At 39.7% G+C, this 72,089-nt stretch overlaps 1 protein-coding gene and 2 long non-coding RNA genes across 3 annotated transcripts in view; all 3 read left to right on the top strand.

Moving 5' to 3' along the window:
* Positions 1-13,668, top strand: part of SKAP2 (src kinase associated phosphoprotein 2) — a 120,627-nt gene extending 106,959 nt beyond the window's left edge. Inside the window, exons 11-13 of the mRNA XM_066554858.1 lie at positions 1,219-1,331; positions 10,745-10,846; positions 11,258-13,668. Coding sequence (XP_066410955.1) covers positions 1,219-1,331; positions 10,745-10,837 — 206 coding nt within the window. The 3' untranslated portion in view covers positions 10,838-10,846; positions 11,258-13,668. The remainder of the gene's footprint in view (positions 1-1,218; positions 1,332-10,744; positions 10,847-11,257) is intronic.
* A 9,948-nt stretch (positions 13,669-23,616) lies between these two features.
* Positions 23,617-63,133, top strand: LOC136567634 (uncharacterized). Its single transcript, XR_010785141.1, has 2 exons — positions 23,617-23,736; positions 62,453-63,133. It is a non-coding gene; the product is annotated as an uncharacterized lncRNA (long non-coding RNA).
* On the top strand, positions 28,443-36,614 carry LOC136567583 (uncharacterized). The gene is made up of 5 exons (XR_010785140.1): positions 28,443-28,595; positions 32,086-32,175; positions 34,721-34,777; positions 35,810-35,929; positions 36,139-36,614. It is a non-coding gene; the product is annotated as an uncharacterized lncRNA (long non-coding RNA).
* Positions 63,134-72,089: the final 8,956 nt, after the last annotated feature.

Below are 72,089 nucleotides of genomic sequence, written 5' to 3'. Positions count from 1 at the left end.
GAACACAAGTTGAATACCACTATTCTTTTATAGTGTGATGCTTTCTATCTCCTGATACTTGATATTTTAGCAGGATTTTTTTTTGTAATAAAATGAACCAATCATGGTTAAATTGTAAACTATAAATAATGGCGTAGAGTGCTAATGACATGCAAATGTAACTGGTGTATGTTGGAATAACCAGCAAGCCTGCAGTTCAAGGATCATATAACAAAACTAAGATGACAGCCTTGATCCAGCCAGTTCAGTGATATTTATGTTATCAGAATTAGAAGATAGCTTTCCAGTGATGTAAATTATTAGTACGTATACATTCTGTCTGGTTAGTGTATACATAATGTAACCGGTCATCTTAGTGGTATTGCTTACATTCTTTTTGCATTAACTCATCACACTCCATTCTCATGGAATTAAAAACAGGAAATAGTTTGCAGTGCAACAGAAGCGCCCAGTGTATTTAACTGTGTGTGAGCGCTGTGTTTCAATAGATGTACTCTGTATTGTAAATGTATGACAAAGCATTTATTACTGTGTTATTGCCGTATTACAGAGCAAAGAGTGCTAAATAATCAATCAGTTAATGGTCTGTATGGCAGCTTGAACACAGCACATCCATTGTGCTTATGCTGTTAGAAGGATGAGTTTATGACTGTAGTGTAGTTGCACGTTTAGCCAGGGCTTAATGTCCTAAACTGGAGCTGACACAAATATTTTTGAAATGCAGCTTCAGCAACAGTTTCCAAGTTCTCCAATATTTCAGAAGGAAGAATCAAGGATTATCTCAGAGGTTCTCAGAGAAGCTATTTAATTTTGTTGGAACGGGAGAGAGAGGGGGAGTGTATCACAAAATACTTTAGCTTCCTTTCACTGATCATTATTAATTATATTCTAGCAGTTTTATCAGTTTCAAGTTGGGGTACATGTATGGCTTGCTAGAAATATACTGGCAGAGGAAAAATAGCTGCTTTAAGTTGCAGCTTTGAAAAATGCTTTGAAAACCTGTAGCTACATGTCTCTCAGTGATGCAACTTGCCAGTGAAGGGCTTGCGCATTAAACTTATTTTTCACTTGCTTTCATGGCAGGAAGGAGCTGTTTCTGAAAAGAGGAATAAGAAATGTGTGCTAATAAATTGCTTTGTACTATTTGAAGGTTTAAAGAGTAACTTTAGTTATCCTCAGCCTTAGTTGGTTTATAATTAGGTGCTGTTTTCTTTGCAGATAGCGAAAATACCGATTATGCCAATTTCTATCAAGGTTTGTGGGACTGCACTGGAGATGAAGCTGATGAGTTGACATTTAAACGTGGTGACGTTATCTACATTATCAGTAAGGTATGAGACACTACTGGGGCTACATGGTTTGTAAAAAGAGGGCCATGGCACAAGGGCACATTCCCACAGTTCTGTGGGGGGAAATTGGCACTCCCTTTCAAATCCTTTGTCTGCAATCAGATAGTCACTGCAATTAATTATTTTGTCAAATGAACTATAATCACAATTAAAACATAGCCACATAACAGGAATTAACTTTAAAGCATGTTTATTTACGTGTTAGATCTTGGCTACCATTTGTTAACTGACTTAACAGGAGACAATGTACTTTCTGCTTGTAGAAGTTAACCTTGCAGAATTTTAAGTTACCTTGTATGTTATGTTTTTTGTTTCCTGTTTTATATTCCTGACTCTGCTGATTCTGACTTTTTTGGGATCTTCCTACAAAAGATGGTTTGTTTTTTTGAACTATGCTTTCATCTTTGTATGTAGATTGTTATTGTTCTGAGAGCTCAGATTCCAAATTCATTTGCTCTGACAGATTTGGGCATTTTTTATTATATTTCTGTTTGCAAAGCAAATGAGAAATATAATTTCTCTCATCTGAATTAGCACTAAACAGTAAAGGCATGAAGTTTTGTTTTATATTGATGTTGGTTAATTTTCACATTTTCTCTTGACCTCCCCAACACAAACAAAACCTCTGTTAAAATATATATATCATGGTCCATTGAAGTCTACTTCTGAACAATTAATCAGAGGAAATTTCTATTTTCTCCCCCTATTAGAAAAAAAAACCAAACCGCTTTTATAAGTTCTCAATGAAAAAAACTACTTTATAAAATATGTGTCTATCTAATTGCTGTTCAGTGTAATTAGTACAAAAAATATTGTAGGTCACTGAAATACACAAGTAGGTGCATGAAAGATAAAGGCATCTGTTTGTCCTAGTTTCAAATTAAGTTTTGTCACAATTGCTTTAAATCTTCTGTGATACCTTTAACTACATTTCTGGATAATAAATGTAACAGCTTCTCTTTTAAATAAATTTAAGATTTATGGATATAAGGATAGTCCTATATAAAAATATAGAAGATGTATTACTAATATTAATTTGACCATGTATGTCTTTTGGGGTATTTCATTGTCACTTAAACTAATAACTGAATTGCATTACTAAAGGCTGAATAAAGCTTGTGGATTGGGCAAACTTTCAAGCAGTTATTCAGCACTGAAGAATTGGACTAATTTAAAATAACCATTTCTTCCCCCTCTCGCTCCCCCCAAAAAGCCCATGAGTGAATGGATTCCACTGTATGAGTTTAGCCTCTTTGTGGGTTGTGCTCTTCGGGTACATTATGGCAACTATAAAATCTTAATCTTCAGCTTGTAGGTGAAAAAAATTGTTTGCTACTCCTTCCCCAAAAAAGTGAGAAATTTAATTTAAAAAATGGAGCAAAATAGAAAAACAGTAGCTTAAGCTGTCCTCTGTATATCAACAGTCCTGTTGCCATGCCGTGATTAATCCGTAATCGGTCCTTGAAGCAGGCTTGCTGCTGCTCCAGATATATAGAGCCTCTCTCTATGGGAATGATTTCTGCTCCAAAATACAGCCCAGAAAATTCAGCCCTGTTCCACTTAAAGATTGTTACAGCTTTTTCAGAAAAATGAGTGTTGGCCACTACTGTCAGCTTGGAATTTAGGGTCCTTGGAGGGGAAAGTGCCAGAGAATTATCTATCTTAACCCTCCACTTGATTCAGTTTCAAGGTCTAATCATTTATGAGCTCTTTGTCCAGTAAGTGAAAATATAACCAAAAGAAAAGTGAGCCTGACCGTCCCAAAGTGGGTCAAGACTTTTCTTCTAAAATATTTCCTAATCCACTACATTAATGCTTGGATTTTGTGGCAGTCGGCAGGAATCCTAGGCAATTTTTTTATTTTTTCACACCATCTAGTGGTTGAAAATGAGAGATGCAGGTACTGACAGGGGGGCGATGTGTATGCATCCAAAATGGTGTCATAAATTCAGCTTCAGCTGAACCTAGCTGTGGCTTTATTGCCTTTCTATCATATGTCAGCCAGGAACATTACTCTTGAAAATCACATTTTGCTGATAAGGAAGTAAGTATGGGTATAGCCATGTTATAGTAGGAAGGGTGAAGCATTAACAAAATATCGAGAATATTTGTGCAACATGTAAGAGTTCTTTGTTTTACAGTGAAATATAAATGGTATGGCCTGCTCTGATGAACGTGATAAGATAGATATTCATCTCTCCCAGCATTAGTTATGCCAAAGCAATATATTTTTACCAGCTTTTCTCATACCTGTATAGAAATTAGGGGGAAAGCACTATTTGCTTCCATGAAATGAGATCATTAGTATAACAGAGTAATTATGAACCAGTTTAGCAAATTTGGGCATTTATACAATTTAAATAAAGAAGGAGGAGGAATATGTTACATGTAAGTTTCTAGGTAAATGTCTTTTAGAAAAATGAGCATAGTTTCACTTTGGCAGTGTTTACGTTCTAAAATAGCTAAGTATTATGCAAAGACAGGTCCCCAGAATTTGCTTTTAATGAGCATCAAAACTCAGTGTTATTGCAATGAGCATGAGCTCATACTCTGACAACAGAGATACCTATGCCCTAGTGCAGTTACTGTGGAAAAGCATGTTTTTCTTGTTTTAAAGGCGTATTCAAAAACTATTTAAGCTATTTTCTAAATATTTATGTCAGTTGTGGCTTTTGTATGGCAGCAGTCCTGTGGGCTTTTACAAAAAACCCCAAAAGCCTCACAACTTCTTTCTAGGTTTTTCTATCAAGTTTCCCTCAAAAGTTGAGTTTTTAATCTGAGCAGAATTAACAGACCTATAAAAATAGTACTTGTTTATTTTAAAATGTAGTTAACATTTCAGATTAATTGATTAATGTATCTGTACAGATATACTATTACTAGTATTTTATAATATTCTGGAATATTCAAGTGGCTTTTATCACTTATGCTATGAATGATGTGAACTTTCAGAAAGCTATATACCCTTATTCCATTTTGTAATGAAAAAATACAGCTGTACTGATAAAGAGACATGTTAATAACATTTCTTAGTTACTATTGACTGTTAGAAATGCAATACTTTGTAGACCTGTTTTCTAAAAGGGTGATTGCTCTTAACTCCTGCTCATATATGGGCTTGCCTTTGCTTTCAAACTCATGTGATAAATGGGAAAACAGACCATAGTATAGCAATCATTTTTATAAATCTTCCATAGCTCTACTCAAGAAATCAATTTCCAGAAACAATGATAACTACGGATAGAGGTAGTTCAATTTTTTCCCCTAAGTTTTGTATGCACAATTTATGCAAATGCAACACTTGCATTACTTGTTCATTTGCTTTAGGTGTATGTTTTGTGTTATGAAGTTCCAGTTTCATCAGCCAAATGCCAGTAATAGTGAAAATTTACTTCAATCTGTTAGTGGGAAGCTGCTTAGTAGAATTACTGACATTTCTTAACATGAAACTAATTTAATATATTTCTTATTTATATTTGTATTAAAATAGCAAATACTTCAAAATCACAAATTATATCTAAAACTGGAATTCTCCTTCTTATTATTTCATTGCACACCAATGCTGCTCTAGTATTTATGGTTCATGGAAACCTCATCTATGGCAACCTTTTGCTCCAAATTTTTTCAGAAAGTAGAGTGTTAACTTGGTGCTTAGATAACCCTACATTCAGTGGTTGTAGGTTTCATGTGTGGCAAATTTTTGTTCTTTCAATACAACAAATGTTAAAATGCTCACATCTCAACCTGTATTTTTTGCCTAGTAAAAGGACAAAGAAAGTCCACAGCTCAGGTTACTGCTTATGAAATAAAGGTGCAACTTAACCATGCACCTGTTTCAGAATCACTGTGAACATTTTGTTCACTATCTGTATAATCTTAATAAAATGTATTTATTCAGTATTTTTTCTAAAATATATGCCAGACATCCTGAAGTCCTGAGTGTTTTATTTTTTAGGTTGCTTTCTGGCTGATCATATTGAGACCCATAATTTCTGTTCCATGACCATACTGCCTATGTCTCCTCTAGCAAATAGGGAGTACCACTAGGAGCAGATTTGCAGGATGAAACACTCAGTGTTTGAGCCCTGCTGTCCACACCACGCTTTTCCAAAGCTGTTGGATGTCCAAAGTGGTCTAGCCTGGTTTTGTGGAATGAAATAATGTAGTGTCTTTAAATAAATGTAGTGTGTGTGCTCTGAGGCTGTGCAAAGGGAGCCAAGTGGGGGGAAGGTGGGAGCTTTGGGAGATTCACTTCAGTGGGATGCTTCTGATCAAAACTAAAATGCAATACTCAGTTGTACATTACCTGTTTCCTGGCTTGTTTAGTTTTGATCTTTCCGGGTGGGGTAGGAGAACAATAAGTATATGTCTAAAAACAATAGTGAAAGGCTTTAAACAGAAGTTTGGTTGGAACTAATGCCAAGTGACTCCAGCTCTGTTGCTTTGCATACTGATAATATGTAAGCCTTTACCTATCAGATTAGAAGAAAAGTTGGCAACGTGTCATCTAAGAGAAAATAAAATGGCCTTCCTATTGTTCCAGGGTGTTTTCTGGGGGCAGTTTTGGTTCAGAACTCAGTCTGCTTACTGTGATTTATATTGGAAATCTTTAATTGCTGTATATTTTTTCTCATGTCATTGTGGGAAATAAAACCTAATAATGCAACCATACAATAAATTTAGTGCTTATATTTTTAAAGATGACCATTTTATTGCTGTCTTAAAACAACTCTACTACCTGTGAAGAAGTCTCATTCAGTTATTTAAGACATTTGTCATTCTCTGCTTTTAGAGAAAATGCTGTTCTGTGCCAAAACTGCTCCCTGGTTGATAGTGTATCATTCAACAATTACACCTAAGGAAGTTCTAAAACTTTTTAGCTAGATGAATCTACTGGATGAATTGGAGATGTTTTAAAATATTATCTTGCTAAAATTACACCCTAGAATGTTCTTTGCAAAAAATTTATCCCTGCTTCTGACACATATTTAGCTTGATAGTAGATGCTACTTACTTTAACCCCAAACAAGACTATAGATACGTTTTGCTTTTCAGTTTTAAAATTTGCAGGTATTCAGCCCATGATTTAGTATTATTCACACTGCCACTAGAAGAAGGAAGGAGAAAAATCTTGAATTCATATACTTTGGTTGTGTTTTTTTTTAAAACACAACTCCATTTTTTTCTTCAAGGCATTGAAACGCAATGATAATTTTTCAGCAACTCTTTTCTAAAACCAAACAAATAAAAAACCCACCCCACAAACATGAAAAAACATACCATATGTATTCAACAATGGAGACTAATTGCACAAGAACTAGACGTTCTCAACTTTTGCTGAAGTCAGTAGAAGTTTATATGGTGCAAAGCATCTGGAGAATCTCATAAAGGCAGAAGAACTGTTCTAAAGGCAGCAACTGCTTTGGAAATCCTCAAGTATAAAAATTTTCTCTTTTTATATGTCAAAATATCAAAATTCTCTTCTGCAGAGGACTAAAATCTTGGATTTAAATGATATCTGTAGAAAATAGGGAGTGTATTGCTAACTATTGCTTTTCCCCAAGTACAAAAGGTTTTATGATCAGTGTCTCGTGAAGTCTTGGGTACCTAGACATCAGTGCAGTGAAATGGGTGGGATGGGGACAGGGAGAAGCATTTGCTCACAGTGTGTTCAGCTGAGAGCATTTAAGGAGCCTGTAAACCCTGATGGGACTTTCACCCCCTGCTATCTAACATGCTGTACAGAGTGTTTTGCCAGCATGTTAAATGTTAAATCATAACCTGTTCCTTCCTGCACTGTGAAATTACTTCACTTTGGTTAATAAATTTCTGCTGGGGAAAAAAACAATCCATTCTATGACAGTGGAAATGCAGAAGTAGCTTAGAAAGCATTTGATCATTTGTTAAGGTTGTTGTTTCATATTATTTGCCATAATATATTCCAGTGCCCTGGTGCTTGTCTTCCAGGGAGGGTGGGGGTTGTGGTGGCCCCCTCCTCCCCCTGGCTCTGCTAACATTGCCTGGTATGGCAAATGTGCTCCCTGTCACATGGCAGAGCGTGGCCGCACACTTGTGCATTCTCCTCATTGCAGGGCAGCTGGATCTGGCCCTGCCCCCCTCTCCCTATCCCTCTATTTGCCTTGGAGCAATTCATTTTGCAGTTATTGAATTTCTTTGGAGAGTTATTTTCATACAGCGAGCATCACAGCACCTCTGGATCTTGATAGCGTTTCTACATAAGGAGAAAGAAGCTTTGTGTTAGTAATTACCTAACATTGTCAGGAGCTGACTGCAGGCCTCTTTCTAGTGATAACAGAATAACCACATAATGTAGCTTTATAGCACATGATTAATAGAAAATAATTACACATCCTACAAAGGGATGCAATATTTCTTATAAATTGACTACAATGGTTTCCTGTAGATTAAAGGACTCTTCATTATTTTATCAGTCCTTCTGAAGTATAGTTGCTTGCCTATGTTAGCAGTGATATTAAGAGCTGAATGCAGTGAGGGATACCAGATGGTAAACCCAGTGGTACCTGAGATCTGAAACTGATGCTTGCAAAAGCACAGTGTTTCCCAACTTTTTTATTCATATAAAACCCCTAACTGTATTCATATCCTTCTGTATATTAATCCTTATTTTCCACAAATGTGGGTTTCAGAGTTTTATTCTACACATCTTAAGCAGCAGTGATAGACATATGGACCTCACAAAAGCAGTGTATTAATGAAATTATATTGCTGCAAAGGAGTTTATAATTTGTAACATTGATAGAAACAATACATCAATTTGGATTTTATGTGTGACTTCAAGAAAGGACTAGGGGGGCTGTTTATCTGCCTCACTAGTTGATCACTTTTTCATATTATTGAGGATAGGAAGGAGAGGTTAAGAGTTTTAAAGAGAAATGTCTATTCTTCAATCAGTTTAAAAGGGAATGCTATCTAATTATTCTAAAACCAGATATTAAGGTTTTATGTTCTTGATAGCCAGGTATTTGCATTGTATTTTTGTTCAGACTCCTATAGACTGCAGATAGTTTAATTGGGCTTCATGTTGCTCTCGAGACCCATGCAAAGAATAGTAATGTAAAGTAAAGGCTTCTGTGTTGCAATATTGTCTGTATGGTATAATGGTTGCAGTGAATCCTTAAATTAGTTTACTAGTCTGTTACATCAACATTCATTTCATCTTCTCACTTAGCTTCATGCCAGAGCAGTAAGTGGTGTATTAGTAAGTAGCAAAACCCAGAAAGTTTTCAAAAGAGCAGCATGCTTTTAATTTTAATTTGAGCTATCTGAATTGTTTCTTTAAAAACAATTGTTTCTAAGTCCATGTAGTGTTGCTAAGTGGAACATTTTCAATGGATAATGTAATCCACAAGCTTTTTCTGTGCCATTTGTCATATGCAGTTTAATGACTGCTTAACTGAGCCACTTCCCTCATTTCATGTATTGTTTGTTTTTTTGGCTGATGTCTAGCAAAACTTGCTTAATCACTCTTGTCAGTCACTGTGCGAATTCCGTGTAGCAGCTTAAAATCTTTTGTTGCTTTCTCTTGGAGAGATTTATTGCTGAGATTCCAGTAGTATATGTGAGTCCTGCTCCTTTCAGCAATTTCCCACTTCAGTCTTGAAATCTAGTTTGTATATTTAAACAGTGTATTGTGAGATAAAGTATAGATTTTTAAACAGGCTGATATGGAAGATTATAAACCTCAGTGTCAGGGTATTGTTTCGCCTTTAAGGATTTGGGGTGTAATGTGAAGCCTCATGGGAAAGGTTATTAACTTCTGTGGAGAGCAGTGTGTACTGAAGATCAGGTTCAGATACCTCTGGACTTTCAAGACCAAACCCATCCCCAGCAGTCTGCTTTGCAGTGGAAGGGGGAAGAAGGTGGAATTATTTTTGCAGCTTTTTTGTTTGCATGTTCACATAATAAATGAAGGTTTTCCTGCTGTTTTTTAAGTGGATTTCCTTTAAATCACACTTGCTGCAGTATTTCATGCATAGTAGGATAGAATCTTTTACATTACCAATTCATTGTTAAGTGAAGGGAGAAAATGTTTAATTGAAGACTAATGTTCACCTTTCCACAATTAGAAAATACGAAACTGTGTGTGCTTGCATGCAAGCATTAAAAAAAAAGGCAAAGAAAAAACAAAAAAGCCCACATGAAAGCAGGCCATCATAGTTAAGCACAGAGAGAGCTGAGTACACTAAGCACCTCATAGGACCCCAGAGAACTCTTGACCAGGCTAAATATGCCAGCAGAAAATCATTATAGCTCGGGCTAATGAAACACCATTAACCCTTAAGCTCCACTTGGCTATTTATAACCAAAAAACTTTACCTACAGTTCAAAATAGTAGCTTCATCTCAGTAGGACCAGTAGTTCAAAATTCTTCAAAGAGCCTTTTCCTCTTCTCATCAAAAGAGCAGTGTAGCAGGAAGCAGATGCTGCTTATCAGAGATATCTGTGTATTTTGTATTTTGCATATTTGTTCCAAAGTAATTTCTATCTTGCTAATCATTCAGTTTTGAGTATGGTCTCTGTTTTAATAATGCTTCATTTGTAATTCAACATATGTGTATGTGCAATTCCAGCTGTTACAATTTATTGAACCATTGTTAGGATTGATCTTAAAATATCTCATATCTCTTATATGACACAATATACAATAATTACATATCAGTATTACATTATTTTATTTTTACGATAATTATATACCACAATACCGCAATACTCTTACTTAGTACTGCTTTTGGAAGATATTATTTCTTTAAATGATTATAATTCATTTTGTTTCGTATTTATCTCACTAAGCCTAAGCATATTTGAAACAGAAGTACATTAGTCATCTGTCAGGAATATGAGATCTGCTGTAGAATTTCCTGCAAGCCTAAAGCAATAGTAGACTTTGTCCATAGAAAGATATTATGTATTAGATATATAGTGTTCCCTTCACATTTGAGTGAAGTAGTTTTTAAAATAAGTTGATGGTTTCTTAGAGTTTAGCTTGTGATACTAAAATAATCCCTGTTGATTGTTATATGTCAATGTTGTGCTATTAGATTTTAGTTACAAAGACAAGGTTTTTGTATTTTTGATGAACAGAGGATAAGGAGGTCAGCTATTTTTAGTAGGTGTTAGAGAAGCATGGCCATAATTAAGAAATTTTCTTGAGTATGCCTGGTCTTTTTAAAATTTATCTTCTGCCTTTGCCTAACTGCATGTGAATGCCTATAACAAAAAGATAAAATGTTTTAATTTTCAGTTGAAATGATTATAACTGTATATAAGGGAAAGCATCCATAAGGAGTTGCATACAAAACTCTATTGCATTTATATCAGACTAAAGGTTAATACTGCGTATTGTTTTCAATTAGGAGTACAATAGATTTGGCTGGTGGGTAGGAGAAATGAAGGGAACCATTGGCTTGGTGCCTAAAGCCTACATAATGGAGATGTATGATATTTGAGAGGCCTGGGTAAGTACATTTTAATCCAATCTTCTGTAATGGCTTATATGTTCCCTTGTTCTCTGTTTCATAAGTATGTCTTTCCTGGAACCTTTGTAGGAGTCCTGTTAACATAAAGATTATAGCAAAATATATTGAAGGTTCAATTAAAGTACTTTTTTTTTTCCCCTGGGGTTCTACATGAAATATTAAACCACAGGGTACAAAAGATTATATATTTAATAACTGTGTTCCCTTTTCCAAATTTTTTAAAAAATAAAATTGATGTTGTTTATATTTAGTTTTGTTACTTTAGTAATACGTATATATCTGTCTGTGCAGAAAACTGTGGAAGGGGATGGATATTTGGACAGGGCTTGACATGCATGTTTGAGGTTTTTTGGCTAATGATGAACTTTCAACTTCCCTCTCCCTAATCAGGAGAAATCTGCACTTGAAATGAAGAGTGGTGTGCAGCTGCAGTTTACAGAGCCAGCCTCTGGAAGACAATTCTGCTGTACATGTTTTGCGGTTTCAGCGAATGTAGTCAGATCATTGCCTCGTGTACATTAAACATTATAAACTGTAATTGATCATAACTTTATGGAAATGGTCTGCTTAGGCACTTTTTATAGAATTTTAATGCTAGGAAATTAATAGATGGTAATTAACATATGGGGCACAAGCAGCCATATAGTTCCTGTTGCTCTTTTTTGAACATGTCAGCAGCACTCTGTATAGCTGTAGGTTGGTGTTCTCTCAGGGAATTTTGCTATCTTTTCCTGTTCTGCAGATTCACAAAAATTATGCAGAACTTTGAGGGTAAACTCTTACTCAATTCATGCATTCATTAATCTTTTAATACTCACTGTTCATTGTGTGCAGTTCTATCAGAAAGTTGAGGGAAATTTATGTATATTTCAAGTCTTCAGGGTAGTCTGTCTCCAGATGTTTTTAAGTTATGCTTTTAGCCAATGATTAATTTTTCTATATTTAGTATTGTATTGTTAATTACTATTTTGTTGACACACAATGAAGATTTGATTATTTTGCTGATATAATAAATGGGCTTGTATGGTAGTACTGCTGTGGTACCATTCTGACTTGTCATGGTAATTCTGTTGAAATTTGTGAAAATATATTAAACCCTAAAATTTTTGCTAAGTCAATGCAAGATAAATTGCAGGTAAAAATATTTTTGTCCGTGGTAGTGTGAAATATTTTACCTGTACCTTACAGATAATTTTGCAGAGTCAAATCTGGATACCTTGCTGCTATGTGGAATTCTGATACAGGTTGTGCGACAGAGATCTTCATCTTCACCCTGTGTGGATTAGTAACAGTTACCTGCATTCTTGTGTCAAAGCCAGAACTTTGTGGCTAATCAAAAACATTGATTAAAACATAAAAAGGTACACTAAAATACTACTACTTGTGGACAAGTGGTTGGGCAAGTCAGAGTTAATCTTCTTTGGGAGATGTACTTTACCATTAGCATGGAAGATCAACTTTTTTGGGTCCTCCCAGACAGTTGATTTGTGAGACCCTTAATCTGCCAGCGAGGCAGGTCAGGCCAGCCTGTGAGCTGCTGAGCCTGTGCAGGTCCCCGTGTAGTTGCTTGTGCTGTTTATGCTTCAGGCAGACCCCGCGGACTCTGGGGGTTAAAAGGAAACGTCAGCCTGAACTCGGAATTTGGATCCTTTCAGTAAACTAAGATGTTGTGCTCTCTGTCAGCTAATGTATGGTACTTGCTGGTACACTGAATTCTAATAGGCGTCAAACGGGACCGAGTTTTGTTGTAATTTTTTAAAGAGATAGTCATTGGAATTGATTCTGTGTGTTATCAGCGAAGCATTAAAATGATAGATTATAGTCTTCAGATCTTTTACTACTTTAATTTGTCAAGCGTACTGGTGGATTGTGTACAGAATGTGAAGCGTTAATAGCGGGGCTGGAAACGCTCCTTCTCCCTTGTTAACATGGCAGCGCCATAAATCTGCCCACCGAAATGGCTTTTTATTAATTACAGAATTCCGAATCCCACCGCCACCACCACCACCATGTACTTTTTAGGGAATGAGCCCTCCCCCTGCTCCCGAGACGCGGTGCGTTCGCTCGGTGCGGGGCGCGGGGCGCGGCGCGGGGGCGGCCCCGGCGCGGTCCCTGCGCTGCGCGGCCGCGGCGCTGGGTGGCAGCAGATTTTCGTGGGACGGGCGGAGGCGGGTCCCGGTGCCGGTGCCGTCCCTGTCCCCTTCCCCCTTCCCCCTCCGCACTGTCCCGCGCCGCTTCTGCCGTTTTTCCAGGAGAGGGAGTCCTTACCCAAGCGATGAGGGGCAGAGGTGCCCGGCGCGGCTTCTCCTGGGTGGTGACAACCAGAGACATCAAGTGGCTTTTGTCTGTAATTCTCTTTTAGGGCTTCCCCCTTCTTCGTGCTTATTGCTAGGGGGGAGTAAATAAATTGCCTTAAATTCAAAACGTGAAAGGTGTCCCGAAACTCAGTGGTAATGTCTCAGAATAAACCAGCGATGCACCGCGGATGAAAGGTTTACTTTAAATCCGTGCGAATTCCATAACCTTTTTTGGATAAGAAAATCTCAGTTAATACAACTCAAACAAAACTCAGGTAGAAGATGCTAATTGCTTAATTTTCTTTGTTCACTTAGCTTGTGCTTGCTTTTCTGTAAATGGTGAGAGAGCAGATTTTTAAAAAGTGATTGTAACTCTCACATTGTACAGCGTTTTACTTGATTATTTGCTGTGTTCTGGATTTGTATGGTACTGCCATTAGATCTTATAATAATGTTCTACTCTGCAAATTTTTAAGGTTCAAATAAAGTTTAATTGTTTGCAAACTGTTATGATGCTAATAATTCAACAGCCTGCTGTGTTACTAATGAAATTACTTTGTTATGATTAATTTGGAAAATAGTGTGTTGATTGTAGTAATTAAGCACAACAAGGTGAAGTAAATGATTCTAATGCCATCTGGCCTCCAGACTGAATGAAGAAATGAAATGGGGCTGTCATTTGAATTTATTCAGAGAAGTAAGGGTAATACAAATGCTTTTTATAGCAGAGGCACCCGGATATAATCATGCCACTCTCTAGTATCTTTTCATGTGCTTCTGTGTATGGATAACTGGTTCACATATTTTTGCAGCATCTCGTTAGGATCTACCTCTTTGTGCATACTGCCACTAATTACATGTTCTGATGGAGGTGCATGCACTGGTTCTTCTATCAGAAAGATGTATGGATAAGATTTAGAGAAGTGATATGGCTCAGCTTACCTTTTGCTCCCCTATTAAGGATAAAAACTTTCTGTGACTGGAATTAAGCTGAAAGTGAATGCTAATTAAGATCCCATTCTAAATTCAAAGCTAAATGCATAAACTTATTTCCTTTTTTTGGCTCTGCAGTCTGAGTATGACACAGTATTAGAAGGAACGTAAAGAATAACCCTTTAGAACCTGATCCAAAGACTGTTGAAACTGAGAAGCTATTGAATTCACTTGCTTTTGCATCAGGATCTCGAACAATAACTCAAAAACAGGCAATACAGTTTCAAAGTGCTTTTTTTTGCTGAATGTTCTTTGTCCTCTTTCTGAAGGAGATGCAATTATTTCCATAAGCTGAACCAAACAAAAGAACAGCTCTTATTTCTCTAAGCCAAATGATAGAAATCCATTTTTCTATCTCAGATAAAGCAAAATGAGGTTGTGGGTGTAAATTTGAATCCTGGCTTGATAAAGTTCAGTGGGATCTATAGGGAAGCTGTAAAATATTAATATGTGGTGAAAGTACCCAGGTAGATGACAGTTGGTTGCATGAGCCATTTGAAGCTTCTCTCATCTCTCATGCAAGTTGATGAAAAACTTGTTAGTACGTAACTGTGGGAATAAGCATATGCATGGAAACCTCATACACAACTTTACAGAGCATGAAGTACTGATAAACTCTATAAGACCTTCACCTACCAGGGTTTCTCTGAAGCTGATATTTCTCAGACAGAAGTCTGCTTAATTCTGTCTTTATTTAGGAAATCTGACACTAAGCTCAGCAAGGAGTGCTCTGCCAAATCTGCATCTCTGTCTTAGAGTTAATTTCCTTCCCAACATCCATTGTCTTACTGTGAGGGACCAGCACCAATCAGCTTCACATTATGAACTTAAAATTGTGGATTCAAGCTGAGTGTAAGCATAGGATTTGGTACTTCTGGGATGCAATTGTGACTTGACTCATCTTTCCATCCTACAGGAAGAAGTAAAGGGGGCTTAGATGGTGGCAGGATGTGCAAGTGAAAGGAATTCAGCTTTTCTTATCCAACAGTGTTGTGCTAAGGAATATATATGTTTATTTTCTCTTTAATTGTAAAGCAGATCAGGCAGTGATAACCCATGAATTGTTATATCATAGCCTTTTACAGATTTGTTTAGGAGTAATTTTGTAATGGGATCTAGACAATTCTCTTTGTGCTCTCTGGAATTGTCATTAGTCCAAACTATCATACAGAGAAATTAATAGAAATGCAGTTGCTGGGTTCAAAGCAAAGTAGAGGAAAAACCTCTGCACCTGAAAGCTATGTCAACATAAGTCAAATTTAAAACTGAAACTGTCAGCTTCTACCCAGCTTTTTGGGAGGACAAGTCTTTTAATTAACAGGAAAAGCTTAAAAATCCAAGGTGTCATCTTGTAGCAATGTGTCAGAGAATAAAGTACAATAGTGCAGGCAGTCTGAGAAGAAGAGCTGCTGGTAGATGAAGAGGCAGATAGTTTCAAATGCCACTAAAAACCAATCTATCTCTATTAATTTTCTGCTCTAGCAAACTGATATGTTGGAGCTTTTATCCTAAAGTATCCTCACTGTCTCACAACCCATAGAGCAAACTTCCTTTCACCCTTTATTGTAAAGCAAGTGCTACTCCATAAAGAGATTTGTTGGCTAATGAGCATTTTACAGCAACACTTTAAAGTTTATGCTGTGAGATGAAAAAAAAATCCACATTCAGTTACAGTGGGAGGATTTATGTTGGCAGAAGAGAATTACCAGTTTGGCCACTTCCAATCTGCTGTAATTGCTTCCATACTTGTAAATAGTGCTGTGGGATTTTTAATGGCCATGGCAATAAGGACTTTAGTTTTACACCTCATGCTACAAGATGAGTATGTAGTACCCCAGAACTGACCCCTGTGCAGAACTGCCTGGGGTAAAGGACAAAAGTATTGCACAGGATCATTATCAATCTTTGAAAAGCCAGCAGCATGGATGTGTGCCTTGGCAGCCTCCCACCCAAGAGCTGACATGGCCCAGTACTGCTTTTTAATAGTCAAATCTAATAGGGTCAGCATGAGAAGAGCAGAGCACAGACAGTCTGACAGGCTGGGGCTACTCACTTTGTTCATTGGGGGTCTTCAGCCTCTCAGACTCATTTCAGTGTGGAAGAGAAAAGATGAAATCTGTTAACAGTCACATGGCATCAGGAAACCATCTTCCTTTTCTGTTGCTCTCTTCCAAGAGGACTGCCATTCTTTACTTATATTTAAATTAAAAGCAGTCAGGCATGAATGCACGTGTGTGTGTAGGAAGGAGTGGGTTTTATTATATCGTCACTTACAATCTTGTTTTGATGCTGCTTTCTCTCTTCTGGTGTTTACATTGACATGCTCATAATGGCCACCCTACCTTTACCACAGAAAAAAAGGTATTTCTAGCTTTAAAAAAAAAACCCAACTATTTGCAGTTCTTGAAAGGCTCCATTCTATTAGCTCCTCTTTTGTTATTTTCCACCATTTTAGTGCATTGTGTCAGCAGTATCTTATCAAAATCTATGTCTTTTGTGACAGTAATTTTTGTTTGCATGTAAAATACTCCGGACTAATGTTTTGCAACTTCTTTCCTTATTTTCAAGCTGATTTTGGACTTAGTTTTAGGGTATTAGACCTCAATGAAGGGGGAAGGAGTGAACAATCTGTACATCTAGAGTTCTGTTACTTGACTGAAAAATAGGCAATCCACATTAGCAATTGTGAGAACTGCCTTGGAAGGTCTCTAAATTAACCAGCTTCCTTTCCATTCATTTGTTTCTGATTCTGAGGCTCACACAGAATGCTTGACCACTTCCACACTGAGACTACCTATTCAGCTACTTGCTGTCCTCTGATAGCCACCCAAGGTCATTATTGACTTGTGACCAGAGTTGCCTCCCTCTAATGTGTTTGGTACTGCTTTAAAGGCAGAGCTCAGGAAATAAACATCTTGTCTTCTGAGCTTTGTAAATTTTCAGGTGAGTGAAAGTTCAAAATGCAGAGGCATCATCCAGAATAATATCTCTCACTAAGCATGTTTATGATTTGTATTTCTCTGAATACTCTGTCTTCAGTTTACTCCTGCATTCATTTACTTAAAAAAAATTGTGAAGAGGAGAACATGTATCATGAGATGCCTTCCTGAAACATCAGATATTGACAGAATTGGGTCAAATTAATTTTTCACGTGCAGATTATGTGAATGCTACTTGAGAGTGGGAACCTGAATCCATACAGTGGTGGTTTCTGTCAGGTTTTGGCGAGCAGAGGAGAACAAAGAGCTACATGTCTGGCCCTTAGCTGAAAGCTGAGCCTTACTCATCTATGTCTGATATTATCTTAGGTCCTTCAGCTGCCCTGTTGCTTCTGAGCATCTCTAATAAATTCAATGAGCTAGAAATTTATGCAGGTGTTTGTCCATCAGGTTTGGATCAGGGTTTTGAATTATAGCCTGATCTGACAGAATGGCATACAAAACCATGATGTGCTATGTTCCCATTTGTGGGTCCTCAGACTAGCTGATGATTCTAAGAAGCACACATGGACCACAGAGGGATTTCATCATGCCTGTTTCATTAAATGCTAATGATGTGTTTCAGTGGAATTCTATTTTGCACATTCTGGCTTATGTAAAAGAGGCCTTCATGCAAAATACCCTTGCTTAGATGTCATAACATCTGAAACATGGGGATTATGTGTTAGAGTAATTCAGTCTAAAACTGACCAGGGTGACTCACACGGATCACAGAACAGTGTACAGAGCAGCTACTGAGGCCACATATATTTCATTTGGTAAACAGTGTTTGATTATGAATTAATTGTAATAATGCAGACAATTATTTCAATAACTTTGTCTAGTTAACAGTAACAGTAGACATACTGTTTGTTAACTGAAATTGCAGTAGCTATTCAGACTACATTCATCATAATATTTGGTAGTGTATGTCCTTCCCGTGTCTGTGGCTTTTGAGCATCCTGCTCATCCTGAGTGTTGTCATTTTTGCTGGTATTACAGAAAAAAAATTGAAATGCAGGCAGTTGTCAATGACACAAACATCTTCTGTCTTTTCCACTGTCTGCTTCTTGAAAACAGTCAGTTCTGCATGTATAGTCTGAAACAAGGGAATTTAGCCATTTGACGCCCCCCTTAACTCAGCAAAAGTTATGTAGGTAATTCTTAATTTGAGGGCACAGTATTAACTCCTCATTGGCAAGAGTAAGCACTAGTCACATAGTTCCCTTAGCATTATTGCACATGGTCCTGCAATTTCTCTACTTGTGAGATACAGGATTTAGAATCAAGTTATTAATACTGTGGAAAATTAAGTTTTGTAGTTCAAAGTATAGTGCTAACCATCAGTTAACCACTTGGATACAGGGTACCAATTTATCTATGAAGTGGTTCCTGATGTTCAAAATCACTCTGTACCCAGCACTTAACAAATACAGGGAGTATTATGAGCACAAAGCGAACGGCTTTGGTGATTTTGATCTCCAGAGAAGATCTCCTTTGGCATAAGATAGTTCTCGTAAGCAGATGGAAGTATTTTACATCCTACTCATTTTGAACTCCCAGTTCACACCCTGATGATCTGTACACTCTGCGCTGAGGTCTGATTGATTATACCAGGATTAATTGGGTTTTACTCTTCTGAAAACGTTGCAGGTATGCCAGATGTGAGAAAAGTTGTGTTTGACCCTGTCTGTTTCATTGTCTGCTCCATTTCTCTACCAAATCGGAATTGTATAGGGGCAGGTACAATATATCAGGAATCTTTATTATAGACAGCTGTCAATGGCAGATTAATGCTTTGGCTGTGCCTCTTCTCTCAGCCAAGGAATAAGTCTATAATAGTGAGGATTTATCTTGTTATATGAGTATACTGACACAGAATTATAACATCTGTATATGGGCCACTGACAGTCCCTATGTCTCCTAGTATATTCTATTTTCTCTAGGCCAAATTTATTGCTCTCATAATTAAGTCCTATCTGGAGAACTTAATGGAGTTGCAGGTTCTGAAAGTAGCAGGAAATGCAGCTCCTTGCCAGGAGCTTGTGCAGTGTCTGCTCCAGTCTGCCCAGGGTGTAATTCCAGCCATTCCGAGTGAAGGGTGTGTGACAGAGGACATGGTTTTAGAAGAAACTCCAAATTGGTAATTTTTATGGTTTGTTCCATCTCATGCTAGGAATGCCTGAGTGGCCTTTTGTTCTCAGTAAGTCTCACAACCCTAGTTGCTAAATGGGATCACGTTAATCATGGATGACACCAAGAAATAACAGGTTTACATTGCTTCCAGGTAGAGGCAGATCAGGCACAAGGTGAAGCTTTCCAGTGGTGAGGGCAGTGAAGCATTGGGGTTGGTTGCCTGGGGAGTTTCTGTGATTTCCATTTCTGGAGGATTTGGAGAACCTGCAGGGAATGAACTCACCTGCTAGGAATGACTGAACCATGGCGATTCCTGCCTTGGGGTTGGGGCATGTACTAAATCACCTCCTAAGGTCTGTTCCAGGCCAGTTTTTTTGCAATTCTGTAAGTCAGCGGTGAGCTGACACTGTTCTGAAATGGCAGAATAAATACAAGCCCAGTCTTATTCTTTGCCTGGTGCACTAAAAATGCTGCTGCTCTGTGCGTTTACGTGTTCCTTATCCCTCTACAACTTCACAATCTCCGAGCAGAAACCAAGATCACTATTTTTTACCCAGCAAGATTATTAGTGCATAACCTCAGTAATTAATTTGGTTCACAATTAGTATATTTTTCAAAAGGTAAAGGATTCTTTAAAGTATTGTATGCCTCAAAGTGTATCTGTGACAGATCCTAACCAATTTTCAGTATATTACAGTGTTACATTGATTCTAATTGAAATGGAAAGCATTTAATTCACTGTTTTTTAAAGCAAAATAGCTACAATTTCAGATTGTAGCCATTTATTCACCTTACATAGTTAATTTTCATTAACCAGTTGGGTGTCTTAAGAAATAGAGAAAAAGATAAAATAGCCTTCAGTTTTGTCTGTTGTCTCTTCTGAGAACAGAAAGGGATTTTTCCAGAGTTCACTCTGGTGAATAGAAACATTCTCATCCTTATAATAGGCTTTGGATCAGATCCATATGTAAGGATAGTCCCCCCTCCCCTTTTTTTTCCCATACTTTTGAATAGAATGTATGACATATATTTAATCCTGGCAGTATTCTTTATCTCTCTGAGAAGTCCTTTTAATTCTCTGTAAGAAAGTGTTCTGTGATGTGGCTACCTGATTTTATTGAAACGCACACGTCAGGAAAAAAAATTATTGCCTTCCCTGTCAAAACTGACAGTAATTACAAGGCCAAATATATTGCTGTGATTGACTTGTAAAACCAAATCTGTAATATTTCAAGTTTGTGAGTTGGCTTGTGCAGCTCTCAGGAAATATAACCCAGTATTTTCTTTGCAAGCTGACATCTCTTTATCCGTTTCTTTTATCATCTTTGTTTTTATTTGTGAGAGCAGGGAGCATACAGCATTTATATGGAATGGACTGGATGGCATTTAATGAGTCGGCTTCTGGGGAAAAGTGGCTAAAGGAAAGCCGGGAAGGTTTAAGCAACAGTACCTTTTATGTGCTCCTCTTTATGCATAATCTTCCAGCAATAAATACTGCATATTGATTTCTTAATTGTAATGGAAACATACTTGGACAGGAGCAACATTATAGCCTATTTGCTGCCTTAATTTTTAAAGACATTTTAAATTTTAAAACGGATACTGCACTAAATGCAGGACAGTGCTCTTAACTTGATGTAGAAGCACTTGCTCGTCAAGGCTGTGTTGCTGGGAGCTTTTTCAATTTCAGCTGCCTTCCTTTCTCTTACCTTTGTAAAACCAGAAGAATCTGTAGTTTGTGTTTAGGCACACTTAGCATGTGTAAAATTCACTCCAGATCAGACAAATCATGTTAAACTGGTTCCCCAAATAGGTTTCTGCCTAAAAAATAAGTATTAAAGTTTCACTTGTTATTTTTGCCTATTAAAAAAAAAAATCAAACATGAAATAGTTTCCAGATTAATAATGAACATTTCTGAGGACTTGTAGTAAAAAGTGATCTTTCTTTGGCTGAAGGAAAAAAAAAAAGACACCTACACATCAAATAATGTATAAACCAAATGCTGAGTAAAGACTTCTTAAACGTGGACTAACACCACTGCCTGAAAAATAAAGTAAAAGGAGGAAAATATACCTTAAATATATCTTAAATATCATTTAGTCATTTAGCTGGAGTGCAAAAATAAATGCAAGTGTTAAAGTGATATATATTAAGAGCCACAAAGAGACACTTGGAAATGGCATCCACAATATTGTGTATTGTTTCGAATGTATAATACCAGATTATTTCGGAACAAAAAAGATGAAATTGCCTTTACAGGAGAAAATATTCTCCATTTTACTTCGTCATTTCCAGTCTGCTGGGTGTTTGGATGGTATTGCTGTTGGGGTTTTAATTTTTCTTTTTTTCTTCATTTTTTCTTTTTTTTTTCTTTCAAAATTATTTTATATTTTATTCTAAATCCAAACCAGTGAAGCAAAGCCTGGGAAGTAATAATTTCTTTGAATCTTAATACAGTCTGTCTTCTTAATGAGCCTACTGCACTGCCCTGAAAACAGCCCTTTACAAATAAACATGCTGGAAGTGATTTAGCCACAATGTCCAGACTGTGTAAACATCTAATTATTACAATAAAATTGTCAATAAATATACATTACTGCTCCCTTTTCAAACGTTAACCAACTTTCTCTTTGCTTGATAAAAAGGTATAAATTGTATTTTTATGTCTCGGCGGGTTTTGTTTTCATTACCCTGCTTGCTGCTCTCCAGACAAAAGAACACAGACTAATGTCTGAGTTATTCCTGGATGGTGAAAACTCCTACAGTTGTTTATTAACATAAAGTGCAATGTTTCCTTTCACAGCAAAATGAACTCCAAGCTTTCACAATCTGATGTTTAGTCACAGCATCTTCCCCCCCACCAAAAAAATGAAGCTATAAAATTTCTTATTGCACCGGCTGTAACTGGGATAGGCACACCATTGAAACGCACTTATTAGAGGGAGGAGAGGACAAAATGCTGCTTTAGGACTGAGAGAGAAGATAGGAAACCACAGTAATTTCCTCAAAAATATGAAGCTGTGCCTTTCAAATTATAGCATCGTGTTGACCATAAATGTGGCATCAGCTCCCCCCTGCCTCCCCCATACGTAGCCCCTTTTCACATTTCTTATATAACTGGAACATTAACATTAGAAAAGCAGAGCGATATTGAATCCTAATGAGGTCTGGCCTATATGCTCCGGCAGGAGAAGAATGAGGATAATTCATTTGTATGCCGCAAAGCATTCCCAACTCCATGAGCATCCCCGTGGCTTCGGCTTGTGGTGCTGATCATCTGTTCCTACTTTAGGGGGTTTCATTGCTCTGAGCAGCATCTGAGCTGGGGAAAAAATAGTTAACCGCTTTACTGCTAGCTTTTGTTATATAATGACAATTTAATACGGTGGCTATTTTTTTGTTAACCTGCTTTAAAAAGGTCTTTCAAATGGTTAAATTAATCTTCTGATTAGCTGTGCCTGCCAGGTAAAATATAAGGAGGAAAATGATGTGGAACACAGCAGTGTAAAATGCGTTAGCCAGTCTTGGTAAACATGTCTATTTTAAATAATCAATGTAATGACAGGCAGCCATTTGCTCTGAAAATATTTTTTTTTAAATACTTTTTATTCTATTTTACTGCCTGTGATCACACTGCTTTTTTTATCCCCCTTTTTTTTTTTAAACACTGAAGATACTCAGCTGAGCGACATGTTATTTAAAAAAAGAAAGCAGAAATGTTTACCAAAATCAAGGTATAAAAGATCCGTGCAAATTGCCATGTAAAATGATCTGCACAAAAAGGCATCGGGGAAGAGAGGGAAGGCTGTGCCAAACAGATGGCACACCCTGCTGTGTTTTTGATTGAAAAAGAAAGGTAACATTTGCAGCCACGTCAAAGAGACAGTGATCAGCTAAACAAATTGGTCTCCGAAGTGCAGCATTGCTGGAGCAAACCCTGCTGCAGGGTATGAGCGAGGTTGTATTTCACAGTAATGCCGTGTGCGTGTCGCGGCTCTCCGAAGTGAAGGGAGATGTCCCCCTTTCATCTCTCCAAGGCGAGCAAAAGCCTTTGTTGAGATACACTGCAATGCACTCTGCAAAAGCGGCACAGAAACCCAGACAATGAGCGTGGGGTGTTTTTTCCTCCTTTTTATTTTTTTTTCCCTCTTGGTCATCTCCAAATCATATTCAGGGACAGCCCAGCAGGTTTTCCATTTGGTGTATCAGGTGTCCAGGTCTCACAGTGAATTAAATTGTGGTGTGGTTTAAGAGAAATGGGAAGGCAATGCCAAATAATCTGCGCAAGGGTGCCATTGGAGGAGGAGGAGGAGGAGGCTGCAGCCAGAGAGGCTTGCGCCTGCACGCTGCCCGCAGTACAATCATCAAATGTGGCAGAGGAAGGGTGCGTGGGGGGCTTCCCGCCCCTCTTTTTTTTTGGGCTCATCTCAGCTGGCAGCCTTATTCCGCCTCAGTAAAGACAAGGTACAGAAATGTCCTTTGGGTGACATTCAAAACTCGATATAAATCCTCTGCTTTATGAGACTGCAGTGCAATAAATTACTTAGCCTAATTGTAGATGTAATGAATTACCATAATTAGTCATGGGCTACATTAAATTAATCAGCATGGTACATTATTTTGCTAAATTACATCTTTGCCTTCCAAAGCCACCAGTGCAGCAATCAGTGTTTCTTGCAAGAGGGGAATGATGCTGTAATGAGAAGCCTTTCTGCTCCTAGAATAGTGACAGGATATGAATTTTGATGGGAGACAGAAAGGTTTGGAGACGCTGGAGCCTCAACTTGTGCCTGAAGTGTCTCTCATTGTTAATGATGCTCCAGTCCTCCTGCAGGGGAGCAGTGGGCTGTAGCTTGTGAAGGTTGTGGACGATTCTCCTCACAGGGGAAGAAAAACACTTAGCTCATGCTTTAAGGCAAATAATATCGCTGATACAACAAGTCACAAAGCAGTGGGGTGGCAGAGAGATAATGTCTCTGGAAATATTAATAGATTTAGAATGTTCTTTTGCATTGGTTGATGAGATTTATAGTTACCAGGTATTTTTTTTATTGTTATTATTCATACCATTTAGATCTGAGTTAAAGCCTGTAGCTATTTCTGTTTTCTACTTAAACCTCCAGCTGTTCAGAATCTTGCCGTTGTTTCTCAGTGAATAAGTCTGGAAGCAAACCATACTTGAGCTGAATATTATTCACTATTCAGCAAAATGTTGTTGGGAGAGCTCCAGAGTCCCACCTGAACACACATGCTCTGTTTGGATTTTTATTCAGGGGTTTATAAGTATATAAAGACTATTATTTGGCTTGATGAATGACAGAGTTTATATTTCAGATGCGTGAATCCCAATTATTTCAGGCATATTTCGGAAGTATGAAATGGCTCTTCTGTTTTGGGCTGTTTTTTTTTTCCCCCCCTTAAAATAGTCTCTCTACAAGATCTGTCACTTTATTATTTCCATGCTTCAGAACAAGTTTGCTTAAATATTTACTTATGCTCACGATGTCACCAGATGACACTTCATGACAGAGATTCATGGCACTGTCCTGCAGTAAGGTTAATTATCCTGGTCTTGCAATGAAGGATGCTGTTGTATTGCCGTTGTTTTGTTTTCTGGAATGACAATGTTTGGTGAGCTTCTAGTTTAAAAGATGCATCTGTCGTCTAAAAGCCCATCTGTGTAATGAAATTAGGATGGGATTTTTGTAGCATTCCGTGCTGGTTTCATCATCCACCTGCGTGCCCTGACCAGCAAGGAAGAGCAAACCTGCCAGTTTAAAACCGAGATTACAGGAACAGGGAATGGGAAAAATAGACAATGGAAGCACTGCTGCAGATGAGAGCTAAATCTTTCATTGTGGTCAGGAGAAAGGGACCAAAATAAAGCGTGGTCACATCTGCAGGGAAAAATGCATAGGGATGCAGAAAAGCCCTGTTTGTAATTTGTGTTTTCATCCTGGTGGGAACCCATTTAATTAGTGCAAGAAGGTATTGAATTTTAGCTTATCATGCATATTGTTTTCCAGCTGTACAGAAGATTGCCAAGTTTCTAATGGCCTGACCCTACTCTGTAAATCAGCAGTAAATTGCAGCATTTACACTGAGCAAAGGCAAAGGGCTCATTCTGTTGGGTTTTCGCTGTCACAGGAACCTGGGCTAAGGGATTAATGGTCTGATGTTAAACATCTGTCCCCTGTCTTTGGGGGGACGTAAACACACAAAGAGGGAATCTAATGCTATCTACTAAAAGATCTTCAATGAGAGGGAGCCCTTGCTAACATTTCCATCTGGTGGCACCTCAGACACATTGCCTCTTTATGCTAAAGCCCCACAGCACTAAGGGCCCTATAAATAGTCTCCATGTGACAGCTCAGAGAAGAAGAGAGGTTTCCTCTAGACATTAGTTGTGCTAAAAGATTCATCATTACCTGCAGTCATGAAATAAATCTTTGATACTTACAACTATAATATCCATGCTCTACGTTTTATTGCAGATATAGGTAGACAGTCATTATTTCTGACACTTTCTCAGCATTACAAGGAGTACTCTAGGGGAACAACTAGTGTACAGTCTTACAGAAATAGATTGATATAACCACATGGAAACCAGTTACTTGCAGTCAATATAATATTCCCTTAATGATGTTAAACAGTCATGCGGATTCCAAGTTTAATGTAAAAATCCTATCTTCGAACGACCAGAGTTATCTACAAATTAGGTTGCCAGAAGCTAAATTTATTTTTTGTTATATATTGAGAAATATATTACTTGGAACAGTATAAAATAGGGTGGTTTTTTTTGTTTTTAAACATTACTAAATTTATTATCGTTTAGGAGACATTAAAACAAACTATGGTCAACAAGGATCCCTTTCCAGCCCGTGTGGAAATGGGAGCACACTGTGAAGCAGAGTACTAAAGGATGCTCTGTGTGGTGGTTGTGTGGTAGGTCCTGTCATCATGGAAATTCAGTGGACATTAACACAGCAAATAATTTCCTATATGGAAAAAGAGCTGAAGCTGGTTTAAGAGCAATAAAGAGAAAGTAACTTATTTTGTTGACCTGCACTGTTTATGAGTGTTAAGTGATACAATGGTATTCCTGCCTTGCTGGCACAAAGGTCTTGGGTGTACTTCTGTACTTAAGTTCCCTAAATCTTGCACTGCTCCCTCCAATAACACCAAGCAGCAGCTCAGATCTAGCTTAGGGGTTTTGGGGACTGAGCCACAAACCCAGGGTAGCATTAGGAGTATTTGTGCTTCTTCTGCTTACTGGGATCAATTCTTGACCCATAGGAGAGGCAGCACAGGATTGGCGTGGTGGCTGCTCAAGGTGCTGTCACTAAACAGGGTCACCTGAGTGACTCACTCACTGGTGGCACAGGCACTCCAGTGCTCTGATGAGCCAGACTAGCTGGCACCTTGGAGAGCAAGCCTGAATTTTGACTTACCCCTTGCAGGTGAAGTTTCAAAGGCAAACAGGCATTTCTGGAAAAATCAGTCACTGGCTCAGAAAAAGCCTTTTTCTTTCTTTCTGTTTTTTTTTTTGTTTTTTGTTTGTTTTTTTTTGTTTGTTTGTTTTTGTTTGGTTGGTTTTTTGGGTTTTTTTGTTTTTTTTTTTTGTTGTTTGTTTGGTTGGTTGGTTTTTTTTTTCCTTCAGGTGAAGAGATTAATTTTACAAAAAATTTGCTCTGACTTCTGCTGAATATTCCAAAATTCCCTCAATGGCTCCAGAAGTGGCACTGCTGCAAACACCTGTTGTAGTAGGAGGTTTGTGTGACTCTCCCCACCTCAATTCATGACCTTTGAGGATGAAACTGTAAGGACTAGTGCTTTGGGAGAGGCGGAGGAAGAAATATAAAATGGGGTTTCCTATGCTGTCCTTGGGCTTCAGCAATGTTGCTGATAAGCCAACTGTTATTTTTTAATACTGGATGGCTGGAGACCAAGGAATTGTGATGACCTCTGTGATCTGGTGTGGTTTGTGGCTGCAAGGTCTGTGGGATGGTGGCAGCCTGCCAGCTCCCTGTACATAATTTGCAGGTTGCTGTTTCTGACCAGTGTTTGTTATTGTAAGAGAGTGACACTGCCTGTAACTCATCCCTAAGTCTCCCCTGGTGGGTGTTGGGCGAGCAGTGGGTACATGCTCGTGCCCACAGCGGTGTCCCCATGGGCGTGTGCCCACCTCCACTACCTGCACAGGGCCTGTCACCGCCCTGGCTCACCTCGGTGTGATTGAGGATAATTAGGTTTCAGCTGCCTCCTGATGCAGAAATACACAGCACCAGAGCACGGCCAGCTCTGCCTCCGCAGCGGTGCCTCCCAAAGGCTATAGATTCCGCACTTGTACGTTTTTAAAAGGTCATGGCAATAACTCCGCCTGAATCGTGCTAAGTGAAAATAGTTTGCAGAGGTAATATGGCTCCTGCTCGCTTCCAGAGTAAACAAAAGCCAGTCTTTTTTATTATTGGTTTTAGCATATTTTAATTACATCTATTTACCTCGCTCTCACATCATATCAATGGATTCTTTGTGAAGTTGTATGGCAAGTGACCTTCAACATTATATGACTCTGGGTTCTGTGCAGAGATATTTTATTTTTCTATTATGTAAGATGTGCTGGAAGCGCTTATCATAATATGGTGCTCACATTAAAAATTAAAAGCATAAGATTAAAAATTAACTTTTTCCCTTAGTCCTATCATATATCTGTCCATTTTAATAAGACAAACATATCTACAGCTCTATGACTATGGTAGTAAATGTGCTTACTTTTTGCAAAATATCATTGTAGTTGTACAAACAGCCTTCCCTGGCTTGACTGGGAACAGATTGTACCCAACAATTTGTTTGACTAACAGGCTATATAATGCAATGAGTTAACTTATTAGAATACATGGCTACTGCAGGCCTAGTGCCCTAGAAAGATGATAGAAAGCTATGGATGCTATGGCATAAATTATTTCAATAGCTGTGCTCCAATTAGTGGCTTTGTACACTGTCTGGTTTACAGGACTTAAAACCAGGGCTAAACTCAAGAAGGAGAAAGAGAAGGTAAGATTTTGTGCACAGAGCTTTCCTATCTTCTTATAGTGTTTTTTATTCCTATACTTCCTTTGATTTAAATTATTTTACTCTGTCAATCATATGTACATCAAGACAGTCTTAGGTTTTCTACCAGCGCAGCTTTATGCCTCCACATGGATCCACTGAAGGATAGAGCTGAATGTTCGCACCCGACAGCATGGGTTTTGCAGGGAGATGTCCTCTGTATGAGAGTAAATGGCAAAAGATTTTCCCCCAAATCATCTTTAGCATTAATGGTAAGTGGCATATGCAGAGATGGAAGCTTAAATGTACTATGTTCCCATGAGCATCTATTCAGTCCCACTACAGTTGCCATAATTCACTCAACAATTGATTGTTAATTTACTTTAATACACATGTCTGGACCTGATAAATAGTGAGAAAGTAAGTATGTGATAGGCTATCCAAGCTTCTTCATATAGATGAAGAAATACTACAGAGTATACTCCCTGAACACAGTGCTGTATTCTGTTTTTCAATTCATAGTGTTGTAAATTTGTCAGCCTAATGGGACATTTGGTAAGATGTTTTCCTTTTAAAGTGCTTAATGGAAGTAGGTACTACATTGATCCAAAATCTAGTCTAACATTTCATATAGTGGGATCTGGAATTGTGTCATTAGCTGCATAGGAGTTAAGTAGTCTTTAGTTCTTCTCTTTATTTTAGACTGAATTTTGCCAACCTGATACTCAACCTGTTTATATGTGGATGAAATCAGTATGCAGTCTGGCCACCAAATTCCAAGGTCATATTGTACTTTCATAAAGTGTAAACACAAGTGGATGTGGAAAGTAGGCAGAACACACAGCCAAACTTTTATCTTCTTTCTCTCTTTCCCCAAAGTGGAAGGACTGTGGCAGTGGGGATGAAATAGCTGCACTAGGATAGACCCAATGGCTCTCAGGCCAGTAACATGTTTTTTGACAAGTGAGACATTGACAGAATGAGATCCATGCAGATATCTGGTGATTATTCCCTAAAATATTCCCTGGCAGTCACTAATTTTCAGGTCAAGTGCTTCTTAAGCAGAAGCGATGACTCTATATTTAGCACCACTGATGGATTTTTCTTCCCTGAAAGGATAAAGTGAACTCAGTTACTCAGTATGATGGGTGGGAAACTTTGGAAACAGTTCACAGTGTGAACATTGATGATCAATCTTATGAGCTCTTGAATGGTGGAGGTTTGAGTCAAACAAGGCTGATACTAGGTTTGGTTTGGCCACCAGTCAGAAAAATTTGTGTTTAAAGGCCAAGAGCCAGATGGGTAACAAAATGCCCAGTCAATAAAAACCCTTCTCTGAAAGAAATGTGGAAATGGTGAGGTGCATTTTTCAGACTTTGAAATATGTCTTTTCTGAATTGAATTGTGATGTGACGAACATCTGCCTTGCACATAAACCTGGTTATGACACCAGGTTGGCATTTTTGCTATTGCTTAAATAAGGGTTAGCCCTGATTTCTCCAGCCTCACAGTGCTGTTTAGGAAAGGTACCATTTTCCCTAGAACTGTTTAAAGCAGTGAAACTGAAATACTCTGGGAGGTGCTGAGTCGGGGGACAATTGCACAAGATGAAGACTTGTAAAATCAGTAAACTTAGGACTTTGCAAGTGTCATGGTTTGACACTGGCACAATGCCAGTGCCCTCATGAAGATACCTTCTCTCTGGTTTCTGCTGTGAGATGTGACCAGGAATAAGCAAAGCAGGCTCTTACTTAGGGAAAAAAGAACCAGAACTTTATTAACTACTCTACAACTACAGATAAAAAGGAACACACACACAGGGAAAATGAAAACTTCACAAGTGCATTTCTTCCTCCCCCCACCAAATTTCCAACACAATACATTTGGTTCTTCAAATCACCAACTCTCGGTCTAGCACCACCTTTTAGACAATCAATCTTCAGTTCATCAAGAGGAGAGGAGTCTTTTTTGTGCCATGGGCTTCCCCTGGAAACACAGCTGAAGCTTCATGTGTTTCTGTGTTACTCGTGGCACTGCCCGGAGTACATCTGCCATCGTGACTTCTTCTTTTTCATGTCCAGTGCTCTCACTACTGAACACGGACTAGAACTGCTTCTAGGGTTGTCTTTTAAGGATGCTCTGTCCTGATCTAAAAAAAGGCACAGTCTCTCTTTTGGGACACCTGTCTCCACAATCTCTCCTTTGGGACACCTGTCTCTCCCATATTTTTTCACCCCCTGGGGCCGAGGGGCATCAACACTGAGCAGTCTCTGTATCACAAGGAACATGGGTCTGTCCATCTCTCTTTTGGGACACCTGTCCCCACAATCTCTCTTTTGGGACACCTGTCCCCCCCATATTTTCACCCCCTGGGGCCGAGGGGCATCAACACTGAACCCTCTTGGTTCTGAGGCCATTGCCTCCCCCTAGAATGCAGTCTCTGTATCACAAGGAACATGGTTCTGTCCATGGCTATACAAAAAGAGTCCAGCAAAAGCCACTCCATCATCTCTTCCCACTAGGATTCTTCTCTATTCTTCTACTATCTCTCACTCGCCCAGACCTCTCTCACACTGGCCCATTTCCTTCCTCATCTTCCACTCTATCTTCCAGGAGAGGTCAATGTTCTGTAAAGTTCTCATTCTCCAAAAAGGGGTTAAAAGCTCCTACAAGTTGCCAGCTGAACCCCCCCCTTCTTCTCCGTCCCAGCCGTGCTGCCGGCGCAGGCTCATGTTTATCAAGTTTCAAGGTTACAGTCCCAGGCAGCGGCTCTTTCTCTCTCTCTCTCTGTGTCTCTCAGGGGGGGCTGCCCGATGCCTCCCGGTCTCTCTCTCTCTCTCTCTCTTCCACCCTTCCACCCCCGGGCTCAGGCCTACCTCTCTCGGCCTCATGGCTTTCCCCTCCCCCTGCCCAGCCAGCAGCTGGGCCGGGGCAGAGACCCGAACTCTTTCCCGCCGAAAACCCAAGAGGACCCTCCCAGGGGAGAGCTCTGCTTTTAACCCCGTGTTCTCAGAGGCGTGTCCATGTCCCAATGGCCAGGTTAAATGCCAATATTAAAGTCTGAATATCCATTGGCCAAAAACACAGCATCCCAAAAAACACATTTCCTGTCAAACCACCACAGCAAGGCACCCATAAAAACACCCTCCACAGAAATAAACTCTTTGAGAGTGCAAAGAGTCACAGGAACCCCTCTGAACCATTAAATGCTTTTAAAAATCTTTTTGCTACCCCATGTGATCATGTCCCACCTACAAGTCCAGGATGGACAATGTAGAGCTCAGACAATGCACCTCCAGCCCTGAACACATATTGATTTGTGCTGCTGCAGCTCAGTGCTTATAGCCCAGGCGTTTCCCTGCCCCTTTGTGTTACATCCAGGTACTAGGTTTCCTCTGAGAAGAATTGCATTTATTCCAACAAAAGCTATCAATCTGTGACATTGTTTATAATAGGGAGAAAAAGTCAACATCAGAAATCTTTCCTGTACCATATATTACCTTTGAGATTTATCAAAGCTTAGATTTCTCTGAGGGTTGACAGTAAGATGACAGAATAAGCTGTTTTTTTTTTTGGGGGGGGGGAGGGGTTATTTTGTTTGTTTGTTTTTATTTTTCTTGTTGTTTGTTTATTGGTTCCATGTGTATGGAAAGACTCTGTAAATAATAATCACCAAAGCAGGCCAGTACAATAATTAAAGACACTTATCCTGCTTGCTATAACCATCTTTTGAAGTGGTGTTTTCCTCCCTGATTAATACAGGGGCACTGGTGCTGCTGGAAGAAAGAAGTCAGAAGTTTAGAGCATGTTGGTTGTGTACTTAGTGAACTTCTGCTGCAGGGAAACGTCAAGGTCAGAACATGATTGAAGAACCTTCTTCCTCTCTTGAAGTCGCTGTTCCTGTATGATATTGTTTTCCACTGTAGAAGGTTCTCTTAAAAATGAGGTTGAGATCCCTAAAGAAATTGCTTCAATCAGCAACAGTGCTTAATGACTGTTAATGGGAAGTGAAGATAGGATAGTAAGTGTTACTTTGATTAATAAGAGAACTGCAGAGAATTTAAATTGTGCCACTGATGGATTATTTTCTTCAAGCTTGATAAGCGCTTCTCATTTGTTCTTAAATTTGGTCAATACTGTTAAAGACAGCAAAATGAAGTATAATTAATTCTATTACTGCTACTCAGACCCAGAGTTACTGGGAGACAGATTGCAATGCAGACAACAATGTTAGGTAACACTTTTGACAGGTTTATCATATGAGGACCTGTCAGCCCTCAAAAGTAAAGAACATTTTCTCCTCCTTGGGTAGAAACTGCCCAGCACCAGCGGCCTTTCTTAGCATGTGTCAGTCTATTTGACTTGGCTGCAGAAACATTTGCAGGAAAGAAAGCAGATGATTCTGAAGTATGCAAACAAAGCAAACAGCTTCTGCTACTCCCTCCCCTGATATATGGGGATAATGTTGTTGGATTTTGGGTATATTACTACAGGTTTGCAGTAGTAGCCTTTTCAAAAGTAGCTGGGATTTCTTGAGTCCAGTACTGCAGTATTAAGCCCTGTGAAAATTTAAGATATTAGAAGACTTTGGAGGGAAGGGTGGCATGAGTTTTTTCCACTCCAAGATAATATAACATTTTATTTGCAGATGCTGTGTCTTTTGAAATTAACCCCTCCATACACTATTAGGATCCAGTGACTGAGACATTATCCCAATACTATTTTCCCAAAGATACTTTTTGTTCCACAATCATGTGTGTTTCTTACTGGTCTTGAAATCCAGCATGTGTATACACTATGGATTCATATGGCTTGTTTAATAAATAATGACATTATAGCAGCACCTAAACACTACAGCTAGGCCCTAGTTATGTCAGAGATTGGCAAACATTGTAATCTTCCCTCAGAAAAGCTCTCTCACATGTCCTGAAGGGAAGCCTTCCTTCCCTTGGAGCAGCAAGTCACGGAGATCTGCAGAGGTCTGTCTCCAGTCACGTGTGTTTGTGCATCTCAGCACAGTGGGATGTGATCCTACTGAGGCTGGAAAATGTTGATCATGGCTCTTTAATGAGAAGGTGGCATGGAATTTGTGCTGGTGTTCATTTACGTTATCATTATGCAGGAGACCTATTTGCATGATACAATAAGCAGGGAAAATATACTGAGAAAGGCAGTTTATTCAGAGACCTTTGTGTCACTTCTGAAATCAGATTTTAGCGAAAGGTGATCAGCAGCTCATCCATTCTGCCGTCGCAGAAGAAATCTGGGCTATGTGCAAAGGAATAGGGAAAATGTTCCCTGCTTTCATTAGCAGGAGCTGCAATTACTGCTTAATTTAACAGACTCTGCCTACTTCAAAGTCCATGCTTCTCCAATCCTGACTGCAGAAAGTCATTGTGTGAGTTATTTCAAATTAATTTGAAACCAGAGTGTGTTGGCTAATAGTATAGTTATAAAATCAGTGAAGGTCTAATTCTGTTATTAAAAATGTAAAGCTTATGTATTATGAATAAAGAGTTCATTCTCTTCCAAGGATATTCCATAAACATAATTTCTAAAAGTGTTGCAAACACAGAAAATGTATTTCAGGCATGAATTTAGGGGCAATGGTCTGTACTCTGGAGTAAAAAAATACATTAAAAGCCTAGGGTGGAAGGTCATGTTTAAAACTTACAAGCAGAGAACAAAAACCAGTGACAATTCCTTTGCCTCTGAAAGCCCCTGTTTATAGCTCTGCTGACATTTTGTGCAGCAAAGGAAGCAACTGGAACATCTTTCATTCACTCGACTTGTTTGCAAATGCTTGAGGGTGGCTTATAGGGAATGTGGTGGCCTGACTGAATCATTCCTTCATTGATACTTTTTTTGCAGATAACCTGGCTAAACATTGACCCTAATTACCAGGCACCCTTTAATTCTACAGGAAAGAATGTCAAGGGTGTCATAATCCTGGCAAGAAAAGTGATGGCACCCAGCATATAAAAAATAGCCATGTCAGAGTACTGATGGTCTTTGTTCTTAAGGCAGCTGCAGAGTGGTGTGTGTGTACCCAGTACACACAATGCATTACACAGGTTTTAAGGAGAACACAATTAGTTACAACCAGAAGCCCTGTGCATCATTCCTCTTTTTACAGAGGACCATTTGTCTAGATGGGCCAGCAAGTTTTTGAAAGATAACAGCATCATATGGCATCATATATTGCCTCTAATGCACCAAAGAAACTTTAAATTTTGTGTATAATCTGTTGAGCTAACCAGTGATTTGAGGCCAAATAAACCTTTCTCCTTTCCAAATTTTTCTGTTATTCCATTTTAGTATCTGTCATCTTGATGCAAATCCCCACACATGCCTGTAACTGTGTGTATTTGGTTTTTCCCACTGTTCTGCTGTACAGCCCAATGGAAATTAGGCTGGATAACTTGCTGCAGAGTTGATTCATGGTGGAAGAAAGGTAGGTCTTATATTCCCCTTTACAACAACTGTCCTCCAGAATTAAGGGAGGATATTTGAAGGATTGTGGTGCTGTTAATGTACTTTTCTGAAGGTACTTTAATAGTGTCTGGTTTGTCATAAGCTAAGCTAAGCCTTTGATAATGAAAGAGAGCCTCGCATGTAAGAGAGAGCCCTGATTAAGAGAGGAGTACAGTTTGTTAGAGTTATCTGGGTACTTGAATATCATATAAGTTTATTAAATCATATAAAATTTCAATTTACACCACAGTATTCTATGAAATGTGGAGCACACAAAGCTAATAAGTATGCCATTTTCTTTCATATATGGATTGTGTTGTTGATTGTGTTAAAGCTGCCATTTTCAGAAGCAAGATTATTTATGCTAGAATAGTAATTTCCTGTCTAACAGTTAAATTTTGTGGAAGTTAATTACAGATTGAAATAAAATGAATGTTGTATAAAAGCTAGTAAAATGCCAATATAGTGTTATATATTGTTGGGATGGAGAGGATAGATGTGTGTCTTTATATAGAACAGCCATGTGTACTCATATTTGAATCTCTGTTCATTGTGAAATTAGTTTTTTGGAAACAGAGTGACACTGTCCTGATCCCGTATGTCTAGGCTTTGTTCTGTTGCAGGGAGGTGAAGCTACTTGTTTTTAGGCCTTGTTTTCTATATCATCTCTCTAATTTGCATAATGGATTATAGTGGATTTCATAATGTTTGCAAAGTCAAGACGCAAAGTCAGTAGTTCATTTTTCCCATTGGTATCAAATCTTAGTATTTGTACTTTTCTAAGTGTTCTCAGTTAAATGAGGTTGATGGTATCCCAGTTTATTTTCTGTTGTTTCACCCTACCTATTCTTTAGGAGATCATAAATTATTTCTTCTTAGCATATCAGAAAACACTCAGGACATGCCTGAAGCTTGTGCTACTGCAACTGTATTGCAAATTGCTCAATGGGCTATTTTTTGGGGGGGAGTTTGCATCCTGAGGAAGAAAATATCTTTATTTCTTTTTTGCCAGACGACCAATCTGAGTTTCAACATTTCCTGTCTGCTCCCTCCTGGCTTCTATTGTCACTTCTATTGTATTTTACCATCATTCACAAGACTTGGCAAGAATAACCCAAGTACAGTGAGTGAGGTGAGTGGTACTGTCCTATGAATAGTTAAGAACTAGGAAAGGAGTAAAGCATCCTCTTTTGGGTAAAAATGAGTTAAAATAAACAGAGAGGGTGACAGTTCATGAAAGGCATGTTTGGAAATGCTGTTTTGAAATTGGGGAAAGTTGGAGTGGACTTGGATGGAGGAAGGGATTGTCAGCAGTCTTGGACATAATTTTCTTTATTTCAGTTGCTTTCAGTGGAGTTCTGGCATCTGTTGGGTTGGAGTTCTGGTCCGACATGAGATGACAGAGAAGAAAAAGCCATGAAGAAAATATGGTCAAAATTTTGAGAGGAGTTGGGTGGTTTTGCTGCCACACTGTATGAATTCAGCAGGTGGGAGAAACTACAGAGCAGCAGAAGTTTCTCTCCCCATCCTGTTGTCCCACGTGTGCAGCCCTCTCCTGCTGGTCCTTCCTTTTGCCCTGTTCTGGTACCACCATCACTTATTTGTAGGGAAACTGGGACTTTGTGTCAGAGCTCCTCAAGATTTTACAACCCCCTAAGTCCTGCAGACATCCAGAGTACAAATTATCACCGTGATCAGCAGGAAGCAAACTGAAGAGGGAACAGAAATCCCTCTGTTTGGATGCTGCATAGTCACTCTTGTCTGGAGACATCATTTTCTTGCTGCTTTATTGCCAGTCCTGCCCTTAGCTGTGGGTCATCTTCACAGGCACACTGTAAGGCACTCAAATTTTGTAGTGCTTTTAAACTGATGAGGGTGCAGTGGAACAGCTTGGGATTCATCACAAAGGGCTTTAGCCAGTCATTTATGGCTTGTGCTTCATAAAGAATATCTCTTTTTGTGTAGCCTGACCACCATTTTGGAGCAGGCTTGAGAATGTTATCACAATTGGCTTGCTAGGTGAAAGGCTTTTCTATTTAGCTTTTAATAGAGCAAAAGTGACTCTAAATTTGTTAATATTCTTTAGGTTATATAGGACAAATTACAGATAAGTGAATAAGTAATGAAATTTGTAATGAGAATTTCTCAAGTATGAAATGTTGGCGCAAATTAATTGCGGGATTTTACAGCTATTATAGTTTATATCATAAATGCAAAAATGACTAGGGCTTTTTAATTACAGCAGGAACACACTAAATTTTTATGGAGTGCCATTTTGTTAAAGAGGTGCTTTAAGCATTAAGAGCAAATGCCATCCGTAACAGTGAGCCCAGATATCTGTGCCACATCAAATAAATATGTTATTGCTATGAAATTGTTCCTCAGATACTGTAACTGACACAAAGACTAATGAGAAGTCTCTTTGCACACCTTCAGTTTGCCATACCTTTTTCTGCTGGTCATTCTTTTTCTTAATTACTGTGTGTTTGCAAAGGGTCAGAGCAAATCCCTTGGAAAAATACAGGGCTTTTTAAGTTACCCTTCAAAGCAGCACTGTGAATAGCAAAATGTTGGTGTCTCAGTAGAAGTTAACATTATTGTGGAGGGGAGGAGGGAGGATGGCTGGATGCTAATTCTTATTAAATATTTGATGTGCAGAGAAATCTAATACAGTGGAAACTCAAAGAAATCTCATTACTTGGTGGAATACATTGCATACTAAGATAGAGATGACTCAGACTCAAAAACTAGCAGGCAGATTTAGTAAGGAAGCACATCTGAAGCAATGTCCTGCTGTTCTTTTCCATTTAAATAAGAAATCTACATATCGTCTGCTACCTTGCTTATCTAGACCATTTTCAGAGCCAAGAATATGTTTCTAAAATGTCATTGCATGCTGTATTCCTCCCTGGTGATGTTTTAAGCTTTCCCCCTCCTCTTTTCACACTGCTGCTCTCACAGCTGGCTGGCTGGACAGCAGTAGGTGCCACACATATTCCTCTGCTTGCATGTAGCTCTGAGGGTCCCCCTGAGCCTCTCCTTCCCCAGCCAATAAATATGTTCCACTCTGAGGCTGATGGTTTTGCTTAAGCACGTGAGACTGCAAACTCACATCCTTTTTCAGTGCCTCTTCAAACACACACCGTGTCACAGACTGCTTCCCCAGTTAAGGTCTCTAATCCATCACTCACAATTCCTTAAGGGGATTAATTAATTTTAAAAATGGTTGTGTTTCTAGGTATGCTAAACGTCCTCCCTCAAGGACAAATGCTCATCTCTTCATTTGCACATCTCTCTTGATTTGTCTTATTGGAGTGGCCGGCACTATGCCTCGTATTACACGATCCCAAACCCATGCTTGGGAGGAATTGTAAATGAGCAGATCGTCAGAGAGCTCGCTCATAATTAGCTGGTACCCTTTTCCTGAAGGTGAGGCTCACTGCAGTGGACGTGGCATGCAAATGTGCTGCTGTCGCATTCAGGGTTGGGTAGGGGAGTTTGAGAAAACATGCTCTGACAAGGCACTGAGCTGGCATTAGGAGTGCTGCATTTCACCCTAAACTCTGGCACTGGCTGGACTAATGTGCCCTTTTTGACCTCACAACTAGTTTCATTATCTGCAGGTTTTTAATGTGGTTTGATTTGTCATCCACGTCCCAAAACTGTGATAGAAGCACTTACAGAATGACTGGCTGTCACTGTGCTTCTGTCCCTGAGACACATGCAGAAGAAGTTTTCTCTCATGTCTGGATGGCCATAGTGCTTCCTCAATGCTTGCTGGTTGCAGACTGGCAGCTCCTAGCTGCAGCTGGAAAACATTTCCTTTGCCAGATCAAGGCTTTGACCTGAGTTTTTACTCATTCTTCTGTCTTCTAGACTGAGAAATCTATCACCAAGAAAGTACAAATAAGTCTCACTTTTGCATTTGAATGCTTCAGCACTCCCAGTGGGGTGGGAATCTGAGATAAATTTATACAAGTTTAACTTGGTGATAATAGGGCAAGAAAATCTAGCCTGGGAAAAAGAGGTGAACATCTATGTCCTACGCCTCACAGAGTTACAGGGATCTCTGTATGGTCACTTTTGACAGAGAGGAGTATTCCTATGCCTCTTGGATTGCTAGCACATCCAATCACCCAGATGTTCATCAGTCTTCTGCTGGTGCTCTGGCCTGACCAGTTGCACAAGGGCTCCACAGCCAGTATTTGTTTCAGCTCATCCTTGTCCTACTCCCCATTTCTGTGAATTATGCAGGAGCTACAGTCTCAGTTAACTCCCCCATCCTATTTCGACAATATGGATTGGGTAAATGCTACCTGTCCAGTTTCTCCTGCCTTATCAATCTCATTCCTGCATTCTTGTTTCAAGGCCTGGTCACAAACTCCCCAACTTGCTTGTTTTGTGCTTGTGAAAACAACTCAAGGTTGTTTAATTCTCACCCCTAAAGTTATTTTTCTGAAAGGTTTTATTCAGCAATATGTCATTGTTTCCCTAACTGAATTTCCTGTAGCCATTCCTCAACTTCTTTTCTTCTTCTGGGTTCCTTGATTGCAAAAAAACCCAAAACAAAACCAAACCAACCAACCAAGCAACCAACCAAGCAACCAAACTAACACACACACACACACACAAAAATCCAAAACAAAACAAAAAAACCCAAACCAAACCAAACCAAACAAACAAAAAAAAAAAAAAACAAACAAAAAAAAACCAAACCCCCCCCCCAAAAAAAAAAAAAACCAAACCAAAAAAACCCAAAAAACCAACCAAAAAAACCCCCACAAAAACAACAAGAGAGAGAAAAAACAAAATCACATCAAGTGTTGATTATCTCCCAGTAGGGGTAGGGTGTAAAGAAGGGCTAGGGTGTAAGGAACAGCTGAAGTTTCTGGAGGGATGACCAGTGCCTCTGACTGAACGTGGTCTGGGCTGGCTGTACTGGGCAGCCAGGGAGGTTGTACCTGCTTCAAATAAATCCTATTTGAAGGACTTTTCTGCTCTTTTCTGCAGTGTGAGACATGTAATATGACAATACAATAAGATCCTGCAACAACAGGGTTAGGATTAATCTAGCTGAGTAAGAGAAAGAAGCTAAGCAATAGGAGTACAACTAAACAAAAGTCACACCAAGATTACATTTGTGTATGCACTTACCATTGCTGGAAAAATGTACCTCATCAGAGAGCTCCTGAAGGATCTTGCACCTCTCCATATGGGTACAAGAAAAAAATACATGTTCTTGCAAATGACATTAAAATAGGAAGAAGAGATATTTGCTGAAATGCTCTCTTTGTAAATGAAGGGGTTTATGTTTACACAAAAACCACTCTTGGAAAAAAGTAATTTTGCTAATGAGATATTGCCATATCTCATGGGGAGATTTTCATTGCTAAGGCACTGTTTCAGATCCAGCACAGAGCTACAATAAAATGCAATAGCAACTATCTCAAAGGAGTTAATGGCTGAGCTGGCTCTCCAGTAGCAGAGTCTGTGCAGCACACCCACCACAGAAGGTGACAAAGATGCACAGTGTCAAAATGACCAGTGGTGCTGCATGAGCAGCTCGTCATGAGAAGTGAGACCTCAGTGCTCACTCACAGAAATTAGGTGCTATTACTGAAAGTCCAGGGTGTTGTGCACATATCTCTGGTTTTGTATCTGAAGTAGCTACATGGACTTGCTGCTAATGAGGGAGCTAGCATGCCCCAGAGGCCTCTAATTGCCAATAGGTTTTCCTCAGGAGTTGTGGGATCACCCAGCTAGTTATAACAGACTAGATGGCCCCCCATGTGCCAGAGCCACCAGAGGTACAGCTCTGGGATGGCTCTGCTGACTTGCAGATGCGTTGTGATGAATGTGAGAGGTTTTTAGTACAGCTATCCCAGTCTCAAACTGACTTGGTTTCCTTGCTTTGGCTACCTGTACTAACACAAAGCCTTGAAACTTTAACCAGAGGTGTTTGATCAGACTGATCTCTTTCCCTGGCCAACCTTGGCTGGCCACATTAGAGAAGTTAAGGACCAAGCTGGTTTGGCCATTAAACCATTGAGCTCCTGGACAGGCTTCCAGTACACTGAGAAGTATAAAATATTAACATTTGTTCTACTGCTGCCTTGCTGAGCTGTTCTGTAGAGAACCCTCTCAACACAGCTGCTGGTGTCTTTCATAGGTACCAATTAAATTTTTATATGACGTTTTATAACCATAAATATACTCTACAGACTTGCACATAATTCCTCTGCTACTTTAACTGCTTTTCAAAGCCCTTTTCAGCAGCCTTATCTTTGTTTTGCTTGTGCTGATTAAAAGGCAAGATATATTTTTAATAGGGTAAGTAGTACCAGAGAGCACACTTCACATAAAAGAAAGAGAAATGCAGTCAAACCTTTGTTATCCAAGTTGAGTCAAAGACACTGAATTAATTCAGCTAACCGAGGTTTCAAATAATTAATGGGATTTTCAGGCTACTGAATACATCAGGGACTCTGAGTTTGTTCTGGGCAAACAAGATTTTTTAATGATGAAAACTCTGGTTGCAGGTAAGACAACAGCAAGTGAGAAAATCCTGTAAAAAACTTTAGAAGGCTAAAAATCAGAATTTGAAATTAAGGAATTCTCTGGAAGTGTTTCTGAGACTCAATGGGCCAAAACTAGCATGGAAGCAGTCAAAACAGAGCAGTGCCATCCATCTGGGCAGGCCTCATCCTGAATCTACCAGCATGACCGAATAGTTCCACAGAGATGCTGGTTTCTTGCAAAGACTGTTCCACTTTTTTCTTTCCTCTTTTTTTTTTCCCCTGTGCAACTTATTCCTCTCCCTGGATTGTTTTTTCCCCACAAATAACCCTTAATTGTTTGTTTTCCCTGCAAAGAGTGAAGAGAGCCATATTGCACCATAAAAGTAATGTCATGTGGATTCCCATCTCATCAACTCTCCATGACTTCTGAGTCATGCCTGGGTAGTTTTCAAGTGCGACTACAAAATTAGAAGACATTTCACAGAAGTCCTGATGACTTTTTGGAAAGAGGGTGCATTTTTCCATATAATATGGGCACTCTATGATTAAGGGGTGTATGAGGGGATCTCCATTCATTGCTAGAGATCAGAGGAGATCTGGAGCTGGTAATGACTACCAAGGAGGACACAGACCTGATGCATTGTTTTGGAAAGGGTATAGGATCACCTTTTTCCAGTCTGTCAGTGTAGGGTGGTCACAACAGCTTACCAAGAGACCACAGTGGCCTGGGAAAGCAAAGATGGCTATGACAGTGGGAGCAGCTGATGTGTAGAGATGAACTGTATCAGGGTAAGGAAATCAGTGGTTCCAAAATGATGAAGTGGTCTTTAATTGTCCACATCTCAATGCCTAGGGGAGTACTGCCAGGGAAAGTAGAACAGACGGAAATGCTGCTGACATTATAATAATGTGCTGCATGTGAAACCACTGCAGAAATAGTTAAGCGATGCCTTTGCCAAGGCCACAGAGTGAAATGTTACTACACCATGGGGTGGATTAAAATATGCATTTTCTCCTAATTGAGCACAGCGGACTCAGCTGGAGGTCCTGTCAGGAGAAGAGGAATAATTTGTCACAGCAAGAAATGTATAACTTGACAGAGCATCTATTAGACAGTACAGTAAAAAATAAAGTAGGACTTTTGCGTCTTTTCTTTATGCTCCAATCTCTTTGGCATAGGCACCCACATGCTGTAAATGCATTTTGGCAATAGACCAACCTGGTTGTACCAGGCTCACTAAACTCATGGCTGTCATATCATGATGACAAGAAGCTTAAAATCTTTCTGGTTAGATTGGGTGATGCTCAGAAGCCCGAACTTTATTTCTGGTCACTGTATTGCAGCACTTCACAGAATCCCACACCAAATCTAAGGGTCATCTCCCATAACTGTGTGCCACAGAAGCAACCTGTCACATCCATCCATGAGGCTGTGTGGCAGCTAAATCCAAGTAACTTCTATTCAGGCACATGCTCTTTATCTCCCTGAAAGGAAGAGCTCTGACTGACAGGGTAATTCATCATTTACCTGATGCACGAAGAAGTCGCCTGAAGGAGCAGAGCCACACACATTATTTTCACACTGGGGGAAGTGTATGCCCTGTGTGACATCCAATGCTTTTAAAAGTTTCTGTTACCCCAAAAAAGAATTTCTGGGTTCTCTAGGCAGATGTTATTTGGAATATTTGTCACACACTATAGCATGTTGTAGTGACACAATGGGCAGCCATTTCTAGCACAGGTGTACCAGTGGTAGGAGGAGCAAATGGACTGGGAAAACCCCAGTGGCACTGGGAGGTAGCAGTGGCAAGATCAAAGGACTGGTATAGGATTGCAAAGGACTGCCATGCATTGCATGAGTAGTGCAGATCACTGCTGCCCACATAATTTGCTTTTCAGTGAGATCACAGGTCTGCTCTCAGCTCTGGGATACTGCCTGAATAATTCCTGCCCACCACATTAAGTGAGCCTGGTGCTCTTTAGTGCCTTCACCAACCCCAACCCCAGAGAGTTTAGCATGGAAAACTGACTCAGGCTTTACAGATCATCCCAGATCCTTCCCAGACAGACCAGGTATGCCATAGTGACAGAAGATGTTCTTAGATGGCGTTTGCCCTGGCTACAGCCAGGCATATTTTGATTCTTGCACTTGGCCATGGATTCTGAATTGCCAGGAGGAAGTCTGAATGCACCCTGCATTCCACAGTGATAGAGGCAGCTGCACTTACACATTGTTGAGCTTGGTGTGAAAAGTAGTTGAGGCCCAAAACTGTGCTTTAAAAAAAATTCTGTACTTATTCCAGCTGCATTCAGAAATCTGTGTCAAAGCTCTATGTCTCCTTGCTTTAGTCACTGTACAAACACAGTATAAACACCATCCCTGCCCCAAAACAATACAGGGGCTAATGGTCACTCTCAGTGTGTGTCATTTCTCCTGTTTGCACTTACAGAACAGTGCTGGGATTGTGTTCTGGGAAATTTGTGCTGTCTCTTCCTGTTTGCATATTTGTTCTGCAAAGGCCAGCTTTAAGTTCTTACTTTTCTTAAGCATCATAGAATTGTTTGGGTTGGAAGAGATATTAAAGATCATCTTGTTTCAACCTCCCTGCTGTGGGAAGGGATACCTCCCATTAAGACTAGGTTGCTTAAAATCCCATCTAAACTGAAGGAGGAAAGAGGATGTCCACAGGTTCTCTGGGCAACCTAATCCACTGCTTTACCACCCTCACAGTAAAGAATTTCTTTCTAATATCTAATCTAAACCTACCCTCTTTCAGCTTAAAGCCATTACCCTTTGTCCTATCACTACATGCCTTTACTGGGATAATCAATATGGACATTTCTTCACCTTTCTTTACTTGTGTTTTGCTCCTCTCCCACTTCTGCCAAGCCTACTCTCTCCAAGGCCATCTAAGATTCACTATGGAAAATATATGATCCTATAGTCAAAATTAGTTTGGTATGCTCAGATTTGGTATGGTTTATGGTCCTGTTGACATCTGGATAAGTAAATGCCCAGACTGAAGATGTGGAACGAAGCGCTTCCTCACATGCAATGCCATGCAAAGTAAAACAGATATGCTGAACTCCTTTGCAGTGACATGGGACAGGGTAGGCTCATAGACTGCACAGATCTTTCCAGCATAAGCCAGCTGCAGTCTGTCTTGGAAGGGGACATGCTGCTTTTTGCTGAGCAGATCTTGTAAAATTGAGTTACACTGAGATTGCTGGAATAGAGGGCCAGTGAAAAACACCCCAACAGCAATATTTGTCTTTGTTTGTCCATGCATTTATTTCTTTTGATGCGTATGTCCCAGGTGTTTCTTTGGCAGGATGTCCCACAGAGTCTTACACATCTGTACTTCTGTCTTGCACTTTTTGACATTAGGTAAGTTTTTCTTTGCTAATCAGCTCTTTCTTTTGGTGTCTTTTCTCATCCCTTTTTGTGGGGGAATATTTGTCCTCCTCCACAATGATTTTTCCCCCTTGCTGTATATAGCAAGGGTGGGATAGTGTTGGAAATTAATTGGAATCTTTTGTACCTTTGAGGTCAAATCCTTGCTACTTTCAGATTCTAGAGGTCTTAAGATTTTACCTTCTGTCTTGATGGATATTTTATGTTCACAATCATAGATCATGGGTCTAGGCCTGTTTCTGTCCTTCTGCTTATTTAAGATTGAATCAACTCATGGTCATTTAGACCAAACTTCTATGCTACAAGCAGCTAGCTTGAAGTTTTGGTGCTTATCAGAACTGTAGCTGATGTGATGTTGCTCTAGAGCCAGGGACTGCTTGCTGTAGAAATGTGTCCCTTTCATGCAAGGATAGTTTGTCCTACTGTATTTGGAAGCATTGCTTGCTGCAGGGTAAATTTGAAATTCTTCTAATGATGTGTTTCCTTAGTTTCTGGAAGCAAGATGCTGATCTCCAGCCATAAAAAAATCCAGCCATTAAAGGGAGTGGCAGACACTATTTTAATTCCCATAGATTGTCTTTTTCAGGCTTTCCAAAAGTGATTTTTGACTCAGCCTCTTTTCTGGGTCTTACTGAAGCAATCAATTCTTATTTCTTTTCAGTCTACTTCATCAGTTAATGAGCATTGCTACCTCAGTGCCTTTTACCTTTTCTTCTTTTTTAAATAATGCATATCTTTCAATGCCTGTGTTTGAGGCAAGATTACTATTCCAATGTGTTTCTATTGTTCTTGTAATATGCTTTTCTTTTGTTCTGCACCAGAGATTCTCATTCCTATATGTATCTGGTCTTAATGCACAGCATTTCTCTTGATTTTTTCTGTTTTAATCCAGTTTTAAATAGCAAATTTCATTAAATGTATCACACAAACATTTATTCTTCTCTTCAATATTATTCCCGTATTCTCTTGCTGCCTATTCCTCTCCCCTTCCGTGTCCTATTACCCATTACAATAATCTCATTTATCTGATTTTCCTTTTTTTGCCTTGCATTAGAATCAGGCATGGAGACTGAATATCCCAACCCTCTCCCCTTTGTTTCATGTTTAAAGCTTTCATCAGTTATACAACTGCAATCCTAAGAGTTCTCCACAGGGAGTTCATTCCTGAGAGTAGTCCTCACACTGTGAACCCCTTTTTGGGGGCTCACACATCCCTGAACCTTGTTCATAGTACTGGCCCACAAGCTCATCCTACTTCTTGAGTCCTGCCTTTGCTCTTTGCCTGCTGAAAGACCCATGTATTTTCATTCATTTCTGCATTTTCGCCTGGAAGCCATCCCTGATCGCCTCTAATGTGACTGTGGCAGTGCCATGAAGAACAGCTGGTCAGTTGTCCTTCTTTCTAATCAGGATCTTGTCCAGCCCTACTGCACACCCTTGTGACTGCTGCCAGCAGCCATTCTCTTGTCGAAATCTGATTTTGACCATGGTCTTCCGAATTTCTCCAGCCTGTTGGGGCTGCTCTCATAATTTTTCTCCTCCCTTTTTCCAGTAGAGCAATCCTGTGTCTCTTTGCTCTCTATTAACTGATCTTTTCCTCATTTTTTGATTCCTTGGTCTCACTTTCCATATGCACCATCACCTAATGATCTGCCTTTTGAGTATCTTGTTCAGGACTTATGTGGTGTCTGACATCTCTTGTTTTCATCTCTTGTTTAAACACCCACTTGAGATCCACCCACATCACAATATCCCAATCCCAACCTGCCAGAGTTTTGGAAAATCGATCTGTGGTCTCTTTCTCCTAACACAGACCAAAACTGCATCCCCTTTCCAGCAAGTAGGAGACATTTACGCACAGAACTGCAGCTATGAAGCCAAGGGCAAAACTGGGCTACTCAGCTGGGAATGCACTTCAGAGACGTGTCGGTGGATGGGCTGGTGGGGAGTTTCATACACTTTCCCTTTGCTGTGCTAATTGTTTTAGTGCTAGCAGGAATAAAAGTAGTAAAAGTTTATTTTAGACACTAAATCAAACAAATGTGTTATAGGCACAGATGAGGAATTAAAAAATCTAGTAATACATCTTGAAAATGTTTTAAAAAATATTCCGCTTAGTGCCATTTCAGGGTATGAATTCTTTTATGGATTTATGTTGCCTTCTGTTATTAAGCACATTTGCTTGATTCTAAGAAGCCTGGTTTTGATTCCTCTGAGCCTATTATCTTTTGCCAGCATCACTACAGTGCACAGTAGAGGAGGGAGGTCTCATGTCCAAAACTTGAAGCTATTATTTTGGGTAGAAGTAGCAGTGAATCCTACTCCCATTTGTATATTTCTACAAAAATGAAACTAAACACAGAAGAAATACTGACAGAAGACATGCATGCAAGAGGACAGATCTACAAAAATAACTCCCCAAAACCAAACCAAACTCATCACTTGAAGTGACAAAATATTGACAATGTGGTAAATATTACATGCATCTTAAGAACCAACAAAATGTTTTGCAACTTTTTCCTTTCCCTATGTTTTTTCTTTCTAGTGTTTTTACTTTCTTCCCTCTTCTTTCCTCTTTCCTCTTACTCTCCACTTGCAACACTAAGCAGTTTGGTTGTTTGAGACTTGTTTTCTCTTATCTTTCTACTTGTGCATGTGTGTATTTCTAAATGGGTAGCTCTCACTTTATGCCACACTTGAATTACATGAAGAAAAGAAGTTGTCCTACTTAAAAGAGCACAAAAGGATTTTGCAAGGGAAGTATTTGAAGAGGGATATGTCAAATTAAATAAAGACCATTGTTAAATGCTTTTTTCTCTGGTGTAGTTTCAGTTCTGAGGAGAATCTAAATTTAGACTCTGAGCAGTAGGTATGGTTTCATATTGTACAGAGTCCTACATCTGAAAGAAAGATTTGTGTTGAGGAACTGGCCTAAAGAGCTTTTAGAAAAATACTGAGTACTTTGTTTCTATTGTTCAAGGATATGTTTTCTGTTGTGTTTTGTCATGGTCCTGACCTTTAATTGATGGGAAAGGATACATCAAATGACACCTCTAAGTCAAGCAGCTTTTCCTGGTGCAGTCTGGTAGTGATTCCAAGCCAGCTGAAGTTCATATGCAATGGAAAGCTCTTTTTGCACAAGTGAGGACCAGCGTGGCCTGGTCTTGGTATACCTGCAGTAATTACATGGAAAATTTCCACCCTATTTCATCTGCTGTCTGTGTCGAGTGATCGTCTAAGACTGAGAACTCTGGAGGTTGATGCCTTTAAAGAGAGCAATTCATGGGATCTGTGATATTTTAGACAAGATGTCTACTTATGCAGAAACCAGCATCTCTTGCTCAAAAGGCAAATAAAAAACCAGCAAAGAGCATCTAAGTGCTGGGCCCTGCACCTGGGTCACAACTACCCTGAGCAGTTACAGGCTGGGGGCACAGTGGTTGCAGAGGGGCCCAATGGAAAAGGGCCTGGGGGTGCGGGTTGACAGCAGCTGAACGTGTGCCCAAGTGCCAAGAAGGCCAGTGACATCCCAGCTTGTATCAGAAACAGTGTGGCCAGCAGGACTGTGGAGTCAAGGGCAGAGACAAAGTGCCTTGAATCCTTGTCCCCAGGGCTACTGTGCTTCATTTTTGTGGGCTGCCTGGGCAGCGAGGGGGCTGCGTGCTCAGGAGGGACCCATGAAGCTGTGTAGGAGGATGGATTCTCTTTCTGAGCTGTTCTTAGGGACAATCTACATATCATTAAAACTCCTGTGCCATCTGAATGCATAGCGGTACTTTATCAACTAAAACTTTATTTAATCAGTTGATTTAATTATGAGCTAGTTAATTGAAAAATTCATGGTACAAGTTCTGAAGGTCAAAATACTCAGAAGTTCAAAGAAGATTGGAGCATTTGTTTCACTCGAGCTGAGACATGCAGTGCTGAGTTACAGAAATCTGCTCTGATTCAAACTGGCAAACTGATCTTGGGACTAAACAACTGAATTACAAAACAAGAAGACAATTCACTTGCATTCATGAGGTGTGAATGTATCTACTGCCAGCTGTGGTTAGTCTGTGATTGATTTATCTGTGTGCTGTGGTTTCCAAAAGACTCAAGTAGTAACTACTCTTGCAGAAATGCCTTTAGCACTGTCCTGTCAACCCTTTTAGTCCTCTCAGGGACATGCCCAAGTCTGAGTGAAGTGCTGGATTGCTTGATTGGCGGACTGCTGTTCTCCCTGGATGGGAGAGACATGCTGAGGGCAACAAGAACTCAAGATTCCCACCTCTGGCTCACTGTGTTTCACTGCTGCAGGAAGGCTTTTTAAGAAGTTGCAGAGGCCAAGCGAAATATCTGGTTAATAATTTGGAAATAACTTGGATTTATGAACCACTAGGTATGGCAAACACTGGTTCCCCACCCCAACTAGCACAACAGAGGCAGGGACCACTAAGACCTTGCTTGAGATCCCTGTTTTGGACTGGAAGTCATGTATATATCTGCTGGATATTTACATCCCTATAAAATACTAAACAGCAAAAACTGTAGTCAAAAGTCAGTGAGTTTTGGGCAGCTAAGGGCATCTGAAAATCCCAAACCTTCAGTACAAGTCCTCTGTATGCTACTGTTTGTCCAAAATGTACAATCAGTGCAGGTTGAAATCAGCATCCCTGTGTTCACATCTTTTCAGGTTTTGTGTTTTCATCCCTTTGTTATCAAATTTTGCCATTCTTATCTAGCTCTCCAGAGCACTAGCCTGGGTTCATCTGGAAAAAAGTAGAATGGTAAAGAAAATAAGCAAAGGACAAAGCATATGAAAAACAAAGACAAAAAGCTTTCATACATATAGGTGAATACTTGTCTTTGAGGGATGCTGCCTGTAGGAAGAGTGAAATGAATAAATAATAACCATATAGTCATTTAATACTGTTAAAGACTGCCTAGGAGACTGTCTTTCTGAGACTGCACTTCAGAGACTTTCCCTTTATTGTTGTTTACTGGAAGACTCATTTTTTTCTCTTGTTGACTTGCACTTATAGCACACAAATCCCCCAGATGGTGAGCAGGAATGAGCCATTGCTAGGCTCTCACTGCTGAGAGATGTGCTGGGAAACCTGAGGGTCTGCAAGAGTGCTCTAAGGATGGGTTTCTTACCTGCTGCTGTGCCATTAGGAGTGTGAGCTATACCGCAGAGCAGCTCAGAGAGGTTTTCCTCTCCTTGGGTTTCCAGTTAGAAGCTGTCATGATGCTGGCACAAATCCAACAAGACTTGGTAGGAACATGGAAAACTTGCACCAAGGTCCACCTATTGCTTTTGGGGATACTTTTGCCCCTATGTGCTCAAACTCTTTGCAGAACTCTCTGTTTCAAAATCATCCCTTCAGAGTTGTAAACATGAATCAGGCTGTTTTTAACATTACTTTTGGCAATTTATTAACAATCCCCACTCATTTTTTTCAGCATGGCTGTGCCAAACAATCAGCACAGTCCTGTCAGTAGTGTCCCAGCACCTAACCTGCTACAGCCCCAGGCCCTGTGACACAGAAGATACAGATTCCAAGCATGGTTCTTAATGTGGGTGTTGTGGGATCCCAGGAAAAATACATGAACTTCTTTTCTCCCTAATCCATCTAGAACCTCCCCTCAACGTCAAAGGATGCTGTATTGGGCAGGCACGGTCTGCAGTTTTGACAGATTGTTCTTACCTGCCATCCAACACTAAAAATGGGAACCTCTGGTCTCTGCTTTGTCATTTCTGAGAATTGGCCTAGTGAGGCAGCAGAAAGAAAAGAACAAAATAACAGTAACACAGTGAAATGACTTTCACATTTTGCTCAGGTTTCCTGTCTCTCATTATAGGCTTTTATGAGAAGTGCAAAGCACGTGAAAATTTAGAATGCATTATTTGAAACAATAGTGAGTCTAGGTAATAAGGTACTGCATGCCCAAAAGCAAGGAAAATAATTGTTTTTCAATCTAATGTTGTATTTATCACTCCTGGGATGAACATGCAGCTAATACATATTTCAAATATAAGTTCAAAATATTAATGTGCAACCAAGCAAAGGTTATTTCTCACTCTTCATCTGTTTCTAGTGAGGTTATATTGTTGTTTTTCTGCATTGTGTTTTTGCATTATCTTAATAAATGATTAGTTGTGAGATATTATTTCCCTTTAAAACATATGACAGCAAAACAAGTTTTTAATAAAGTGCTTTGAAAAAGCAACAAACTGAAAAAACCCTGGACAATAGCTCAAATTGGTAATGAACTGAATATGCCTCTAATTATATTGAATTTACAAGTAATAGGATGAAGCAACATTAGAAATTACTTCTGACTGAAATTCAGTGCCTTAAGGCTGAGAAGGTTTCTCTCAAACTTCCAGAGACTGAATAAAATTGCTGTATCAGTATTTGTTTCAAATATCTGTCACTTCAAATCTCAAAATGAAGGACGGTGGGCTAAACCTTCCTGAAAACATATACTCCAATAAATGTGTGACAAAAACTAAGTGTTTTCTCAAGGCAAGATTTATTTTTGGACTTCAGTTTACCCAGTACATGCAACATTTGGTGTGAGTTGGTCTGGCTGTATACAGTAGCAGGCTCAGTGCACATTTAAAGCTGCATTTTTAAACTTGTATTCAGCGGTGTCAATCTAGATGAGGCTCATCATAGGACTCAATCTCTGTGTCCCATGTCAGCAATTTAGGACTCAATCTTAATCTTTGTATGAAGTCATTGTGTATCAAATGTGTAAATAATTAATGTGCTGTGTATGGAAGCACTATCAGATTAATTCCTTTAATAAGAAAAATCCATAGATTATTAAATAGAGGTTGGTCAGCAAAGTGACCTTTTATCTTTTTTTTTTTTTTTCAGTGACCTTGAATTAAATCCAGCACTAGCCAGAATGACCATTAATCATTTTAATCAGATTGCTGAGTGAATTACCAAGTGAAGTCAGTTGAGTCATCTCAGTTTACTTTCTGCAGGGAAGAGGCACTGGGTTTGTATCACAAAACAACACAATAGGCCCATGATTGGTTTCTGCAGGTCAAGGCTGATAGGTATTTGTGGAGCAGCTTGGACCTTGTCTTTCTGCAGTGCTCTTGAATCCACTGCAGATAATTAAAGGATTTTTTCTCCCAGCATGGGTAACCTCAGGTTTTGTGCCATAAATAGATTTTCAAATGTCTTACAGCTAAAAGTATGGGGAAAGGATTTGTTTGCAGGTCGAGCAGTGTAAACAAGACGGTCTCACAGTTTCCTCTGGAGTTTGAATATGTTTGTATACTTCAGAGAAGGAAAATACAGGTTTCACTCCTACCTCTGTGGCTGCTGCTACTCAGCTGCTACTAGCACGCTGTGAATGAAAACACAACAGGAGAGAAAATATTAAAAGACATTTAAAAACTTGTCAGACCAGCTATTACGTTAAGTAACATTCACTATAACCTCAGCTTCATGGATCAGCTTTCCTGATGAGATCACAGCAGGTTAATGCAGGAGAGAGGCAGAACCAGAATCCAAGTCAGAAATGGAGAAGTCCATCATAACAAGGTACAGCAGAGAGTTTCTAACACAGTGAAGCTATGTTCATCAGATATATATCACTTCTTCCATGCTGAGGACAATATTTTGGCAGTACTACAGAGGATGAAAAGGATGATTTGTACAATTAATCACAGTCAGTATCTTGATTCTTGTGTGGTGTGAATGATGAAAAATTAAAAGTGTTTTCAGGATCTCTCTTTTTGGGACTACAGCTTATTGGTTCAAGCTAGAATGTGCCACTCCTGTGAAATCCAAGATCTCTTGTCAGAGAAAACTGCTGACTCAAAAAAGAAAAATGCTAGCAGGAATAGCAAAACTGCTGCCCAAGAATCATGTATCTGTGGTAACATTTTTCACAAAACATAGGCAGGAAAGCAGTTCTCTTATCACTTCCAAAGTGCTTCCAAACTCTCTAAGAAAATATTACAGCATCTGTTTTATAGGCTTTATCTACAGCAGAAATGAACTGCCACCTTCCTGCTGACATCTCTCGTGCCTTCAAGGCTGCATTCCCCTTTCCCAACTCTTCCAGGTGACAAACCTTTGGGCTTGTGCAGTGGTGTGGTGATGCATCAGTCCTGTAAGAACAACACGTGTGGGGACTGGTTGATATGATTTATCCTCAGCTTACCAGGTTTCACCTATCTGAGCTGTCACCTCATGTTTCACCACCAACACATCTGCATGTCAAGCATTTGTGTAGCGTTGGGCACCCACAACTGTAACCTGAACAGAAAAGGGGGTGCTATTGCACGAAGGACATGATGGTTGAGTGTGCTGCCTTGTCTAGGAAAGGACCCTGAGGAAACTTTATGAGACACACACTAGTAGAATCTCTCAAAAATGTTTTCTAACAACAGTCATAGGTATTTTTTACAGGAAGTGTTTATACTAATTGCAGTGTGGGTTTTTTTCCCATTTTTTAAGTACCTAACCCTCCCACAGGCCTATGAGTTTTCTTTCTCATTTCAAAATGAAAGCTTTTAAGATAATTTCTCCTTATCTTCTGATGTTCATCCCATCTTAAAAGGATTTCATCTCACCATATCTTGTAAGAACAACTTTTTCTTGTTGCCTTTCTTTGCCATCCTGACTGTCACCTCAGCAACAGTGATAACTCACATCCTACACCTGTTACAAACATCACCCAAACATCACCAAAGAGTGTTGTGAGGAATAAAGGATTCTGGCTGACACAAAATTATTTAAAAGCCACCTCAAATAGCCATACACTACCTCTGTGTGGCCACAGGGCAATCTGTGGTAGGGCTGTTTCCCATCTCTGCTGAACTGGGCACAACAGAGACCCAAAATTCTGTAGCTATGTTCTGTCAGTGAAGGCACTTCCTTATCTTTTTTGAAGTCAAGATGAAATGGAAGTAGGACACACAAATCAGGCAAAAGACCTATCAGAGGAGAAGAATGGAGTGGAGTCACAAGTTTGACAAAAGCAGGGAGAAGCTGGATAAGTCAGCCTATAGCCCCACTCTGGGAAAGAAGATGCTCTCTCTGCTCATTGGGTAGCAATGGGTGAGCTTCGAAAGATGAACTGCTGGGGATGGGTACAGGGCTCCAGGCTCCTGCTCTTACAAGGGTCACTGGACCAAGGGCTTGAACTCCCTAAGAGTGTTCAGGGACCATGAGCGGTTTGCATTCCTGGAAACTCCATGGATTTGTTAGAGGTAAGTGATGGGACAGCGCTGACCTAGTCTGTCCCCAATCTTTTCCTCTTTATATGTAAACACAAAAGGTCCAGGCACTGGCAGGCTGTTAATCACAAACCCAACTGCATCTGAACTGGGTGTGCAGATTCATGTTGCTACATCCATATAACACGGGTTTATAGTGCCTCTTTCTCTGTATGAGTGCCACATGCAGTGCAGTGTGACGTTAAGTGTGTTTAGTTATAATTCAGCATGGTGATGCAAGCCAAATTAGTAACCTGTTTTCTGGTAGCCATTTAATAACAGTCGCAGATGGCCCAAGGAAACCCCCACTTGTACCAAAGACAATTTAACATACACAGATGTGTTCATCTACACAGAAACTTCAAAGGAGGCATTTTCATAAGTATGTTCTGCTTGTTGCCTTTCTACTGGCATTTGTTAGTGCTTCCTGCAATGCTTGGTTTAGTCAGGGTCTTGTCTTCATGGGCTGAATGAAGGGTCAGGCACAGTGAAGGGCTCTTCTTCTACTTCTTGCTAAAATCATTAGTCCAGATCAATTTTATATTTCCATATTCCTTTAACACAGAAATGTTCTTAGAAATGTTCTTAGAAAGCATCAGCTGGATCACCACACTGCCTTTTATAGACCAGGCTATTGCTTCATCATTTGCTATAAATTAGGAGACATTTCAAAAAGTGCATGCAAACCTAAACAATCATTTTGGTGCACTTTTCTCTGAGAGTATTGTTTTTAGCTAGATACATGATCTATATTTAAAATATATGAAATGAAGGTATACTTAATGTTCAAAGTGATATATTATAAAGATAGAAGAAGGTGAACTCGTGATATATTACAAGCCTTTCATACCATGAAATAACTATTGCCTATTATTTTACTCCTGACATTTTTATTTTTAGGGGAATTTCAGTTGATTTGTATTGCTGACACCACTGATATGTTGTTTCCAGTGACCTTACATCCAAAATCAGTAGGGTGTGACATTTGATGGCCCAGATAAAAAACATTAATAGTAGAAGAGAGGGCTTATTTTCCTGCTCATAAATTAAGTTTAAATAACGCAGAATTTATTTTTAACTCTCCAGTACTTTTTACTGTCTACCTAATAAATGTATTCATTACTGGGAGCTTAACTCAGGTTTTCTTAGGGAAGCAGTTTACTAAGATCCTTTTGTACAGCCTTGGCTTTCTTGTCAAGAAAGGCAGTGTTTGGTACGAAGCACTGCTTTCCACACACAAAAGGAGATGGCTCCCACGCAGCAAATAAAAAGGTATATAGTGGCAGCAGCAACATTTGGTGTGATGAACAGTAACAGAGTCAGATTCAGAGAAGTTTGCAGAATCTTTGTAGAGGCTGATACAAGTACTAAATTCATAATATAAATATTAGTGTAACCTACCCTGTAGGCTTATCACATTTCTTCACAGTCTTGCCTGCACAAATCTCTGCAAATGTTCTCTTGATGAATTCTTCATGAATGCCTGTGAACAGCACACCATTCTGGTGTATGTTTCTCCACTTTGAAAATATTCAAAGAGCATGATCTCCAGATGCAACTTGAAAAAGAGAGAGAAATTCACTGATCAGAACAGCTACTGTCAGTCCTTGGGACACAGACACCTCTATGTAAAGGAGAAGCATGGCTGATGCCTCAGCAAAAACTTTAAAAACCCTGGGAAAACACCCTTCTTGCTCCTCTCTGATCTGCAACATTTTTGAACATGACAAATTGTTATTGGATTGTTTTGAGAACTTTTATAACAGCAAGAGGAGAGTTATCACCATATATAGGCTCTTAAAAGACAAGATGGGTTTCTGCAGCACAGGGTTATACTTTGTGTTCCCTCCTGTCATTTTTTATTGCACAAGTCTGTTTAGGAAACCACTGCATCTCTTTCACTGTCTGTGGATGGTGATACAGCATCTGTTTGCATAGCTTAGTCCTGAAGGCACTGACAACAAAAAAGACTCATGGAACTTTTTTCTCTTCAGAAAGTTCTTGTTGGAGTTTCTGATGCAATCCACTCACTGAAGAAAAAACCAAGCTCTCTGGCTTGCTCCTTTCCAAGAGAAGAAGGGACCAGATTACTTTGCCTGATTGAAGATGCTTTCTATTTTCTTTCTGTTGAACAAATGCCATCTGTAACTTCTGTGTGGGTGGAAAAGCACAGGACATTTTGGATATGAGCATGTGAATGAATCTTCCCCTGTGAAAAGTCTTATTACATTCAAATTTTATTTCATTACCCTAAATGGACTCAGGTCCAGCCTCACAGCCCTGGTGTGTGGGTGGAATTTGCCTCCCCCATTTTCCAGGCATGATTCTTGTTACAGCAAGACAAGGCAGCATCACTGCTAAAAATGACTGTTAGAAATTTTAACTTTGTCTTTTGGTTTCTCCATTTTTAAGATGAACTCAGTTCATATTTTCTTCTGCAGTCAACAGGATTATTTCTTGAGAGTTTTATTTTGGATATTTGGGGGTGGAGGGGAGGGTTGGAATGATTTAAGCTGATTCCTGAGTAATATCTTGATCCCAAAATCAGAGTCTTAAATGAAAAGACCTGAAATGGCATGAGTTGGCAGTGCTCAAGCTCTATAAGAGCTATTTGAATGTAGAGATTTGTATGTCTTCTTTGACTGAAACTTTTTATACAAATTGGAACCTACTGATTTCATCAACCTACATAGTTGACTCACTGAAGAGAACCAGGTCCCATGAATTCACATTTGGTCAGTACTTTTCAAAAAATTTCCTATATGAAATAATCAGTCAAAGAGTCAATAAACCCACTGTTGTTTTCTTTTACAATGAATTCTCCTAGGCTCATGCTGCTGCTGACCTGGTACAGGAGTCATGTATCAAATGGCTATGTGTGAGAAAAAGGAAGGAATTTCAGATCATCCTGTAGGCCTCTCCTGCAGAGAACTGAGGAAGTGGAAGTGGCCTTCAGCTGGTCCAAGTAGGGCATGGAGGCTTTTGTCTCCTCCACCTGGACATTCCTCACAACTTATTGCGCAACTAATGGTAGAGTGGGAGGATCCCAAGGCACATCTGTTCCCCTTGTCACCTCTTGTCAATGATTCATCCCCCCCAAAGGGTATGTCTACTCTCCATGGGGCAGGGGGAAGATGTAAGGCCCCTATTCCTGATGCCATGGGTGTATGGGGCAAACTGCTAAAATAGCTTTTTGTCTTCCCCTCTGTCTAACCTCAAGAGTCAAGGGATTTCATGGACACCAACCTACCCTAAAGCTGGGAATTGTTCTTTATTTCTCCTTCACAGTCCCTTGCTGGAAGTGCATATGAGGTTTTAGAGGGCATTTGGATTGTTGGATACACATGGGGATTTCTGTGGAGCTAGTGGGAAAAGGATGCAACCAGCAGAGCAGCACTTCCATAAAGTGACAGACTGGTACAGGAGTCACTTTGAGACCACTCTGCTCCTAGTGAGATCTCCAGTCTGCCTCAAAAGAAGGAAGTCCATTATGGGAACAGAGATGCCCCAGCCCTAGGGCATGACAGAACCCTCTTCCCTCTCTCCTCTCAGACACAGGGCAAAGCTGCCCTGCTATAGAGCTGATCCAGCCTTGGGACATGACCTGTGGCCTGAAGAAACCCGGGCCAGCCAAAGCTCCTAATGACAGCTGCTCTTCCTATTCTGGGATGCTTGTGTCTGCTACAAATGGAAATAGGGAGGTGAAGTAGAGGTCATGTAGGAAAATGGCATCACTGGCATTCCTTAAAAGATGTAGCCCAGGTCCTGTCTTGCTTTGAACAAGAGGTCTCAATGTATCACTCTCTCTTCAGCTGCTTTGGTGATCTTGGAAGGGTTTTCCTAGCAGTTGTACTTGTCAATTTTTCACAGTTCACATGAGTTTCTATGTCTGGAAGTCAATATGCCAACCACTAATATATAGCATGCTTTTACCGTGAATTCATGAAGTATCTCTGCAATTAAATTTCCCTGTTAATGACATGATTTATTAATGAAACAAGGTTCATCCTGAAGCTCTTGAAAATGAAAATAGAGTCGATTCCCCCTCACAGTGTCATAAAGCTCACATTAGATACAGATTTTGAATGACATTTTAAAAGGCTGCCAAGCCAAGGAACCTAGAGGGGAGAATCAGGATTTGCCCTTTTCCAGACACCTCACACAAAGCAATTAGAGAAGACAGGTCAACAGCAAGAATCCCTACCCCAAAGCAGAAAAAACCTGAACCCAATGCCAGATAAAGCAAAAAACCAGATAAGGAAAATCACAGGAGTCTTCTATTGTTTTGTATCCTCTCAGTTAGAAGCAATATAGTGCTGAGATGTAAAAGCTTTTGTGTGCAAGTTGAAAGTTTCTTGGAGAAGGCTAAAGAATAGCACTGCAGTATGTGCCACAGAAGCTGTGCCTGAGGCATGCAGTGTATAAAAAGCATTAGTATGGGGCTCAGATGATGGTCTGCTGGCCTTTTCCATTCATTTGTGGCAGGTGACCTCCAAAAAAGACCTTGGGATAAATAACAACTGAGCCAATCAAACAAAGTAACTGCTACCTCAGTCATACCTGTAAAGTTCACTTTATGTTAATGGACTCCATATGGTTGCAGAAGTTCTCTGCCTATTTGCTGTATAAGCTGTTGGTTTCATTTGTTGGACTTTGTTTCTATTTTTTTTTTCTCTAATAAAATGCTCTAAATATTTGCTGTTGGAGGAGAACAACGCTATGGGAGGCTCTGAAGTGATATTCATAAGAACTGTGAGCACTGACTAATTGATTAACCAAGAGTTCTTGAAGAGAATGATTTGATTAGGGTAATTTATAGAGATTGTATCTTTTGTCATCATTTGTCTTTGAAAACATAGAAGAAAACTGCTTCCAAGTGCATGTAGCCGCTGGCATGAGAGATGGTGTGTGCTACATCATCAGTTACAGCAGACTGCTCAATTTTGTACCTTTCCAGCAAGTCAAATATCCAATAACAACACACACACACGCACGCACACGCACGCTCCAGCTCTTTGCAGCCCAAACTTTTCCAACATGTGCTTAGAAAAATATTTGGGGTTGTTCACGGCTCTGCTCTCTGTAGCATAAACATTTATTTAAATGGGGCTGTCTTTTCAGTAATGAAGAATGAAGGAAAAACAATGGTCTGATTTTGACAAATTAACTTGTGATTTGGAGAGTCAGTGAAGCAGGGAAGAGACATTCCTAACTATACTAATTAAATGAGCTTGCAACATTTATTTTAATGCAATGGAACCAGCCATATGAAGATGAACATTTTAATTTATTTTGTGGTGACATTATGAAAAATTTCTCTGCTGCAGATTATCTACAAAAACAAATCTCATCAGCACCTAGGTTTGTGCATGAAATTTACATCTCTCACATAAGTTTGACCTTCCCCAGTGAAAACAAATGGAATGTGCTAAGTTAAAAAGTTTCTGCAAAGGTTGTCTTCCCATTGATGCGGTGGTTTATGTTCAAATTACCTCTGTGAAAAACACATCCATTTTTCATGGCACAGTGTAGATGAAAAATTCTGAATCCTTTCTAAGGGGAATGCAAATATAGCTCATTAGTTCAAAAACATTTTTCATGAACGACTGCTGAGTATTTTCAGGCAGATGAGAATGTGCAGTTTCAGCCAAGAATGAGCACCACATGTCCTACTAATTGTTTTTTAAACTTGTTGCTTCCCTCTATGGCATTCAATAAGTCTAGAAACTGTGAAGATTCCTGGAGAAAAGAAATTATAGCTATCCTCACTTACAGCATATACTGGGTCTTTTCAATATACTGTGCAGTATGAGAAAAAAAATAGGAGCATTAGCTTTCAGATATTGTTATATTCAGGCACATGACATTTCTCTCCTTGGAGTTTTTTCAGGTTTCAGTAATGAGTAGGAATATTATTTATGGGGTGCCATCAACAAAGAGAGTGTTGTCCTAAGGTTCATATCAGTGATGATGTTAGGGAGCTGCTGTCAGTAGGAGCTGCAGTTCATTGAGTTTTGGGGTTTTAACTAGGTTGAGCAGCAGTAACATATTTTCACTGTTTTAAATTACTCTAAAGAAGGTGCTTATGCCAGGATTTTCCTCTCTTCTGCAGGCCTTCCAAAGGTTTGCTGTGAGATGGCCTTAAAAAGAAGATTTGAGCAACAAATCAGGCTGCCAGTCTTGAGCCTGAAAGCTGGAACAGATAAAAACAAGGAAAAAAAAAAAAAGACGCTCTTTAGAAATTATTTGATTTCAGGGCCTGGTCACCTGTTGAATATCTCATGTTTCTGAGTGGTGATCCTCCATGTGCCATGTGCACCCACCAGCTCCTCCTCACCACTGTGGTGGAGGGTGACTCTCCATGGGCCATTCTGCAGCCAGGGCCATCTTAAGAGCTCAGACAGGTCTTTACCTGGGTCACCTGGGCTCAGGAGGTGAACTGCCCCTGTCAGCTCCAGTCACGTTAAAACAATCAGGGCATTCTTTGGCTGAGATTCTCTTCACATGGATAAATCCGCAGGCCTCAGTCTCAGCCACAGACAGTGCACACACCTCCTCTGTTTTCCAAAGTTCATGCTGCTTAACAGACCCTAGACATCTATCTTTTATCTTGGCCCTTTTTCTGTTCTCTTCAGAGTGTGAGATCAGCTTTTAAGACTAGTTATAAAGAGAATAAAGCCAATTGTCATGAACTAGGGCTTCCTACAGCTCATCTCTCCCCTTCTTTCTGCCTCTTGCATGGCATCCATGGACTCTTGGGATGTGCCTCCTGGCACATGGGACTCTTCCCCATCGAGGAATCCACAGGCCCTGGCAAACTGTGAATCATTTTGCCCACATGTAAGTTGCAACCACATCTGGACTGGGCTGTGGAGATCTGCCCATGCACAGAAAAGCTCAGAATGTTATGAGTGCAGTCTTTCACCCAGCTGAAACTGTGGAGGGTTGTTAGACAGGAAAGGGGTTATTACTGAAAACTGAATTGGAATTTAACTGTAACACTCATGTTAACGAAGTATGTGAGCCTTAATGACAGTCAAGTATGGAATCTTAAGCCAGCCAATGGTGAAAATCCTGTTGCCCAAGACCACAACCCTGATTTTCACCTGAAAAGCATTCCTGTGCTCCCTAAGTGTTTGCTAAACTCTTGCTCATAACTCTTTTTCCAAGATGAATAACTGCCAGGTACTGAGAAACAACACGGTCCTGTGCATTGTTGATGCTCTGATGATAGATGTCATGCAAGCACTGTTTTCTTGACTCACTGTATCAGTCCCTGCTTTGCTCTTTAGGTCTGCCTTTTTTGGTTACCAGCCTTAGAAAGGATTCTCCTATAATAATTTCAAGTGTCAAAGCTTCTTCACCAGAACAAAAATATCCTCCCAGGAAGGTCATCTCCAGGAGGAGACAAGGACTGCAGACTGTCAGGACTGCCACAGCACTGTAGCACTCAGTAACTCTGCCTCTAAAAATCACTGGGCAATAATTATACCCAGAGATAACCAAGCAACCACACTGTGCATTGACCCCAACAGAAGAGTTAGCTGAAGAAACAAACCTTCAAGATATTTAAAGCCACACAAAAAATGCCAGTGTATCATCTGACCGGGCAGAGAAAAGTAGCTTCTTCCTGTGTGATGGAATTGTTGGATTGAGGATATTTTGCTGGTCTTGAAATATGGAAGCATTTTATTATCACTGAGATGTACTCATCTCTCCTAAAAGAGTCAACAGCGAAGTTCCTACTCACAAAACTGAAGTTTCCAACCATGCTGACATTCAGCTAAAACCACCAAAGCACTGAAAAGGTCTTATAGTACCAAATTTATCCACAGAGGTACTTTCATGAAACTATGACTCCACAGCAGTAGATCTGTTCCATGTTTTCCAGCACGATGCTTACAAGTGATAAAAACTGCTGTCATTCTTCTCATGATGAAAGAAAAAGATGATGCATTTATACAAAAGCTGGCACATAGACCTTCAAAAAGGAACTTTTGTCAATTTGCTTTTGACTCCAAAGTAATGTACAAAAAGTCATTGCTCTTTCTGAGCTCATATATATCTTACATTTCTCTTGAGGAATCATTTCTCTTCATTCAACTTTTTACTCTCTTTAGGCAACCAGATTAATGTTCTGTGCCTGGACTGGGTGCTTTTCTGACGTTCAAGCTGTGAAGATAGCAGCTCATACAGTGGCAGGAATCCATCCAAGTGGGAAGTGGCTTTATTTCTCACCAGTCTTCCTGACTCCTCTAGAAACCACATTTCTACCCCTTATATTTGTCTCCTCTTCCCCTTTTCCTTCTCTGATTGTAATTATCCTTTAGCTAATAAGCATCCAATAATATTACTGTTGCTTTCTGCCATCTATAAAGAACAGCCAGGTGCTTTCATCCTGATAAATATTTATTTTAGACTGAAGCAAACAAGGAACAGCCCAGTGAAGCTTTCTGGTGAGAGATTAATCTATGTGTTCCTCTCCTGCAGGAGCTGCAGCCCACTGTTCCTGTGGAAGATGCTAACCAGTCACAAACTGGAAAACAGAATTTCCCCAGCCACCCTCCTTGGTGATCCCTGCCGGCACAGCTAGCAAATGGACACTGTGGCCAGGATGCCAGGGATTGTCAAGGACTTCCAGCAGCAGCCCACCCAGGGCCAAGCAGAAATTAGAAGAGTGTGAAGCTTCTATTCTCTGGTGGCAAATCTCTGAAAACCTCCACTTATAATTCTGGTGTTGCCAGTTCTAGCTTTTTTTTTTTGAACTTAGGTGACCAGGAGCAAGCTTCTGCTGAAGTTAAACTGGCTGTAAATCCCTATTCTGCTCCAGATGTCAAACTGAGACAGCACTGGCTTCATGGCTGGCTAATGGAAAGTGCTGTTCTGATCTTGGTGGGTGGCTTAGACATCCTTCTGGGCCTGGCTGCAGCTCCTGCCTTTTCACACTCCTGATGCTTTGACTTCTGCTAATTGTGGAATGGCTCTACTATCAGCCTGCAAGATTTTTTTTCCATGAGATGCTAGTCTTTGGATAGCAGGAATGCTACAAATGAAAGTTAACAGGCAGATATGATAATGAATGCTCCCCCTCTCTCTTTCTCTTTGTCTCTCTGTCCTTTAATGCAGAATGAGTTTGCAGGAGATTAATTTTATGTAAAGTTTTACATTTCATGTTGTGATCAGCATTTTTTTTCTCTTGGTTGGCTCTGAGAAAACATATATTCAAGTTTGGGAATTCATCATGTCTGATTAATGATGTGTATATAGAGCTTCCTGTATCATCTTCCTTCTTTTGGTCTTTTTTATTCAGTTGTTTGCTGTACTCCAACCCTGCGGATAGATGGTTCCGCAGTGATAAATGTAAAGTTTGCATAAGCCATGTAACAGCAGGACAGCCTATTATCACTGTACATTTTCCATGGCTGTGCAAACCTCTGTAGGCTATTTTATTGCTAATAGATCCACAGAGAAACAGTAGTGATTTTATGACTCTTTTTAAAATGGAAATTCATGTTTGAGAAATACAACTGGGAGGAAACAGATGTAAACCACTTAAGCATTTGCAGAAAATTGAGATGCACACTCTTATTTACAGACCCACATCGCCTCCATCGTTTTATTTTCAAAATTAAAATAAGCAATCTGTTTGCCATGGGAAATGAGGAACTGTAAACTTGTTGTTTTTCCTTTACAAAGCAATGGCCAGCGTCACTGTCTCTGTGCTTAATGGCATTAGAGAAAAGGGATGACAAGTCTCCCCCTCTAGATTTTATTGTCTATAACACATTCTCTTTGTAATCTGTGTAAGAGGTATGCAAGCGGGAAAGATTTTAGCATAACCATGCGTCTGAGTTCCCATTATGTTATAAAAGATAAAATGATTGCCCAACCTATTACAAGGTTTTACCAAAGTATTAAAGGCTATCGGAAAATTGATTTTAAAACTTTAATAGCAAACAGTTGCACAGCATTTACACCCATGCCGGAGTGTTCATGTGCTTACTGCCTACACCAGCAGAAAATATTTATTTCTTCTTGCATGCTGGTTTAGATTACTATTTTGAGAGCCAAACACCCCACTGGAAAATTATTATAAAATACCTTTATACATTCTTTTTGAACTTATGAAATCACATGCCATAAAAAGGGACAGCATTTAACACTTTGGAGTTACAATAATATTTCACACTGATCTACACATGGAGTCTGGAGCTGCACACCCTCTTACTCATTTCTTAAGAAAAAGATATATAGTTTACAAATAACTAACCAGAGACATAGAGCTTTACAGATTCTCGGATCTATGTCATGGATTGCTGAGGCCTGAAGGTTGGGAGAGAACCCAGGCAGTCAGTCAGTCAGTCAGTCAGTCAGTCAGTCAGTCAGTCAGTCAGTCAGTCCTCTACTTCTCAGTAGTCACCACCAATGACATATTTTTTCAGCCATGTATTTCTGAGTAATAGCTTATTTTCCAGGAAAGCAAGGGGGCTGCATTGTTAAAGTACCTAAAAGCACATACAATAGACTATTATATCTAAAGTAGGCCACTGAGAAATGTAAAAAACTCTACTTTCAAAAAACTTTTTATATGAGGAATGTGAAAAAGCAAAAAAACCCTTAAGCATCAACTGGTAATTGGAGAGAGAAAATGCCCTCCTCTAAGGTACTGGCCTGCTGAATGCTACATCAGAGCTGTGTCTCATAGGAAACTATCTTAGCAATGTCCTGTGACAGACAGGTGTATACCTGCAATAGCACTTCCCTACAACAGCTCCATGCACTGGGAGGCAGGAACTGCATTTGCCTCCACAGTTCCTTGCAAAAAAGCTGGCCTCAGAGCTCAGATGAAGGCAGATCCTTCTCTGCAGCTACTCTCGTAGTCACCTGGATACTGTTTTCTTCAGACAGCCCTGAAGTTGCAACGAAGCTGCTTGGAAGAAGGCAGAGGACATCACTGAGATGCCCCACTTGCTCATCCTCCTCTGCCATAAGAAGAAGAAGAAAAGGAGAGGAGGGCTGGTTTTTTTAAGGTCAAAGCCATCAGTGTGCCTGGATCTTGTCAACAGAGCTTGGAGGCTGGAGAGGGTGGGAGCAGAAAGGGAGAGCAGAGCTGGTGGTGTGAAATGCCCAAGGAGTGATGCTCTCAGAGAGCACACTGAGGAGAAAGAAAAATCAGGTGTCAGGAAAGAATGGCCTGGGGAAGTAGGGAAGCAAAACAGCTGGGATGGAAGAACTCCCATAAAGAACAGAGCCAGACACTAATTCTACTTTTGGGAGAAAAGACTAAGATACATATTGCATCAAAGAGAGCTAAGAACACAGACTGCCTTCCCTAATGTTATTCTTCCATGCAAGTGGTTTCCATAGTGATGTTGCTTGATTGCAACTGAGAGAGGAGATGGCCACAAGGCAATCTCTTCTAGGATGCTGTTCACACCATGGAAAAGCACAAGACTTCAAATCACTTTGAGAAAAAAGCCTGCACTGTAGTTGCTCAGTCCCCAAAATGTGTCCGGAAGGAAGAAGGTTGGATAGCCCTTTCCTCCCCGAGGGCAGAGTGAGGAGACTTTCCCTCTCCATCCTGGAGAGCCTGCAGAAAGCAAAACCTCTCACTGACCTTGTTACATCTGCCACCATCAGACCTACTGCTTCCTAGCCCCTGGGAAACCAACCAGAAAATGTGCTTCAGCCCTCCAGGCCACCATGAACACGGCCAGGAGTGACACTGGTAGGCTGAAAAAGCTGAAGAAATTTCACACAAAAATTGAAGTGAAAGAATTCTTTCTTATTCTCTCCTACACTTCACTCAACACTGATTAGTACATTAAAGAGCTTTATTGAACCCTGGCAGTTAAATGGAAAGCTTTCTTGTTGTAGCACTGAAAGAAGGGACAGATTTTCCAACAGCTGTCTAATATCTCTGTCAACATGGAAATGAAATAGATTTAAGGATCTCAGAAAAGCATCCGAACATTTAGTGCCCAGTAATAATGCATTCCAATTTCCACTTGCAGAAACTGGAATTACTCTCAGTCTGTTCTACCAGCTTTATAAATAAACATCAGGCACAACTTTATTTTTAGAAAGAAAAAAATAATCTAAAAGCAGGCTACTAGCTGACCATCTCTTTATTAACCCAGCCACAGAGACACAGTGTTTGAAAAATGCTAGTGGGAACCCATATGTCATGTCCAGGCCCTTGGGGATAAAAAGGGTAACAATAAATAGCCAAATAAGAGAATAAATGAGAGTAGATTTCAGTGGGATTTGTGAAACACACCGGAACCCTTCAGATCTGTGTACAACAGTGCTCAGATCAATGAACAAAGTAAAAAACATCACAGTGTTTCCATCCTCCAGCTGCACACAGCACTCCTTGTTCTTAGATCAAGGCACTGTGATAAAGAAAGATCAAGCAAACGTAGCCTGAGGACCTGTGAACAGATGTCAGCTGCTTTCTTTGGTCCAGTCCAGCCTGCTACAGTTCATATCTTAAAACCAACAACAAGATTAAGCAATTATTCCCTATACGCTTGTGGTTGTTGTCCAATAAAGCAGCATTCAAAATAATAGCTTTTCTTTTGCCACCCAAGGTTGAGTACTGCAGAAAAATGTCTTGAAACTGATTAGGTTAGAGAGATAGGTCTGCATAAATAATTGCTGAAAGCCAACTAAGTCAAAATAATAATAGCAGAGAAAATTAACTTTCATAGAAACCTACTACGTTTACCTATGCTCTCATTTGTACACTGAAGTCTAATTCAGCAAATGAAGAATACAATTCTCAGGACAAAGCAGATAACCCATGGATTTATGGTGATAGCTGTCACAAAAAAACAGGTCTACCTTGAAAACAATTTGCCTTCAGAAGTTCTAAATTAATTTTTATTTTTATTATCATTATTATCATGGAACCAGATTTTAAGATTTATACAACATTTCTTGTTTGGTTTGCCCTGTATATCAGCAAGGGAACCTAGATTTACAGATAATTAGGTAGAATTACTTGAATCAATTCAAGAATTCCTTTCATGCAGTTGAAAGGTGTCTTTCTTCCCTTATTTTTTTTTCCCAGCTCCTATCTGTCATCAGTTACTTTCTTCAGAAATGGCACACTGCACAGAGTAGATTTCTCCTTCAATAAATATCACTGTAGTCATTAAAGATCATCACTTCTCCGTGCAGTCAACAACAATTTGGATGTGGAAACCTTCATGACAGTCCTCCCTGCCACAGGAGAGGAAATATCTTTGGTCTGTATATCTCGTCCCTTCAAGGTCTCTCTTCCTGGTCTTGAAATAATATTTATAGCCCCATTTTTCTTGTCAGTGCAATTCTCTCTTCACAAGAAGGAGCCAGTTCAGAGTAATCATTACCACCATGTTTTATGCAGGAGTCTACATCTAATAGCAAATACTCCTTCTGGGCCAGGTTGATGAGAGCAGTGTCGTGTCTGCTGAGCACTTCTGCTGTCTCTGCCTAGCTCATTCAGCCTGGCCTATTGGTCTCCTCTTCTATTTTTACCTCAGTTTCTGTATTACTATTCCAGAAATGGATATGTTTCAAGTAATCTGACAGGCTCTTTCTCCTTCCTGACTATTTTATTATTTTCAGTGAAATGTATTTTGTACAGCTTCTTTTGCTCATCATCATAAAAACCAAAGAAATAGATTTTTTCTGACAAGTGAAAAAAGTCTGACAATTCTGTATTTGGGACTGAATGCAAGTTAAATGACAGTGTGCTGATCCACTATGAAAACAAACAAAGTGCATGAAACATCCCCCAAAATCTGATATTTCAGTTTCAAAGGGGCTTTCCTAACAGAGTCCTTTTTTTTAACTGCCCCAGAGTCCTTTTTATCAGCTGGGCTGCAGTTGATGGTACGGTGCATCACTTTTAACTTCAGTAAAAATCTTTTCTTATACTTCCGGATGAGCAAATGTACGACTCCTTATCTACTAGTAGCAAAAGACTTTCTGTATTTTCATTCACATGCAGAACCTAATTTGGATAGTGTACACCTGAAGAACTTGCAGCACTTGTGAGGCACATCAGTACTGAATGTACAAAGTTTTTATTCTGAGGAGTTTCTGCATAGCATTTATACTGAGCCTGAGGTTACAGAGTAAATGGCTGAAGGCAAACTATTTGGGAGACTACAAATCACCTAGCCATAGTCCACAGGAATAAAAAAGGAGTAGAGTCTTTTTTATCTATTACAGATAGATAAAGTCTATCTAGAGTCTTTTTTATCTATTACATAAGAAACTTGGAAAGATATAGGTAACATGGAAAATGTGAATGGGAATATTTTTTAAAATGTGGTTCTCCATCATCATCCTTATTCCCACCCTTACTGCCAAGGGTGGCTCATTGGTTTGGTGACATCTATGATCTTTGCCCCTCAGTGTTGATAAAAACTCTTGCCTAATACTACAAAGAAGTAAAGTTGACTTGAGGTAGATTTTGAAGTTAATTAAGTACTTTTATCTGTCATCATGCACCCCATTGCATATTCTCCCTACTTTATTGCAATTATGATGTTTTTCTTAAATTTTTGCAGAATTCTTTAGCTTGTAGCTTCTTCCCTCCCCTCCCTGACTGCCCTATCAAGATTTAAGTCCTTGCAGTTTCAAAAGAAGGTGGGGAAATGTCAAAAAGTCAATAAAAAATTAAAAGGCAGAATTAAAGAATTGTGACTCTATGTGTATGCTCTAAATTTCAGGAATATTAAGGAATATTACTATTATTGAAACTGCACAAGAGGAAATTCTTACATGTTAAGAAACCACAACAGTTTTGCAGTACCTAAGTTGGCAATACTGAGTGGCTTCTTACAGAGGTCCACAAAGCACTGAACACCACAAGGCTTCCTGTATCCGGAGCTTTGAAATATGCAAGACCATCCTGTTCCTATTAGATGCCCAATATTCATATCTGAAATCATATTTTGGCCACAAAAGGGAAATTATTAACCGATCACTCACCATTTTCTATGGTAATTAAGGAGCTGCTCTAAACTGAGCATTGCAAATTTTCCATGTGTCAGTTTGCTGTCGCTTTTTAGTGTGCTGGCTGAGGAGTCCAGAAATCAAAGATATGCAGTGACTTCAAACACAAATACCTAGAGCTGTGCTGTTCTGAATGAAAATGGACATAGAGATGAATGTTTATGGGTTTTTTCTGCAGACCCTTTCACTTGGGTGTGTTTGATGCTTTCTTCTACTGGGTCTGAAGCTGAGATTGAGTAATGAATAAACATGTCTTATTGAAACAACTTTGACATTTCAACTAAGTTTACACATTAATTAAGATAAGGTTGTCCTAGCCCCCCCCCAAAGTGGAGCAGAAATTTGAGAGAACCCAGTGGTTGAAGTATAGTATAAAAAGCTGTATGAACACTTTGTTAAATGCACAGATTTAACCCTGCTGGTTTGCTCCTAATCATTATTAATTGCCTCCAGTGGTGGACATTAATTTCCTTATTGCAGCAACATGCATCTTGAGTTTGAGCATATCCTAATATATCAAGTGGGACAGGTGATATAATTCAGCTGGTCACAGCTGGAAAGGAGACAGCCACCCACATGCAAGCAGTCTGTCAGCCTTAGTTACGCTGCAGACACCACCACAGCCTCCATAACAACATTGTGCATTTATCTCTGGGGATAACTTTACAAGAAGTACAGCCGATCAGTTCATCCCATTTAATCTGCTGTTGTCTTATCAGGAATAAGAATGCTTTAGCCTGGGCTTCAGCTCTGAATTTGGGAGGGGAGGAATTTGCATGTGGGGCTGGTTGTGCAGGAGAGCCTGAGCCTCTCCTGGTTGCTAGAAAGGGGAGGGAGTTGGAACGGTGTCCCAAAACAGGACATGCACCAGCAGCCACAAGTCCAGTGCTGACATCTGGACCATGAGAGATTTGTGTTCACATCCCTGAAGTACCCATTTCCAACTGGAACCCACTTGCCAAGTATGATATTTGTAGGCTTGTGTAATGGTCACTGTGCCAGAGCAGCTCTCCCAGGAAATTAACCACTTCCATGTGTACAGGGGCAGGAGAAGTGGACATAACTCCACCTTGGAAAAGGCTGGTGGCAAGAGCCTCCATTTGAAGGGATAAGATACAGCTGCAAAAGCCTGCTCAGCCCATAGTGCTGGCGGGAGGAGAACGTGCCTCACTGTCTGCTTTCAGGCAGAAGTTTTCATTCTGGACTCAGGAGTGACATACATTTCCACCAGAAGTTTCTGGGTTTAGAGATGGCACATATCCAGGTGAAGAATGCTTCCTTGGGAAAAAAAAACTTGCCCAAGTGTCCTGATTATCTAGTTAATGAAACATGCAAATTACTGCTAGCTCAGAGTTCCTTTCCCACTATGCCCCATAACTACACCTCAGCAGCTGTTATAGTGTATGCACTGAATTTAAGCTAGAAGATAAAGGAAGTTTGAGGAAACAAAAGACTGCATAAAAGGATATTGGGATTTGGCCCAGAGGAAAGATGAGGATTTAAACTAAGCAGAACCAGGTTCCACAGTTGCCTTTCTTAACTGTAATTAAATGTAATTTTTCAGGTTACAATTACCTTTATTTGGAGCAACCAGCAACAGATTAGCCATAGAATTGTTTAGCACTTGGTTTAATAAGTACACACAAATTTGTTTGCCTGTCCAAATATGCAAAGTATATTTGTCCAGAAAAAAGGAAAAAAAAATTGGGTGGTGAAAATTTTTGGAACAAGGTCTTCCATTTACAATATTTCAGTGAATTGTGAAAGTGCATATCCAAATGGTACTTTCTTCTTAATACAAAACAAAGAATGTATTTTCGGAACCAAAGTGTCATGTTCCATTTGAACAGGCTTTCACACAGTTCTTATTCAGACCACCTTGGTGATTCCTGATAAATACTTTGTTCTTCAGTTCACCACTATAGAAGTGAAGTGGAAGAGCTTAAAAAAGCAGCTCAGTTATTTAGCAGAACAAGTCCTGTTGTAATAGACTAATATGAATTTGATGGTCCTTCTTTCTGGTTCTTAGGTCTTGTGCCTTTCAAATTATCCCAATCATACAGGTGTAATCCTGCAAATTCTTGCTGCATTTTGCAGATATGCCTTATCTTTCAAGGATGGCACCATACAAGTGCAGTTGTTTAATGAATCAGAACATTGAGGTGAAACTAGTCCTTAGCATCTTAGCATGTAATAACACTTTACACCAAGCCTAGAAGCATTATATAGTGTGTCTTTAAATGTTCAATCATTAGGCTTGATCCATTTAGCCCAGGTGAAAATTGTGAGCACTAGAGATAAAGGAAAAATACGTTTACATGGCTTTGAAAGGGTTTAATTCGTCACCATATCTGGGAATTGTTCCATACCAAACGATACCTTGATAATTAGATCTCCATTTCTTTAAAGGTGACATTTTGTCCTGACAGCACCTAAATTACGTTGTTTTGTTTTCCTGTTGGGACAACACATTGTCAAAGTGAATCACAGTGAATTCTCTGTGTCTCCTGACTTTGATCCCTGCTTTTTCCCATGGAAGAGTCCAGGCTGTGGCTCGGCAGTGTGCCAGGGCTGATCAGCTACTGCAGGCATCCAGGGCTGTGTTTGCCTCTTTCTTGTTCCCCAGCTTTGCTGGAAGGAGCTGGCATTCCACTCACAGCAGATGGGTCGTGATCTGTCTCCGCCTTCCTTGGAAAACTCTGCTTAGCTGTGGACATCTTTATATTTCATCTGGACTGGCACCTGGTTTGGAGGTCTGGAACACCATGTTTATGCTTGTCTCATCTGTTTTTTACCACTTCTAAGGCATGCTGGTTTACAATCCAGAAACCAACTGAAGGCTTTAGTAGGGGAGGGACTTGCTACAAAAACCAAGAAGGAAGGAAAACAAATCTGGATATACTGCAGTTGCTGTCATGAACTTAGACAAGATTATTATTTTTTTGTTTTGTTTTGTTTTTTGTTAATTAGGCAGCATGAGTCTTTGGCTTAAGCTGGCAGTGCAACTCCATCACAAATCTCTCTGCCAACCTGTGAATCAGATGCTTATGATCAAAATGGGTCAAGTAAACTGTTGGGTTGCCAGTTTTGGATAGCTTGGCTGAACAGCCTTGTT

This window comes from Molothrus aeneus, chromosome 1 (assembly GCF_037042795.1).
Source record: "Molothrus aeneus isolate 106 chromosome 1, BPBGC_Maene_1.0, whole genome shotgun sequence".
Lineage (NCBI taxonomy): Eukaryota > Metazoa > Chordata > Aves > Passeriformes > Icteridae > Molothrus > Molothrus aeneus.
This window is presented reverse-complemented; position numbering and strand designations above follow the sequence as displayed.